At 40.9% G+C, this 72,089-nt stretch overlaps 1 protein-coding gene, 1 long non-coding RNA gene and 1 pseudogene across 3 annotated transcripts; all 3 read left to right on the forward strand.

Moving 5' to 3' along the window:
- The first annotated feature begins 8,268 nt into the window (after window positions 1–8,268).
- LOC144368473 (myosin regulatory light chain 12B-like) lies at window positions 8,269–16,814 on the forward strand (annotated as a pseudogene).
- Window positions 16,815–20,939: 4,125 nt separating this feature from the next.
- Ywhah (tyrosine 3-monooxygenase/tryptophan 5-monooxygenase activation protein eta) lies at window positions 20,940–32,412 on the forward strand. 2 transcript variants are annotated; one of them, XM_005339875.4, is made up of 2 exons: window positions 20,940–21,284; window positions 30,959–32,412. In XM_005339875.4, the coding sequence occupies exons 1-2, from the start codon at window positions 21,198–21,200 to the stop codon at window positions 31,610–31,612; spliced, it is 741 nt and encodes a 246-aa protein (XP_005339932.1). In that variant the 5' UTR covers window positions 20,940–21,197; the 3' UTR covers window positions 31,613–32,412. The 2 variants fall into 2 exon arrangements, with proteins under 2 accessions (XP_005339932.1, XP_040147994.1); XM_040292060.2 differs by lacking the exon at window positions 20,940–21,284 and adding an exon at window positions 30,645–30,767.
- A 12,376-nt stretch (window positions 32,413–44,788) lies between these two features.
- LOC120891685 (uncharacterized) lies at window positions 44,789–57,617 on the forward strand. The gene is made up of 4 exons (XR_005736191.2): window positions 44,789–44,826; window positions 52,162–52,319; window positions 54,223–54,304; window positions 57,286–57,617. It is a non-coding gene; the product is annotated as an uncharacterized LOC120891685 (long non-coding RNA).
- The last annotated feature ends 14,472 nt before the right edge of the window (window positions 57,618–72,089 follow it).

The following is a 72,089-nucleotide window of genomic DNA, read 5'->3' on the forward strand; positions in this document are numbered from 1 at the left end:
GGAGTATGCCACCACACCCAGCTCAGTCCTGTGATTCTACTTAACATCTAATGCCCCTGAGTTTCAACTTAAAATCTTTAACATTAACCTCACCTAGGAACTCCATCCACACTACCTTCTTGGCTTCTGATTAGACATCTAAAAGAAATAACAAACTTATATCTATAACACGACTCTTGATTTAACTCTGCACCCACTCTCAGCTCCCATTCAAACCTGTTCCTCCCACAATCTTTCCTAATTTAGTAACTGTACCATCATCTACCTAGTTATTCAGGTGTAAAACCTTGGAATTATCCTATATTTCCTTTTCTCTCAACCCCCACATCTGATCTATTAAAAAAAAAAAACATTGTAATCCAACCCTTCTCCCCATATCCTCCTTCATCAAATGCAGCACAACCAAACTGGTCCTCCTATATCCTTTTTTCTCTTCAAAATCTATTCTCCTCACAACAACCAGTGTGCCCTTTTTTAAACATATATCAGGACTAAGTGTATAGCTGAGAAATGGAGTATGTGCTTAGCATGTACAAGGCTCTGAGTTGGAACCCTGGTATCAAACCAACTAACCAACCCAAAAAACATATACTATGCTTTTGTTACTGCCCTGCTTGAAAACCCATCAGTGACTTTCATGATTCATGATAAAATCCCAATTCCTGGTCAGGGCTTGCCAGGACCCATGGGGCCGGGGTTTATAGAAATTTGCCTCTGTTATCATCTCCATTCTAGTTTCCTCTTACTCAGAATGATGCAGTGTCTCCTCTTTCTGTTCCCTGAATACAAGCTTGCCCCTGCCTTGGGACCTTTCCCAAGGACCTCCTCTCTTCTTGGAAGCCTCTTCCAAAGACTATGCCTGGGTTGGTTCCTCATTGTTGGCATCATTTGTTTCCATATCAGAAAGGCCTTCCCTGACATCTTTATTGAATGGTCACCACCTTCTGCCTGTCCCTGGCCACCATACAACCCTGTTGTCTCTTGCTCATAGATCTTACTGTTATTGAAATTATCTGCATTCTCTACCTGGGCATTATCTTTTCTCCTCACTAGAATATAAGTTCTGGGACTGTTTTGTTGTTGTTGTGTGTGTGTGTTTGGATTTTTTTTTTGTTGTTGTTGTTGTTTTTGTCCTGCCACATCCTCATTACTTACACAGTGTGCCTAGCATGTGATAGATGCTCAATAAGTGCTCATTCATAGAACAAACCTCAAGGATTAAAGGCCTAAATTATAGGACAATTTTATTCCAGACTCTTGTACCCATACTCTCTAATAGGGAAGCATTTTCCTGTCCTGTGAATTCTTTAAGGAAGTAATTTCTTGGGCTGGAGATGTAGCTCAGTGGTAGAGTAATTGCCTGTCGGAGGCCCTGGATTCAATCTCTAGCACTGCAAAAACAAGAAGAAGTAGAAGGAGAGTATTTTCTTTAAATACTAAGAGGTCACTCGCTTGTCTGGCAGCTCTACCACCTACTAGTTTAGCTGTGTGACTTTGGGCAAGTTTGTTAATCTCTCTGTGCCTCAGTTTTTTCAGCTATAAAGTAGGGATAATAACTGTCTACCTCATAGTGTTGACATGAGGATTAAATGAAGGAATGTGTAAAGAATACTTTAAAACAGTACATGATGTTCAGTAACATTGGCTCTATTTTTTAAATCACCATTATTATTGCCACTACCCTTGTTGTCATCAGTTTAACTCCTTGAAGAAGCAACTGGGTTTTCCTCTCTACCTTCAAATAATAATATGCTATACCAAACCATTTTTCATGCTCAGTACCCTTCAGTGGCTTCCTATTCCACCTAAAGAAAGGACAAAAACCCTTTAAATACTTTGTGAGCGAGCCCTCACTAACTTCCCCAGTCTTATCTTGCAGGCCCTTCCCTCTTGAAGTCATACTGAACTCATTGCAGTTCTTCGCATGATTTGTGCTCAGTCACACCAAGCACTCTGCCTGGAATATGCTTTCCCTCTCTTCATCTGCTTTATGTCTGCTCTTCCTTCCCATCTCAACTTTGTAATTAGTGTCTGAGCCTTCCAATGACCAGCACATTGGGGGATTGCCCATATTTCACACTCCAGGGTGTCCTGTGCCTCTGTAGTAGCCCTTAATCATAGAAGTGAGTTTATATATATTCCTTCCCTTTGGATTAAATCTGTTCTTCCTAATAGATTCTACGTTCCATAAGAACAGAGACCAAATCATCCTTTGCTCACCTTTGTACTCCCAATGCTAGTACATTATTTTGCATATCACAATTATTTAATAAATATCTAATGAATGAATGAGTAGTGAGAAAGCCCATGTTCAGAACCGCCCCAAAAGAAAAGTTCTGCCTCTGCATACCCACTAGTATACTGTCATGGATCCTGTAAAGCCCTCCTCTTTCCATAGGTTCTACATGCTAGAGAAGTGGCTTCTAGTGGTCACAGGGCACCCATTAAGTTATAAGAGTAAGGAATAACTTTGCTCCTCTATGCCGAGACAGAAACTGAACATGAAGCCACAACACAATGGAGAAGTCTGTCTTGCTTCCTGCACTCGGCAGTCTCACTGTCTCAGAGTGTTAGACACTTTCAGCTTTTCCTTCCCTCTTGAAACAGGGTAACCACCGTGTTCTGACACTGGAGTGTTCTGTTCTGTTTTTTCTGGATGACAGTGTTTTCTTTAATGGGTTAGAGCACAGGTCCTTGCAGGCCTGGGCCAGTCCCCCACAGAGTCAACATCAGGACATGGCGAAATGAGAACAACAGGAACAATATAAGGAGTTTTCATAAAGCTAAATTAATTCTGAGATTGTCTGCCCTACTTTTTTTCTGTGTCAGCCTGCCCTTTCTTTTATGAAACCAGGGTGAGAGGAGTTGGTGACTTTTATGTCCTTGCTTATCAAAATCACCTACTTAATTTTCTTTTGAAATTTACTGACTATAGACAGTGGCTGGGCCAGGATAAGAATCCAGGTTTGCTAGTTCCTAGTGAATGTTCTCTCCCGCCCCCCTGGAGAGGATAAGATGCAAGGGACACATGAGAACTGGCTGTGAATTATTGACAGGCTGCCATGTGGAAGAGGGAACACACTTGCTCTGGTTATAACCAGGGGCAGAATCAGGGTCACGGGGTAGCAATTTCAGATAGACACATTTCAACTGGTTTAGAATAAAGCCTTTGATAGGCAGGTAATCAGCAGGAGCATGGGCTGTCCTACTCCCGCCAGTGTTCAGGCACAGGTGAAGGAGACATAAGCAGGCTATTAGGATATCTGGGCCTGGGATACTAGTTAAGGATCTTGACTTTGGATTCAAACAGACCTACATTTCAGCACCAGTTTTACCATATATTGTTTCTGGGATCTGGGGCAAATCGATTGTCTGCTATTCAAAATGGGTGCAATCATGTCTCCTTCTGGGTCCTGTGAGGAATAAAAGAGGCAGTATGTGTGCAATACCCACCCTACTAACTGACATTCTGTGAGATGTGAATCCTCCTAACAGTCCCCAGGGAGCTTCCTGATAATCTGATGCAGAGCAAGAGAGAAAGGATAACATGAAGCAGTTTATAATAAATGGCCAGCAAGACTGCCCCAGACCTATGCACTGGGGAAGTTCTAAGAATGGGTGATCAGGCATGGACTCACTGATCAGGGACAAATTCCTGGGAGAGGCAAAACATCAACTGAACCTTGAAACACTGCTAGGCTTCTGGTCTCTGCTACTGAATAAGTAGAGAAAAGAGAGTAGGAGCTTCAAAGGAGGAGAGATCCAGTGGTCTCTGGCACACAAAATTAATTGGAACTACTGTTATTATTATCTAAGTTTCAAGGGCATAGAAATCTCTCTCTCCTTGGATTCGAACAGTATTTGGGCATATTCTTTGCACATCTGAGGTGTTTGGTGTACACTGAGTGAACATGAAAAGACTGGCTAGTCACAGACTAGAAGGAGATAGGATATCATTAGATGGGCTGGGGTATCAAAGTCAGCTGGGGTAGATAGGAGTATCCTGCAATCTATATACATATCCATCCATCCATCCATCTGCATGTTTTAGGCAGAGAATAAGACAAACTGCCTTCCTGAAGCTAACATCAAGCAGAGAAGAGATTAAATTTGTGAATCAAATAATTACACAAATAAGTACAAGACTGGCTGTGATAAGTGCTACAGATGAAAGATGTGCTAGGAGAGCCTGTCAAAAGGCAAATTGACCTGGTCATGGATGTCAGGAAAGGTTTTCCAAGGAAGTGACCATCAACCTGAGAGCTGAAGGATGAGCAGGACTAAATAGAATAAGAGGGAAGAACATTACAGGCAGAAAGGAAGTAACATGTGCAAGAACAAGATGAAGTTGGGGACAGAAGGTAGGCCTAGTGATGAAGTACCTCTTGGCTGGGCTAAAGATTTAATCTTTTATCCTTAGAAGTTCTAAGCTGGGCACAATGACACACACCTCTAATCCCAGCAATTGGGAGCCTAAGACAGGAGGATTGCAAGTTCCAGGCCAGCCTGGACAACTTAATGAGACTCTGTCTCAAAATTTTAAAAAAAATGAAAAGGGATGGGGATATAGCTTAGTGGTCAAACAACCCAGTATCAAAGAAAAAAGCATTAAGCAAACAGCAGTTAACATGATCACATTTGTATTTTTAAAAGATTGTTTTAGCTATGATTATGGAAGATAGAAACAGTAATGGGATGGGCCAGTGTGAAAGCCAAAAGCCTGTGGAAAGCCAAGGAAGCTGCCCAGGAAATTAATGACGGAACTTTGGACTGGGGAAGTGGTATAGAAAGGAGAGGAGTGGATGGACTCAAGAGCCATTTAGGAAATAAAGTGGACATGATCAAGTGATAGGTTTTTCAGGAAGGATGAGGTTGAGAAAGTTGTTTAGAATGACATCCAGTTTTCTGGAATAGAACTGTTGCCAGGCAACAGAATAAAAGCCAGAAGGGAATAGGAGAAGGATGAACCACATTTTCCCTTGCAGTTTTTATTATGCCCATGTTTTCAAAATAAACGGTGTTGGGAGTATGGGCATGCACAGCTCCTTGATTGCCTTCCCAATGGTGCTTTAAGAAGATTGCAAGAAAATGCAGAGGAAAAAGGAACATGCTTACATTGTTGGTGGGATTGTAAATTAGTACAACCACTATGAAAATCAGCATGAAGGTTCCTCAAAAGACTAGGCATGGAACCACCATATGATTGAGCTATACCACTCCTTGGTGTTTATCCAGACTAATTAAAGTCATAATACTATAGCAATACCTGCATACCCATGTTCATTGCAGCAGAATTCAAAATAACCTAACTATCTAAGTGTCTGTTAATAGATGAATGGAGAAAGAAAATGTGATACATAATGAAGTTTTATTCAGCTATAAAGAAAAATGAAACTGTCATTTACAGGAAAATGGATGGAACTTGAAAACATATTATGTTAAATTAAATATGCCATATTTGGAAAGTCCAAGGTCATATGTTTTCTCTTATATATAGAAGCTAGAGAGGAAAAAGAAAAAGGAAGATGGGGAGGGGGAAAATATCGTGAAAATAGAAGGGAGATAAGTAGAGTAAATGGATCAGGAGGAGGGAGGAGGGGAAGGAAAAAGTGTAATACTGGAGTATGATATTGGCCAAATTATACTGTCATATTGTGTTCATATACAAATACGAAACAATGAATCCCACCATTCTGTATAATTACAATGTACCAATAAAAGTATGAAAAAAGAAGAAGATTGCATGTTGAAGGTGAAAGGAAGTTAGGGCTTCCTGTCTTGAATCTGCATCCAAGTAGCTATATGACTTCAAGGGGCAACTTCACCCCTCTGCACCTGAGCTCTGGAATTGATGTCTCTCCTAGTCTGGCAAGTTAAGGCCACAAAAGTGGTCTGAGGCTTATTTGTGTCCACTGGCACTATTTACAGGGCTCCCCCTTGGGAAATTATTTCTTGTAGATGTACTTTATCCAGAGCCTGAAGGTAAAAAAGCATTAAGTCTAGGATGTGAAATCTGAAAGGAAATACAGTGCCCCATTTGCCCACCTTTCTAAATTTACAGAGTGGGGCAGCATATGAGTTTTGTCTCTATCTTCTGCACTACCCTTCCCCTAGAAGGAGAGGTTAAGCAGTTTGGCCAAAGCCACAAAGCTGTAGGATAGAAGTGTACCTTTTGGAGGTGAGTCTCATATTCCTTTTCCTAATTTAAAGATGATTTGGTTTGGTTTGGTTTTGCAGCATACTGCCATTTCCTAGGACAGAATGGGCTAGTTAGAGCGTGGGGATGGCCTAAGACCAGAGACACAGCTAGGTCTAAGACCTAGCTGCTAAGCTGAAGTCCTTTCTGATTCCTCAAAGATGCCTCTTGTCATGTACCCCTGCTGTGACTCTTGAATATCTTCCTGGGGCTGCAAGAAGCTCTTTGAAAAAAAGGGGGGAGGGGACAGAAAACCCAGCCTACTCCCTGCAAATGAGACAGAGACAAACCATAGTTTGAACCTCACTGCTGAGGTTTCCATGGTGGCTCCACTCTGCTGCTCTTCCTATTGGCTAAGATGTCCTGCTCCAGTTTTAGCAACAGAAGCTTGGATATGGGTCTCCTTCCTGATTGGTCAGCCTGTGCTGCAGTATCATGGCAACAGATGCAGAGGGACCAGTCTCTGCAGAATGATTTGAGTCATCATCTTCCTTGGGTGGGCTAAGATGCAGAGGGCTGCTCATAGGGAATGAAAAGGGAAACAAGCAGCCCCCCATCTAAGCTCACAGACAGATAGCAAGCCCTCCTCATTGGTTGCCCAGGAATTTGTTAAGCTGATGGGCTTCTTGTCACCTTGTCCATCCTGTATCTTGCAACACCTATTCAGTCTTTCTATTTCCCCAGGGTTAATGTCTCCTGTAATTTTTACAAAGTCATGCAAGCTGCAAATCAATAAGAACCCATATTGTATTTCAGGATTTAAAAACTTTCAGTAAAGGCTTAGATAATCCAGGGGTCCTTTCAGTTTCAGGAGCCATTCCTCTTTTACTCATCAAACAGTGAATGCTTTCCAAAATTCTTTTTCATCTGGATTACTGATCATCTCAACAACCCTAGGAGTTTAGTAAATTAGGAATAAATGACCCATTTTGTAGATGAGGACATCAGAGCTCAGAGAGCAGGTAATTTGTTCCATGACATATAGCATATTACTGCCAGATTTAGGTCTCCAACCCTTCTGAACCTTTCTTACCGTTCTACCTTCAAACTATTGACTTATCCATAGTATATGAGATAACTATTGACTTATCTGCTAGAAAAGCCAATTTGAAGTAGGCACTTTTGAACTGGGTATATAGCTCAGCAGTAGAGTACTTGCCTGACATAGGTGGGGCCCTGGTTTTGAATTCCAGCAACACAATAAAAACAAATAAACAAACAAAATAATTAGGCACTTGTATACCCCTAGTCCCTGATGGTCAAGTCCTAAATGTGGCCCTAATTCCCAGGAAAGATTTGTGATAACTGCACACCCTGCTCTCTTCCCATTCCCTATTCACCAACAAACAGAGAAAGAAATATTCATAAGCTTAACTACAATCAATTTAACTGTTTCTATGTGCTCAAAAATGTGCTGAGCATACCTGATCTCACTGAATTCTCTTAGATGTTAATATAGGCATTAGGTTTTCATTATCTATTATTTATAGATACAGAAACTGGTGTTCAGGAAGATTAAGCAGCATGCCCAAGGTCACCCAGTAGTGCAGCCAGAATTTCAATACAAGTCACCCAACTTCACTGTAGCCTGGCTTGAACCTCAGTCATGCTTTCTCTGCTCCCACAGAATGCAGAGAATGGGAAGTTCTAAGAGGCATCTCAGAGTGGATCTTTTCTGCTTGGATGTGCATTTTTCTTCAGTTGAGGCTGTGCCTGGATCAATTTCTTGGTGCTGGAAAAAGCAGACTGAGAACTAGCTTTGTCTTAGGGACTTGGAATAGTTGGTTCCCAGAGAGTGACTCAGCATGCCCAACAGTGTCTCCCATCTCCCAATTTCTCAGCTTTGTGATATTGCAAGAGGCTGTGACTGGTCACAGCTGAAGTGGGGGAAGAGAATCACCAGAAATTTCCTTGCTCTGAATTTGAGCCTCTCCTGAAAACATTTTAGCAGTTTCTTTTTCTTTTTCTTTTTTCCTGCTCAACTTGGGCTCCCTGAAGCTCTTTCCCTTGAAACAGACCCCAGCCACCTGGCCTGCCCTCATGTCCTCCTAAGGGCATTGGTTTTGGAGGACATGATCAGGTAAGAGCTCACACCCACCACTGTACTCCCTTAAGCACCACCAGCAAGGGACAGGAATACAACTTTTCAACCAAAAGCAATTCAAGCTGTCTTCCCTGCACCAGTCACCAAGACATTAAGGAGATGGAAGGGGACAAACCATATGGCCACTGCTCTCACGAAAACTGCATCCTAGTAGAGGAGCTGGCTAACAAGTCCCTAAGTGAATCAGTCACAATTTCAGATTGTTATAAAAGCCTTGAACGGGATGAAAGAGTTGGGGGAATGTAATCGGAATAGAAGGTACTAGATTAGCCAGGATGGTCAGGAGAGTCCTCTCTGAGGAGGTGATGTCAGAGCAGATTCCTGAGTGAGGAGGCAATTGCATGTAATAAGGAGGCTATGACCCTATAATAAAATTTTAAGAATGCCTATAATATAATAAAACAGAGCCTAAACTTACTGGCTTACAAGAACTGTTGCTCATGGCTCATACATCTGTGGTTGGCCTGGGTGGTTTCACTGTCCACTTCCTGGTCACACATGCAGCTGCATTCAGCTGGAGACATAGTAGAGCTGGAAGATGCAAGAAGGTCTCACTCATCTTATAGTTGGTGCTGACTGTTGTCTGTCACATGGCCCTTCATCCTTCAGTTGGCTAGACTTGCTGCCTTATGGGGGAATCTAAGAGCAGCATCTAAGAGGGTAAAGGCAGAAGCTCTCAAAACCTATTAAGGGTCAGGATCCCAGACTCAAAAAGGGTCATTTCTACCACATTCTATTGACTAATCAAGTCACAGGCCAGCCTGGTCTAAGGTATGGAGAAAGAAACATGTCCTCTTGATGGAGAGAGAGGTCACTAAGATATTTGTAGCCCTCTTTAATCTGTCATATCATCCACATGAAGATATTTAGGAAGTGTGTTCTAGGCAGAGGACTAGCAGGTAAAAAGGTCCTGAGACAAGCCTTGAACACTGAATTCCTCTAGTTTCTCAGTTTCCTACTCTGTAAAATTGGAACCAAGGATGCCTCCCTGTCTCCTCCAAAGGCAAAGAGGATACTTTCAGGATGGGTTTAGGATTTTTGTTATTGGCCACTGGGTGGGAAGAGAATCAAACATAAGAATTTGGTCTGGCATACTACAAGCTCACCAGCATTTTTTGAACATCATCTGGCAGGAACAAACAGTTCTCAGCACAGCAGGAGAGTCAGAGTTGCTGATCTTGCTGAGTATGGGATGAAAAGACTGCTCACTGCCCTGCATGGTAAATGAGACATGTCAGGTGCATCTCAGAAGAGAACTGGGACCCAGGTATGGTGGCACACACCTGTAATCCCAGTGACTCAGAAGGCTGAGGCAGGAGAATTGCAAGTTCAAGGCCAGCCTCAGCAAAGATGCTATCTCAAAATGAAAAATAAAAGGGTCTTGGAATATAGCTTACTGGTAGAGTGCCCTGGGTTTAATCCCCAATGTCACTGCAAAAAAAAAAAAAAAAAAATCCCACAGGGGAACATAACCTGGGAATCTCAAATAAAGGTAAAGACTTTTATCTGAAGCAGAGTCCATGTCGACAAGAAGGGAGAGATGAGCTTAGAGCTAAAATGGGCCTTATGGGCCAACTAGAAACTCCAACCTTTTCCCTGAGAACAATGTACACAAGATTGCTGGATTTACCAAATAAAAATACAGGTTATCCTGTTCAATTTGAATTTCAGATGCACAACAAATCTTTTTTTAGTATAAGTATGTGCATGCTATATCTGGGACATTCCTATACTAAAACATCATTCATTATCTATTGGAAATTGTTTTAACTGGGCCTCCTGTATTTTCTGTGGCAGTCCTTAATGTGCCATCATAGAAGGGTTTTTTTAATCGGGTTAAATGACATGATTAGGATTTTGAGAAGCTCCCAGGATTTGTGGAAAAATAGACTGGAAGGAGACCAGAAGTGGATGGGGGATAAACTACCTGCTATTGACCAGGCCAGAGGAGTTGCAAAGATCCCCATCAGAAAATGGGGTATTTTATCTCATCTGCCAATCCATCTGCCTTTCCCTTCAGGCAGATGGCCTTGGTAAACCCATCAGCTGCTGAAATCTGGGGGGACTGTTACCAGGTCAGGCCCCAGCTCTGCTGTGTGAGTCTTTGGCCTGTTCTGTTCTATCCAGGACCCTTAGAATCCTTATCATTTAAATGAAGGGATCAATCAGAGAGATGGTCTCTCTCAAGATTCTTCTGCTTCTGCCATCCTGGAGCTCTCTGCCCATCTTCACCCTGATATCTCTCCTGGTGCAGGCCTACTATGGTGAAAAGTTCAAATCTGGGACATCTGACTCCAAGTCCTTCTTAGCCATTTCCCTGGCCAATGAATGTGTAAAGAGTCCCACTCGGCTAGGCATGTAGCTCAGTGGTAGAGCACCTGGCATGTACCAGGCCCTGGGTTCCATCCCCAGTACTAAAAACAAACAAACAAACAAAACAAAAAAAAACACCCTACTACATCTTGCTCCAACCTCAGGTTCCAAGCCTTGTTTGGGAGAAAGGACTCAGTATTTGTGGAGGGCCTACTATGCGCTAAGCAAGTCCTCTACATTTTCTGTCTTAGTTAATCCTCACAGTAGCCCTGCAAGGAAGATATTAACTCGATTTCACAGATAAGAGGACTGAGGCTCAGTGACTGGGTTGTTCCCCCAGTCAAACAGCTGTGCAGGGCAAACCTGGAGTTGATTCCAGGTCAGGCTGGCTGGCGTCAGTACTCTGTCCTCCCACTGTCTCCAGGAAATATCCCCTGGAGCCCCTAATCCCTCATTTATTTAGGGCTTGGGCTCAGTCAGCAGCCTTCTTGTCCCACTGCAGGCACATGCTGCCCTGGTTCTTTCTGAGTTAAGCCAGCGGCTAAAATGGGCTGGCATAATGTTCATCCTGCTGTGGGCTTTATGGTTTATGAAGCCTTTTCCCATCTGTGTCCTCCCCACAACCTCATGTAGACTTGACATAGCCCCTTCCAATTCTTGCCTGCAGCTCTGCCGCAATGAAGACCACATTAAATATTAACAGGGCAGCTCCTTGGCACTGCTGTGATGTCAATTATTGCTTGGTGAGGGCTGTGGCTGCCTTCCCAAGGTGAAGCAGTGACCGGAATTCAGCTGGCTCCAGTGACGTCCCAGGAGGCTGGCTGTCGGCATTTGGAGAAGATGCTGTTAATGTAAGGTGTGGCAGGAATCCAAAAGCTTTTCTCTGATCTCCCTGGCTCTCCCCAGGCCTGGGGTGGCATCGTGATGCTGGCATGATGCATTCAGTTACTTGGCAAGAATTCACTGAGCACCTGCTGTATGCCAAGTACAGTGCTAGGCTCTGAGGATGCAGCTGTGAGGGTGACAAGGTCTTTGTGTCACAGAGCTGCCTTTCTGGTGAAGAAGAAAGAAACCCTGCACCTAACGTCAGCAGATGCCTACCCCAGCCTGAGACCAAGGAGACTTCTAGAGGAAGTCAGGAGAAGGAGCCTGAGTTAGGAAGGCAAAAAAGAAGGAATGTGTTTCAGGCAGAGGACATAGAATCAGAGCTCAGAGCCTGGTTCTATCACTTCTTAGGAATTTATCTGCAAATTGGGTTCTTACCTTATAGGGCTGCTGTGGGGAGTAAATGAAGCCATTACTAGGGTTAATGAATCTGCACACACAGTGGAGTGCACAGAGAGCGCTCAGGGGTAGCTTTATGAAAACAGCTTTATATGATTCCTTTGTCCTCCCAGGAAATCTTACCGCCATTTGGGGGGCAGAAAAACTGAGGCTCGCAGAGGTGAGCTGAGATGCTTAGGTCATATTGTGGATCAGATGGTAAACTGGATACCTGACTTCAGGCTCTGATTTGCACTTTTAGCCACACTCTAGCCACAGGAAACCCAAGCAGTGTTTCAGCTCGGTTAACAGTGAATCCCACCTATGATCCCAGTATGAGTTCAAAGGCAGCCTCAGCCTTTTTTGAGGGAAGATTATCTTTTTCCTGTATGAGAATAAGCCTATGTCTGGTCTTTGGGAGGTCTGGACACAGCCTTGGTTTTGCTGCTAACCTGTTCTGTGATCATGGGTGAATTACTTCCCCTTTCTGAGCCTCAGTACCCCACAGGGCCAGCTGAATGACAAGCTGTTATTGTCTGAGTTTCTGATTCTCCCAACAGTGCTATGGCAAGGGACCCACTTTTTATTCCATATTAAAGATAAGGAAACAGTCTGAGAGGAGCAAAAAGTGATATGAACATGGCTTCACAGTTGGCAAGTGGGGGGACAAGATATGGAGCCAGGCACAACTGCTGGCAGAAGTATCCATCAGTCAACCACACCATGCTGCCTCTTGGAGCAAGACATGCCGAATTGTCTTCAAGATCCTTTTGTGGCTCTCTTGATTCTGTTAGTTCCCTGTTGCCTCCAGGCCTTTGGGTTCACAGATCTTGTGGGAAGGACATTTCATTGAGCTGATCCTCCAACTGTCTCCATTTAAAGGAGTTACTAGCACTGTCACAGAGTCTTATAGGCAGCACTCCCTTTTTCCCTCAGTCACTGCCTCATTTCTTCTGGTTACAGCCCAGAGAGTATAGTAAGAAGAGAACTGCCACCATATCCCCATTTTATGCAAAAAGAAACTTAAGAGAGGCACGTGCTCAGGTTTCCCCAGCTACTGTGAAGAACTAGGCTTGGAGGCTGAGTCTGAGTGAGTAGTTGCAAACTGGCCAAATTCAATCTGGGAGCCCTTCCTACTTTCAGCTCCTTCCGAGTTTCTGCAGTCTTGCCTTCTTCTCTCTTTTCTCTCCCTTTTATCTTCCACCCAACTGTCAGTTAATCAGTTAGCTATCAGCAAAATTAAGGTGTTCCCTTTCCTTGGAAGAAGTATCTTGGCCGTTCATAAAGAGGGCTCTAGTGGGAGGTGGGGTTGTGTGTGGCTCAGCGGTAGAGCGCTTGCCTAGCACATGTGAGGCCCTAGGTTCAATCCTCAGCACCACACAAAAATAAATAAATAAAATAAAGATATTATAAAGAAAAACAAAAGAGGACTCTAGTGGTGGGACCTGTGTAATATGCAGAAGGTATAATTGGATTCAATGCTGCATTTAGGGAAAGGTGCCTGAGTTCAGGAATCTCAGCCAGTCATCCCAGGGTGAAAATATAGGTCCTGTCCTCAAGGTGCTTCCATTCTACTAGGGAATTGGTAACTTCCTAAGGAAGTGGAAAGCAGACAGTTTAAATGACAAAAAGCATGAACTGTATAGTCAGAAAGACCTGAATTCAAATCCCAGCTCTTCCTCTACTTCCTGAAGACCCTTGGGTAAGCAGATGCCCGCCTAAGCTTCAATTTCTCCATCTAATTAATGAGTTCAAGAGAAATAGTTGTCATAATGATTAAATTAGATCATATAGTACATAAAATGATATAGCATGTTGATTTTTGCCTACAAATTGGCCAGGAAATATCAATTCTACCGATGTCACACTATGCAGATGGCTGATGCCACAGTGGTGTAGGCAAGAATACTTCTTTTTGAAGAAATTGGGCAGGCTCTTGTGAAAAGATAAGATTTCAGCTGATATCAAAGGACACAAAAAAACAAAAAAGAGTTAGAGGGGATGGGAAAAGACACCTTAGTTGGTGGAAATTGGCAGGAAATCTGGGAACCTGGTGAGGCCAGGATGTCCAAGAAGTGAGTGATGAGTCTAAATGTCTGGGCTAGCGTCATGTTATAAAGGGCCAGGTGGAGGAGCTGATGTCTTTTACTGAGGAAGGATCCTACCCTCAACCACAGGGGCAGCTCAATGTTTTGTCTGCAGAGACCAACCCCTTGAAGTCAACCCTCTTATTGGCATTGCTCCTCCCACATCTCTGTTTCCTGAGTTGGGCCAGCCTTCTGCCGGTCTGGAAGAAGCCAGAAGGCTGCAACAATCTGTCTGCCTCCTACTAACATCCTGGGGAGGAAAAGATTTTTTTTTTTTAGCACAATTGCCTGGCAAAGAACTGGTAAAAACTCAGTGACCCTCTCCTTTACTTCTCAGGGTGTAGTTTAAGCAGCAGTTGGTGACAATTATGATCACAGCTCAACAATCAAAAGAATGTTCTGAGACTCTCAGCAGGCTGGGGCAACAGCAAAAGAATGGTAAAGACAAACAGGATGGGTCTAGAACCAGCTTTCTGTTCATTGTTCTCTGTGCTTCAGTTAAGCAAGACACTTAGCTTCCCTAGATCTCAGTTTCTTCACCTGTAAAATGGGAATAATACTACCTTGCCTTAAACACGTGGAAAAATACAGGCAAAATGCTTTCTGCTATAGATTAGGAGGAATTCATTTTCTTATTCACTTCATTGATATGGTCCCATAACTTGTCTGTATGTGTGTGTGTGTGTGAGTGTGTATATGTATGTTTACTTAAAACTGAACCCAAAGCCTTATACATGCAAGGCAAACACTCTATCATTGAACCACACATGTCTTTTGAAGCATCCCTGTTTTACCTCTTGAGTGGGCATGTTATTGTATGCTGATCTTCCAAAAATGAAACACAGTAGATCTTCAGAGTGGAAATAAGAAGGAACTTAGTGCACAGACCCATGCTTGTGCAGGGCAGCCCAAATCTGGTTCCAGAACTAAACAGCTCTCATATCAAGCAAAAAGTCAAAGACTAAGAACACCAAGAAGTGCCCACAGCATGCAACATCCAATGTGTTTGATATATTTGACAAGTCACAAATACAGGAGCTCAAAGAGGCCTTCAACTTGTTTGGCCAGAACAGAGATGGTTCATCAACAAGGAAGATTTGTATTATATACTTGCCACACTAGAGAAGAATGCTACTGATGTGTACATTGATGCCATGATGAATGGGGCTCCAGGACCCATAAGTTTTACCATGTTCCTTATCATGTTTGGTGAGAAGTTAGATGGCACAGATCCCAAAGATGTCATCAGTAATGATTTTGCGTGGTTTGATGAAGAATCCACAGGCACCATTCAGGAGAATTACCTGAGAGAGTTGCCGATCACCATGGGTGATCTTTTTTTTTTTTTTTTTTTTAAACAATGATCTCTGTGGGTTTTTTTCCATACAATATCTTTATTTTATTTATTTACATGTGGTACTGAGGATTGAACCCAGGGCCCCACACATTCAAGGCGAGCGCTCTACCACTGAGTCATAACCCCAACCCCATGGCAATATTTTTACTGATGAGAAAGTGAATGACCTGTTTAGAGAAGCCCTTATTAACAAAAAGGGAAATTTCAATTACATCAAGTTCACATGCATCCTTAAACATAGAGCAAAAGACAAAAATGACTGAAAGAACTATAGCTAAAATTTCCCAATTACATTATCTTTCTCTATTTTATTTCTCAGACACTTCCTCTACCCTCACAGAACCTGTTGCGGGCAACTTAGTTTCACAGCTTTGCTTTTTTTTAAAATAACTTTCTGCCACTTAGCAGTTGTACAATCAAGACTGGAAATGGGGATGAGGTTATAAATTGTATTGAAAAAGAAACTGCAAATAAAAGTCAACAAATGTGAAAGCCCAGGAAAATATGTTCGTATTTCTGAGTTTGCTGGATTTTTAATTTTTTATATAATAAAAATGCTATTTTGAAATTTAAAAACAACCTAGCCATTCACCAACACAGCCTCCCATCTCACAGTAAGAACCCCAAGGTTCAGAGGCAAAGTAGCAGCATTTTCAGGCCCTGTACTTTAGCTGTCCTAGACCAAGATTCCCCCTCCCACCATGCAGAAGCTGGAGGCAATTATCTAGGTAGATCTAAAAAATTCTTGCTAAGATACACAATTGCCTACCATTTGCAAAACTGAAGCAAAAGCCTTTTTTTCCTTCATTGTAGCGGCAATTTCATTGGTGACAGCTTTGCCTTCTCCCCAGAACTGAGTTCCTCTGAAGGAGGTGGAGGTTGTAATGGGGCTCTGAGCTCCACGGGCTCAAAGAACCAGCTCACAGATTGCAACTACCAGGACATTTTCTCACTTCTTAATGCCAAAAGCTGCCTTGGGTGGGGGTGGTCTTCCATGGCAGGCTTTGAAAGAGTGACAGGAGGACCTGGATGATCCTAAATTCCATGTGCTTAGGCCAATCTTAGACACAGGGAGAAGGATTTGGTATCTGCAAAAGAACACCAGGGTCAAAGCAAATGGCAGAAAATAGATGTGAGGGAGAGAGGTTCAATACCCTTCTTATAGCTCTCAATTTCTTCATCCATACACTGGAGGTAAGAACCTCCCTCCAAGTGGGGATTTGATGAGATAATTTCTGGGGATAAACTCAGGAAGAGAGTAAATGATTAATAAACAAGAGCTGCTCTTGATGCTATTGTTGATGGTGTTATCACTGGCTGGGGAATCAGTAAAGTCACCTTAGTAACAGGCAGCCCTACTTTGGGGAACAGAATTTAAAATCTTTTCTGGGTGACACTAATTTGTGTGCAGCAGCCCCTCCAGCTCAAGATGGTAACCATGCCAACAGTGCGAATGCCATCTCTCTGGAACAATACCAGGTCTTCTTTGTAACATGTCCCTTGGTGTCCAGATTTCTCAGGCAGCTCAGAGTATCTAAGAGGAAGGAAAAAAAAAAAAAACAGGACATACCTTTTCTAGGTCACCTCTTCATTGAACTCCAGTGGAGGATTTTGACAATGCTTTGGAAATTTAGTCCTACATGAGGAGCAGTCATTCCCACTGGGTGAGGGTGGAATGCAGCAAGGAATTATTATACAGGTGTGAGGGATGGTGCTTTTCCTATTCCAGCATTATGCAGATACTAATATACATGCATATGCTGATCCTTACAGCAACACTAAGAAACAGGTGTGGTTAGACCTGTTTTACAAGTGACTTGTCCAAAGGTACTTAGCTGGTAAACTGGCAGATCAGAATTCGAACCCAAGTCTAGAATCATGTTCTTTTCCCCCATCATAATACACACATCCTCATGAAGCCAGGTGGGTTTTTGCTTGGTTCCCTGAGACCCTATACCAGGTGAAGACACAGACCTGGTTCTTACATATTTTGATGTTAATCATCACCCCCCTCCCCCCCTTCATCTTACTCAGGGGCTCTCTTGGAGTTGTTCCAAGCTCATGTTGTGATGCATGCTTGTCATCCCAGTGACTCAGGAGGCTGAAGCAGGAGGATTGCAGTTTGATGTGACATCAAACTGAGGCTGAGCCTCAACAACTTAGTGAGGCCTTAAGCAACTTAGCAAGACCCTGTCTCAAAAAAATAAAAAGAGCTGAAGGGTGTAACTCAGTAGTAAAGATCCCCTGGGTTCAATCCTCAGTATGGGAGGGGGGAAAAGTTATATTTATTGATGGGACTACTTATAGCATCCTAGTCTGACTTCATAAGGCTTTGAAGAGTTGGCAGGTCTCTTCCTAGGGCAAGGAAGATGGGGGAATTTTACAATCAGAATGACTCTGAAAGGGGAACCATAACTTGAAACCTTCTCATATCATGGAGCAGCATGATGGTCATCAGGCTTGGAACTCTGAAGAACCAGAGTTTGAGTCCTGGCTCTGCCAATTCCCAGCTGTATGACTTTGTTGAAGCCATAGAACCAGTTTCCTCATCTAGAAAGTGGAAATGGAAATTGTAACTATCTTAACAGGGATGTCTTGAAAAGAAAAAAAAAATCTCCATCTCTGCAAAGTAACTCACGTGATCCTGGAAACATGGTAAAGGATCACTTCCCCTCAAGAGTAAGCAAGTATACCCAGGATGAAGCAAATAGGGCCTGGAACAGAACCCCGAGGAATATCATCACTTTGGGATAGGCTAGAAGATAAGTCTATACAGAAGACAAAAGAAGAGCAGCCAGAGCAGCAAAAAGGAGCCAAGAGGAGTTCAGGGTCATAAAGACTAACAGAAGGGCTAGACAAGGAGGGATAGACAGTTGCCTTATCACAGACAAGAGGGCAGAGAGATAAGCACTGTGAAGTATCTTTGGATTTGACAAAAAGGAGGCCTCTGGTGGCCATGGGGAGCTGTCTAAGTGGAAAAGTGGGGCAGAGCCTGATTATACCAGGCTGTTAGGAATGAATGGGAGATGAAGAAGTTTGATGAGAAGAAAAGCTCTGTGAGAGAATCAAAGTATCATTTATGCCATTTCTTAGCCATTTCATGCTGCTATATCAGAATGCCTTAGGAAATTTATATAGAAAAGAAACTTACTTGCCCCATAATTCTGAAAGCTAGGAAGCCCAAGGGCCCGGCATCAGCAGGCATCTACTTGACCTCTTGTCATTCCATAGCAGAAAATGAAAGAGAAAAAAAACCAAAACAACAACAACAAAAAACAGGCTCAAGACAGTGTCCTCCAGTCCTTTTATAACTGTCTTTAATCCCCTTAGGACCCACCTCACAATACTGTTGCACTGGGGATTAAGCTTCCAGCACATGCTTTTCAGAGGATATGTTCAAATTGCAGCACATGCCCAGCACGGTGGGGCATGCCTGTAGTCCAAGTTACTCAGGAGGATTGCAAGTTTGAGGTCAACCTGGGCAATTTAGGAAAACCTTATCTCAAAGTAAAAAATTTTAAGGGTTGGGGACATAGCCCAGTTATAGAACACTTGCCTAGCTGGCCTGAGGCCCATCATTCAATCTCCAGCATTGCTAACGAAAATACCAAATAATAAATCATATCATATGTCAAGATTAATTATTCAGAATGTTCCAGCTCTACCTTATTTTCACTATTTGGACATCAATTTCTGTCCAAAAATGGTCTGAAAAGCTTGAAGGGCTGTAAGCCTTCTAAGAGCTAAAAGAAACCCAGGAATTTTCCCCTTGCTGTGCTGGTCCTCTTCCCAGCTCTCACATGAACCCCATCTTTATGGAGGGGGTGGGTGATTAATTACTACCTTTCACATTTTCATAAGATATTCACTAGGGGGAAAATCAGCCTGGTTTGTTAACCTCGATTCCACCAGCAAAGGTGACTCTTCAAAGCATAGTGAAGGCTGGGGTGAGGGCCTCACTCAAATCCAGCTTCATAGGTAGAAAGTTCCCCATTTTAGCATCACAGAAGGGAGAAGAAAGACTGGGAAGCAAGAGACCTGGTATGGAGGTCCTAGCTCTGATCACCATCTGCACAAATAGGGTCAGCCATCCTTCTCTTCAGAGCTCAGTTCTCCCTTATGTAGGATAAGTAGTTTGACAAAAGTAAATCTAAGGGTCCTGCAGGCTCTGACATCCAGGATGTGGATTTCTAGACTATGATACTTTCAACAGTTCAAGTCCAGCTTCCCAGATGGCAAAACTGAGGTCTGGAAAAACACAGTCTTCAGTTTTTCCCTTCTCCTTTCTAATGCATCTTACTCTTCAGAGAAAAATTCCTGGCCTGAAATATGGTTTTAGTGGTTCCCAATTACCTAAGGATAAAGCTTTGACTCTTCAGCCGGCATTTTAAACATTCCATAATCTCATTTTATCCAACCTCCTTTCCCACAGTTAGGCCTGTGTTCTCATCTTCATCAACATTTTTTTTTCTATCCTAACTGTCCATGCTGAACCCACACCCTAGTATCATTTTCTGACTCATGTATCCTTCTCTTTTATATTTAGATCTCAGCTTCTCAGGAGCTGAAGCTGTTATCTTACTTAATCAGTGATGAGCATGCAGTAGTTGCTCAATAAAATTCCCAGCAAGCCCAAGGCCCTGTCTCTTGTGCTGTCTTTGGCATACTGTATTTCAGATGTGTTGTCTTTATCACTGGGATTTTCCTAGTTTGTCGGGAGGTTAGAGGGCTCCCCTAGCACGTGCTGGGTTCAATCCTCAGCATCATATAAACATAAACAAATAAAATAAAGGTATTATGTCCAACTACAACAAGACAGAGAGAGAGAGAGAGAGAGAGAGAGAGAGAGACTTTTCTTTGCCACAAGAGGAAGCCCAGAGTTTTAATTCAGCCTTATAACCTTGAGCATTTTCCTTTGCTTTGTATCATCGCTGTTGTGCTTACTCGGGGTGGGTTGTAAGGCTTAAACAGCTTTGGGCCTGCTCCTGGTAGGTGTGTTGTGAATGTTTTTCATCTCAACCAGGTCACCCAATCCCTCTTCCTCACAGAAGGAACAGTGGCCCAAGGGCACTTCTCACTTCGGCAACCAGGGGGGTGCGTGTGTGTGTGTGTGTGTGTGTGTGTGTGTGTGTGTGTGTGTGTGTTTACTCAAAGGTCCTGTCGGATGCTGTCACTGCCAGGGGAGACCCAATCACAGGGTGTGGCCCTGAGAACAGCCTCGCTGGGCTCTGGCGGGGAGGACTCAACCCGCCCTTTGGGGCAAGCTGCCTCTCAGCTTCTCCACGTCGTTTATTTGGTTTGGGGGCCCTTGTCAAGCCAGGTCTCCAATGTGGAGTGAAGGGCACTTCTCAGGGTGGGGCTGTGACAATGCACTGCCTGTGCCGCCGCCATCACCGCGGTCCCTCCTATTGCTCTGCAGTCTCCACCCGGGTTCGGCTCTCTCCCACCTCCACCTCTGCGGCGGTAAAATGCAGTATTCTCAGGGCGCGTGCGCAGGTCTGAAGCGGGGCGGTGGCGGCAGCTATTTATAGTAGGTGACGTCACCTTGAAATAGACCGTTAGGGCTGGCCCGCCCTTCCCCCCTCCCACTCCCGCCGCCCGGCCCGGCCTCTCCCACTGCGCAGGCGTCGATCCGTCCACCCATCCCCCCACCAGGCGGCCGCTTCTCCTCTCTTGCCCGCGTCCGGGCCGCCAGCCACTGCGCGCGGAGCGAGCCAGAGAGAGGGAGCGAGCGGCGGCGCTGCCTACAGCCTGCAGCCTCTGGCAAGCCGGGGAACCAGTGCGCGTGCGCGGCGGCGGCCTCCGCGGCGACCGGGGAGCGGACGGGCGGGCAATCGAGCGGTGCGGGGCGCGAGGCGAGGCCGGGCCTAGAGCGACATGGGGGACCGGGAGCAGCTGCTGCAGCGGGCGCGGCTGGCCGAACAGGCGGAGCGCTACGACGACATGGCCTCCGCCATGAAGGCGGTGAGCGCGCCGCGATCCCGGGCGGTTGGCCGGGGCATCCTAGCACGGGGAAGGGATGGGGCGGCGGGCAGCATCTCCCTTTTGGACTGGCCCGGGGAGACCCAGCTGGGCGCGGCCACCCACAGCTGGCGCTTCCCGCGCCCGCCTTGCTCCCCGCCATTTCCTGAGGCCTTGGCCGGGGTGGGGTCTCGGGGGGGCGGGGGCAGCCGTTCTGGGTCGCCCTTGCAGCCCCGCCAGAATGAGCGGCCTGGGGGGCGTTGCATCTAACAGTGCTCTGGGTTGCGGGGGAAGGGTTATCCGAGGAAACACGCGGGAGCCATATTCTGCTTCTAGACTGTTCTATAGGACTTGGGGGCTCACTAGCCTTCCACTCCATAGCCTTCCACCATTCACCAACTTGTAATAAAAGAATCACCTAGTGAGTGGCGCGCTGTCTCTCCTGATTTTCTCTGCCAGGACTTGAAACCTGTGTAATTCCGATCAGTTTGTTTAGATTGTTCGAATTGCTTTCCCCTACCTTTTCATGTTTGGGGTCTGGCTTTGTGTTTGAAGACCCCGCTCCTGCAGTCTAGGCGTGGGGGAGGGCTGTGGGACGGAGGGCTGTGTAGCCTCATTATAGCCCCAAGTTCACTGTTGCACCGTCTGCCTGGAGGTTAAACTGAAACGTGACTACTTCTGGGTGAAATGAAAGCTTATGTCTTTGCATTCCCAAGACCCTTGTAGATTCTGCAGCTTGATTTCCTGTGAAGGAGTCGTGACCAGCCACGCCCTAGCACATACAGTGGATTAGACACCACCTGCGTTTCTGAGACTTTGGGTTCTGGTTACCATCTCACTGGTCTTGTCTCTCTTCATATTATCTTAGAAGTGAACATTACTTCTGTGTCAAGGTCACTCAGTGGTAGAATTAAAACCGGTGGCCACCAACTTGCTATATGGTCCAATATTTAGCCTCCCAGGTCTCCACCTTAAACCGCAAAATTCAAAAATTCTGGGAGGCATCTGCATTTTGGCCAGCTTTTGGGCAATTTTTAGGTGGCTTTTAAGTTTGATAGTGACTGCACTGGATTATAGCTCATTGTCTTTTGGCTAGCTTTTTGAAGTGATTTCTAAAAGAAAAAACTACAACCCAGAGACATCCCCAAATGTTAGACTCATTTGAAAATCTCATTTTAAGGCTTTTGATAATAATATCAGATGAAATATAGTTGAGACCAATATTTAGGATTATCCAGGTAATAGTTGGGTTATCTTACCTAGGGTGTCCTTGTTATACATCTAACCAAGGTGTGTTTGGAAACCAGCAACACACCAAGGCCAATTTGTTAACAAATTGGGATCCTCATCTCAACACTGTGGTGTGCCTTTGTGGATAGATGGGAATTTTTTTCTCTGAAGTAGGGGTTAGTGTAAGTTAGGGGCTTGAACTTTAAATTCTTAAGGACCTCGTTGAAGAAAAAATCAAAATATGAATTTGTAAATCTTAAATGACTGAGTGTATGAATGCATTTCCTTGGAAGGGGTCCTAAAACAGTTCTCTTTAGGAAAAATCTACCTCTTTCCACGTCAGCAAGTCACACTGTGTGTGCCTCTTTTCCCCAATAACTGAGAACTTATAATTGGAATGTGTAAACTGAAGCTTCTCAACATATTGGTGAGGTCCATGCATAGCCTGGGAATGGGACTTGAAGGCTGCAGGGTTAGGAGGAGCCCTTTGGGGAATGATGTTTTAGAAAGAAGGATAGAATTTGAAGTTGAATTAAGGTTAAGAAAAAATGGCTAGAAAATACTTTGTGGAGCTATCAGAAACTTGAGGCAACTTGAGATGAGAAATAAGGAAAAAATGGAGGGATATTACCAGAACAAAATTTAATTTGAGGGGTGGGGGGGGCTGCCTTTCTGGTCTTCATCATCAGACTTGAAAAATACTTCTCCATAACTTGCTATTTTTGTCCACAAATGTTCTCTGAGGCATTAAGGTAGCATTTTGCAAACTAATGAACCCTTCAATGTATTGGGAATTAATAATTCATATCTGAAATGATTGATAAGTTAGAAAAGCCATGCAGTTTTTAAAACTCAGTCCAAGCTGTCATCAGATTTGTAATAAACCATTCCTTCAAGGTAACTCCTTTAAAATAAGATTTTTTTTTTGTCAATATGCCTGTTTCTTATGTTAAATATTGTTTTGCCATCTAAATTGATCAGGGAGAATGGTTTCTTACATTTTGCCTGTTAAATTGGCATTTGTAGATTAAATTCTTAATGTTATTAGAGCACTAAGTCCTTATGTTGTTAATACAAACCTTAACTAAAGCTTTTGGGAAGAGTGAATGCTAGATCCTTCTGGATTTGTGTGGGCTTTTTTTAGGGCAGTGGAAGAAGCAGGTAAGTAAACTAGGGAGGATGGATCTAGGCACTACTCTGACCTTGAAACTTCTATCTCTTGGTTTCAGGACATCTGAAGCATCAAACTAGGAATATTGGTGTTATTAACAAATTACTTTCTACCCTGAATCTTCTAACTTGTTCCTGCTGCCTTTGTAATTTAAATGGTCACTTAATATTGCCTACCTGTAATGATTGATGTTCTCTATTCTACCAGCATCACCTGGAGGACAGTGTTGGTAAGCTTTGAGAAAAATCATGCAGGGCTGGGGTTTTGTCTCAGTGGTAGAATGCTTGCCTAGCATGTGAAGCACTGGGTTTGATTCTCAGCACCACATAAAAAAATTATAATAAGTGCTGGGTTGTGGCTCAGCGGTAGAGCGCTTACCTAGCTCTTGCTAGGCCCTGGGTTTGATCCTCAGCACCACATAAAAATAAATAAAGGTATTGTGTCCAACTACAACTAAAATAAATAAATAAATATTTTTAAAAATAAGAAATAAAGTAAATTTACAAAAAAACTATGAAAATAATGCATTAAAAAAAAAGAAAACTCAGGGCTGGGAGTTGTGGCTCATTGGTAAGAGCACTTGCCTAGCATGTGCGACGCCCTGGGTTCGATTTTCAGCACCACATATAAATAAATGAATAAAATAAAGGTCCATCAACATCTAAAAAATATTTTTTTAAAAAAGAAAAATCACGCATATTGGAAGCTATGATGCTGCCTCAAATCATTGAGATCTAAAATTCCCTGCCTTACCCCATAATTTGAAGAGGCAAGAAAGGTTAAAGAGAAGTTAATAAAGGAGTATCTCCAAGCTTGCCTTATCTCATACCTAGTAACATATATGTAGTGTAATAGTGGGAAGAAACATTGTGAAAGATTTTAGAAACCAAATCCTTCCTAGATCAGGCATTGACTGATTTTACACAATTTATAACTTATGTAAAATATCTGAAATACTGTGTGTTATGAGAACTGAAATATAAATGGGATTAAAATGTTAACATTTAAGAATAAGTGATTTAAGAAAAGGGAAAGTAACCAGATAGATTTCCAGGGAATATGCATTGGTGGCCACAATCTAGTCATACCTCTTAATGCTCTAATTCATCTATTTTTCTTTTGAAATGTAATTAGTAAGCATGAAGTTATAAAAATGATGTGGCATGTTTTAATACTGACGTGATCATAGTGTTGATTGAGGACAGGAAGAAATGTGTTCAAAGGATTTGAAGAATATCTACAGAAATCTTTAGTGCAGGAAACATCCGCAGCTAGGGAAACAAGAGTCTGACAGGGAGAAGCACTTGGCCCAACCAGTGGCAAAAGGCTCTTATTCCAACAGCTGTGAGATTGTGGGAAGTAGGGAAATAAGCAGGTGGTATGTAAAAGGAGAGCACCACTGAGTGGCCCTGGGTAAGACATAATCCATGTTGCAGATATTAAGGGTAATTTTGAGGTGTACCAAAATTGTGGTATGAAAGCTTAAAGCCATTATTGTTAAAATATATAAAAACCAGGGGAGCTCTGTTTCCTATCATCTGGTCACTTGAAATGTAATTATCTCTTGTCATGTATAGAGCTGAAAAAGGAAGAAAGCCTTGGATGATTTTTGTAATAGTTAGAATTAAAAGGCACTTTAAGTGGCAAACACACTGGGCTTTGTTTTCCTGAAGTGGAAATGATGACCATCTGGGTTTGGGTTCCTGAATTATCCTCAGAAGAACTTCCAAATAGCCAAGACCTCCACTACTCATTTCCTTGAAGAAACAAAAAATGTGTTTTCCTTATCTTTGGGATTTTATATTAGTGATAGCCTCTGTAATGTTACATAGTTTTGGGTGGAAGTATCCCCAATGTTTTCTGTATTACATTTAGCAAGTTTATGGAATTTATCATTTTGTTTATTAGGTAGCTGTTATTTCATGTGCAAATTCTGATTTAATTTTTTGAACAATTATGGATAAATATTGACTCCATTGTGCAAATAACACTCGGTTTGATTTTCTCACAAACTTAAGTTGTCAAACCATGATTTGAACTTGGAATTCATAGCTCTGATGGTAACCACTGTATGATACTACCACAGGAGGCTAAGGGATAATGTTTCCTGTATATATTCAGGTATATTAAACATTTTTCATCATCCACAAACACATTCCAGTTACTTTATACAAGTGGGCTTTTGAAACAATTTTATTTATTCGATATAGGTAATTTTAACCCAGTTTAACTATAGACAATCTGTCATATAAGGGTCTTAGCTATACCAGAGAAGCATAAGAGGGAAAACTCAGATCTAGATTTGGCTTATTCTTCTGAAGGTCAGGAGTATTTTTTTAGTTTAATAAGTCAAATGTTAGTTGGATTTGAGTTCCTGCTATGAAATGAGTATAGGACTGTATTAGCTTGTACTTCAAGAAATTGTTTCATATACTTGGCACTAGTTGTTTCTCCATCTTTTTTTTTTTTTTTTTTTTTTTTTTAGTATTTTGTAAGCCTATAAGGTCCCTAAATAACATTTTCTTGATTGCAGGTAAAATTCTCCCTAGTGTCCAGGTAGAGGCAACTGGTCTTCCACTCCAGCATTTTGGTGCTTCTTCTACTCCTTGCTACAGTGGCATTTCCTTGGTGTTGACACTTCCTGCAGTCAGAACCTGGCACAACTTCTGAAGCTGCCTATGCTGGTGCCTCCAGGGATGGCAGCATTCAGTAATGCATTTCAAAAGGGGTTGCCTTTAACCTCTATAGATCCCTGTGAAAATGTTTGATAATGTCAAAAGCAAGGCAGAGACCATCTCATTGATAATGAGGGTAAATATTTTATAACATTAGCTTAGAGTGGAAGTTGATTATCTGAGCTTGAAATTTAGCCTATCTTGTAGCCTAGCAGAACTTGCAGCCTTACTCTAGTGAGAATACTGGGCTCAGCCTGGCCTTGGCTGATGATGTTTTTGTACAGTGGCCTGTAGGGAGTAGTCTGCTACTTTGGATCCAAGTGGGAGCCTTACTTCCTGGGAATTAACTTGGGAAAGGACCCCCCCCACCCCCCAAAAAAAGCCATCTTTCTGGCTTGCTTTTTTTTTTTTTTTTTTTAATAGTGTTCTGTCAAAGAAGCTTAAAGATTTCATTATATGATTTTGTTAACATAATTGCTCAGGAGAATTGTTTTCTTCTGTTATAAACTCAACATCAAAATGGAGCTGGTCAATAACGTGGGCAAGATAACTATAAATGATGGGACAATGTGTGTGTGTAGGCAGGTGTAGCTGTGAAGGATGGGAGAGGTGTTCAGAACAAGTAAAATTACCCCTAACTGGAAGTATGGCCTGGATGGCCTGGCAGTCTGGGTGGCATTTTTGTTTGGTAAGTATTACTTTTGATGTTGAATGTTTCCCAGATTAATAGCTTAAAATTTTCCTAAATAGTCACTGTTCTATTTTTGGCATGGATCTATTTTTACTCAAAAACACATAGTTTATTGCCTTATGAGTTGCTGGAGGAGGCCCCTGGGGATGTTTGAGTAAGCGAATGGTGTCATGGGAAGATAAATGAATTAGCAGCAGGCTGGGTTATTTGTGACTTTCAGTAATGCTGTGTAGTCGCAGCACAGAGAAGCTGGGTAAAAGTTCCCCAGGGTTGAGAGTTGGTATAGCCAAAGGCTGTGGTAAAGACATTAGAAAAATGGCTGGTAGTCCTTAAATAAAAAGGGGGATCTTTATAAAATGGGAAGGCTTAGTCAATTTAAAGTTTTCAGTAAGGATGTAAATAGGACAAAATAAATTGGGGAGTTGTACAAGAAAACAGAGATTCCGAGCAGAAGTGGGACAACCTCTTAGGTGTCTGGGAACCACATGAAGACTTAGTGGCCAAGGAGGCTGCTCTGAGGGCAGCTGATTAAGTGGTAGAAATGAGTATTACACTGGTATTGGAGGGGAAAGAAGATTGAAAGCCATGTTCTTAAATCTCTTCTACCTAAAATTCTTTGTTTTGTCTTTGCTTTGTATTCCTAATTAGAAAATATTTGGAAGCCTGTGATTGCAGAGATGCAAAATCTCATCTCCATAGGTTCTGCAGATGATCATTCAGCTGATTTAGTATGTAAAGTATCTGCTTCTCCTTGAGCTTTTTTTGGGGGGAGAAAGCAGGGATGATGCCAGGACCCTCAACATGCTAGGTAAATGCTCTACCACTGAACTATATCTCCAGCCCCTAGGACCAAACTTTTGTTCTGGCTGCTATATTTTGGTATTTGAAGTGTTGGCAACTAGTGCTAACTAACATCAGTGGAGGTTATTTGAAGTATGTATTGTCAGTCAAGCTTAGTTGCAAATCTGTTTTGGGTCTCATTTCCAATCTGGGGAAATTCAGGGTTTTTTTTAGTAACTGATCAAGTGATAAATTTTCTTTTTACTAGCTGAGTTTTGACCTAGCAGTATTAAAAAATAATATATTTAAACATACCCAGTTAATTCCTAGTTAAATCTGGCTGGGGTTCTAAGAACAGTGCTTACTTAGTTATGTTAGTCACACTCAGCTGATGCAGATAGTGATTCATTGAGACTGGCTGGCTACCAGATGATTGTTACATAAACACTGATGCTCCTAGTAAATTATTTTCTTGTGAAGGTATCATAAATATTACCCAATACTTATTTTTTTAGCAATTTATCCACAATGGAAAAGGGATGTTTTTTGCATGAATTCCTAAAACTTATAGATTATATCTAAACTTCACTTATATTAATATGGTCAACCTTTTGCCTTACCACACCTTTTATTGGTGCTTATTAGGAAAAATGGTGAAGCTGAAATGGACCTTGGAGATCATTTGTTCTAATCCTCCTTATTTTACTTTTGATGCCTAGAAAGATTGTGTTTGAGGTCACATGCAACTAGCTAGACTAGCCCAGATGTCTTAGGTTTCAGTAATTAATAATTACATTGTATAATATATGTATTTCAGATATGCACTCTATCTTGATATACTCTGGGAAGTTACCTTGGTGAATCTTTAGAGCAGTCTAGGAGAAACAACTTCATTAGTCACAGGATGAAATATATTACGACTCTTGGATATTATTTGCATTTTAATGTCTAGTGGCCTTACCTGGATTGTTACTACAGAATCTAAGGAGCTCTTCAAATTCTGTTCTTTATATTTTATTTTATTGACTCTTGCCTATAGGGCTCAAGCATTCTGTGTTTGTCAAAATGAGATGGAATTTTGATTTAGAAGGGTTGCTTCCTTAAAAGACTTAGAAATGTTTACAGAGTCTCTTTGTCTTTCTACTAACAAATGCAAAAGTGAATGTTTAAAGGCTTACTAGAGGAGAAAACTGGGGTGGGGAGTATCACTGGTCTTCAACTGAATTTGAAGGGAGCATGGATTTTGGATTAGTAAAAAGGAAAAGATTGTCCTGGACTATCGCAGGTTTCAGAGGTATGAAGGCTACTAATGAACTTGAGGGGAGGAATGAGGAACCCCACTTGACTGAAGTTGGGGCAGCCCCATGGGAAATGACTGAACTGAAGACACACTGAAGAATGAAGTGTGGATTTGGTTTGATTAGAGTAGGCAAAGGAGGGTGCACATATTCCTGGGTTGAGGATTTGTACTGAAATGTAGATGTCCTAGAGATAGGGAAATGGGGAAATTAGAATGGGGAGCTGGTGTGTTTTTATTTTGTCTGGGGTTTGGGGCAGAGAGACTCACCTGCTTGATTGAACTTGTAAGAACTAGGTACAACTTCTCTGATTTTTAAATGTAATAATTACATTTGTTGCTTATGTTCTTGGATCACTTTTTCCCCAAATAAACTATCATTATTTCTGATTCTCTGCTGCTCATTCTTGAATGTCCATTAGAATTTGCTTTGTATAACTCTTCATTCTCTCCTTCTTTGGTGGCGGTTCCCTCATTAAAGCTCAATTTAAGTAATACCTTTCTTTATTTTATGGTTTCCCAAGTGTTTTGCTTTCTTCCCTTTTTTCCTTTTAAAATAAAAGACATTGGGGTTGGGGTTATAGTTCAGTGGTAGAGCACTTGCCTGGCAAGTGTGAAGCACAGGGTCCGATTCTCAGCACCATGTATATATATAAATAAAGATCCATTGACAACTAAAAAAAAATTAAAAAATAAAAGACCTTTACCAATACGTCATGTTAAGGAGATATTTTGTGAAGGGGTTACAGGCTCTTTTGAGGGCCTAGATTACTTTAGCAAGTTAGCTACTTTGCTGGCCCCAGACCTGGGTTTTTTTTATTTTAAAGACCTGTGTTAGTTTCCTGGGGCTGCTGAACAAAGTACCACCAACTGAGTATCTTAAAACTATAATGTATTTTCTTATAGTTCTGGAGGCTAAAAGTCTGAAATTGGGGATTTGATGGGGCTGCCTTCCTTCTGAAGTTCCTAGGGAAGAACTCTTCCTTGCCTCTATAGAGGCAACATCATTCCAATCTCTGCCTCTGTTGTTACATTGTTCTCTGTGTATGTCTGTCTCTTTAAAATCTCACTCTCCTTGCGAGAACACCAGTTACTGGATCTTGGATATATCCTACTCCTATGTGACTTCATCTTAACTAATTATATTTGCATAGACCTTATTTTCAAATAAGGTCACATTTTCCATACCAGAAGGTAGGACCTTAACATCTTACTGGGGACACGATTCAACCCACAACAGTCTTACTAACTATATAGCTGATTCACCTGGAGTTGGCATCATAGAGAACTAAGGGAAATTAACAACTGGTGAACTTTAACTTTTCCATTTAAAATAATTAGTGCTTCTAGGGCCAGTTAGGCCTGGGCTCCTATCAGGTCAGAGTAAATAGGGCAGCTATGTAGCTTTGTTTCCTTTGAGCAGAGATGGGGACATTTACAAAATAAATGCATCATTTATTTTGGCTTGAGGGAGGGCTGGGAGAATCTGTAGGAAAATAATCAAACAGGATAAAGTCTCAGTGTTTTCTTCCTCATGATTATCCCTTTCCATAATCATCCTTGTCACCATTCCTTCCAAGATGAAAGCAACATCTTACATTCAAGACTTGATGACTTCTCTATTCCTATTTTGAGTTTCCAAGTATGTAACTTTTGTACTATAGTCTTCCATTGGATAGGATGTATATTGATTTTGCCCATGAATGTTTTTTCTCCAGAGTTGGCTTGTCCATAAGTCCTTTCTTGAGAAGGATTGTTAATTATGTTGGAGAAAGAATTTTCCAAGATTTTTGGGTTTAGCTCTCAAATGTTTGTCTCTTTGGGGTTTTACAGGTGACAGAGCTGAATGAACCTCTCTCCAACGAAGATCGAAATCTCCTCTCAGTGGCCTATAAGAATGTGGTTGGTGCCCGGCGATCTTCTTGGAGGGTCATTAGCAGCATTGAGCAGAAAACCATGTCTGATGGAAATGAAAAGAAATTGGAGAAAGTTAAAGCTTACCGGGAGAAGATTGAGAAGGAGCTGGAGACAGTGTGCAATGATGTCTTGGCTCTGCTTGACAAGTTCCTCATCAAGAACTGCAATGATTTCCAGTATGAGAGCAAGGTGTTTTACCTGAAAATGAAAGGTGATTACTACCGCTATTTGGCAGAAGTGGCTTCTGGGGAGAAGAAAAACAGTGTGGTAGAAGCTTCCGAGGCAGCCTACAAGGAGGCCTTTGAAATCAGCAAAGAGCACATGCAGCCAACACATCCCATTCGGCTGGGCCTGGCCCTCAACTTCTCTGTGTTCTACTACGAGATCCAGAATGCACCTGAGCAGGCCTGCCTCTTAGCTAAACAAGCCTTCGATGATGCCATAGCTGAGCTGGACACATTAAATGAGGATTCCTATAAGGACTCCACACTCATCATGCAGTTGCTTCGAGACAACCTCACCCTCTGGACAAGCGACCAGCAGGATGAAGAAGCAGGAGAAGGCAACTGAAGATCCTTCAGATCCCTGGCCCTTCCTTCACCCACCATTCCCATCATCACCAATTCTTCCTTGCCACAGTCACTAAATATCTAGTGCTAAACCTATCTGTATTGGCAGCACAGCTACTCAGATCTGCTCTCCTGTCTCTTGGGAAGCAGTTTCAGATAAATCATCATGGGCATTGCTGGACTGATGGTTGCTTTGAGCTTACAGGAGCTCCCTTTTTGAATTGTGCAAAGAAGTATGTTCTGAATGAGGCATTTAACTATGCCTATTAATCTATGGCAAATCTAGGCAAAAGTAATTGGGGAGTTTAGAGAGGAGAATTAGCCAACACAGGCTATGGTTGATATTTAAAACAAGCTGATAGTGTTTTGTTAAGCAGTACATCTTGTGCATGCAAAAATGAATTCAGCCCTTTCACCTCTTTCTTCAGCTAATGGAAAACTGTTAGGGAAAGCTGATACAGAGAGACAACTTGCTCCTTTCCATCAGCTTTATAATAAACTTTGATGTGAGGTTTCAGTAGCACCTTGTTTTGCCTCTTTAAATTATGATGTACACAAACCTTTTAAACGCAATGCATCTAAAGTTTTGATATGTGTAACTTTCCTTTTTTTTTTTTTTTTGGTTGCAATTGTTTAAGAATCATGGATTTATTTTTTGTAACTCTTTGGCAGTTGTCCTTGTGTATCTTGACAGCACCATGTGTGTCAGCCCATGTCAATCAAGACAGGTGATTATGAAATGCCAGACTTATAAATGTTTTGAAATTCAAAGGGTAAATAAATGCTGCTTTGGGGATATTATCTCTGTGTGTGGTCTTGATTTTTTTCCTTCTCCCAAGGAGCTCTTTAACCAGTCATCATTTTGGATTCATTTTGAGGCTCTCAGAGCATTGAAGTATCAGCAGTACAGTATCCAGGCTTTCCTGCCATCTAATTGATTCCATTACATATTTTGTAGCACACATTTAAGGGTTGTGAGTTTTTTAAATAGTCTTCTGTGAACCCAGCTATTAGCCTCTGTGATCTACTGTAACCAATAATTGATGTTTGTAAATGAACCTAAGAGTCCCTGTACAGCCATGACCTTGGCAAGCCATGCTACTTCTGAGTCAGGTTTGGATTATGTTTCAACTCCAACTACTCCGTAATGCAGACACTTTCTTTGGTCTGAAAATTGGGTATAGAGAAGTAGGAATATGCATAATTAAAGTGTAGCCCCATCAGTGACAAATGGAGTTCTTGAGAGAATTGCATGTGGCCTAAACCTGGAAGGCTTTTCTACTGCATGATAAAGAGGTCAGGGTAAACTAATGTCTAAAGAAATAAAATAGTTTTTCTAGGTCACAGCAAAATTAGGGACAACCTAGAATAGCATTCAGATACCCTAAATCCTTGCATGCTTTTTACTGTGCTATGCCCTTTGGGTTAAGACTAGGGAAAAAAAGGATGTGATGTTCATTCTGAGGATGATTTCAATGCTTTGTTTTTTTGTTTGTTTTTCTGGTGCTATATGGGGAACCCAGGCCTTGGGCATGTTAGACGGGCATTCATCACTTAAGCTATGTGGCAGCTTACTTATTAGCCTTTTAATATTTTCACTTAGAAACAAAGTTGTACTTTAAATTTTTAAATTGATGACTTCATGTTTCCAGTAGCTCTTCAAGCCTTGCTCAAATATCCATTTCCTAGAGTTTGGGGAATGAATAGCATTCTTAGTTATGGAAATTTTGTCAAATAAATCACTTAGTCACATTACTTGAGATGGGGAGGCCCAGGTCCTTTTTAAAAAAAAATTTAGTTGCAGATGGATACAATACCTTTATTTTATTTTATTTTTATATGGTGCTGAGGATCAAACCCAGTGCCTCACAATGTGAGACAAGTGCTCTACCATTGAGCTACAACCCTAGCCCCTCCCAAGTCCTTTTGGCTCTACCATAAAGTAGGTTCGACTTGTTAGGCCCTCCATGCATTACTTGCAATCCACCCTTAGAGTATTTATGTCCTATAGAGTTTGAACTGATTCCTCAGTTAGGAATCCCAACTATCAGGCAAGCTCCAACACTTAGGATTTCAAGCATCAGTACTATAGTGGGACTTAAATCATCTTCTGTAATATACCCCAATAGTGGGACTTAAATCATCTTCTGTTATATAGTCCAATAGTTAGGTTAGCTGATGAAAACCACCATTGCAAACTATGTTCTGAGTACTTATTTTTATGGTCTCTGAATCTGTACAATGACCCTGAGAGATAGGAATGTTAATATATTTTAGCAGGAAACCACATACCAGATGCAGCTTATGGTGCATGGCTATTAAAAGGTAAAGCTGAGCTCAAAATGGGCTGTTATGCTAGGTATGCTGATATATAACTGTAAAACAGGAGAATTACTTGAGCTTGGGAGTTCAAGGCCAGCCTGAGCAATTGAAAAAAAAAAAAAAGATGGGATGTCCTACTTCAAGACTATTTCAACTATGCCATGGTTATTTTGATCCCCATCTTGGAAAAAATTAGTCCTAGGAATTCTTCCTTCAAGACCTAATGAAATACTTTCATTTACAATCCTCTGATCTGACTGGAAGCTTCCTCTTTCCTTTGAACTGCTAGGTGACTTGGGGTCAGTCTTTGTTATTATTCTAAGTTTTTCAGCATGTTATCACCTCCACTGGAATATAAGCCTTATGGCACCTAGCAAGGTTGGATGAGCTAAAGGTTGAAGGAATCTATTGTTAAAGTCATTTCCCAAAGCACAACTCGTTGTCATTCTGGAGTACAGAAACTATATCAGAAAGGGAAGAGTAAATAACATTTTCTGTCCTCTGTGGGCTGATCACCTTGCTGAATGAGGCTTTAAATACATGTTTAAATTACAAACTAATACTCTTGTGATCTGGGTTGTAGCTCCAATTACAAGGCTCAGAAAAAAGTAACTTTCCTGAGGTCAAACAGGAAATGGAAGAATATATTTTTGTGCAGGACTTAAAAGTCCTTTATTATTATTATTTTATTAATGGAACTGAAGATTGAATCCAGGGGCTCTACCTCTGAACTACATCTCCAACATCCCCACTTTTTTGGTGGGGGTGGGGAGTGCCAGGGATTGAATTCAGGGGCACTCAACAACTGAGCCACATCCTCAGGCCTATTTTGTATTTTATTTAGAGATAGAGTCTCACTGAGTTGTTTAGTGTCACTATTGCCAAGGCTGGCTTTGAATTCATGAACTTCCTGTGTCAGCCTCCTGAGCTGCTGGGATTACAGGCGTGTGCCACCGTGCCTGGTGACCAACTTGCCCACCTTTAAAAAAAAAAAAATTGAGGCAGGGTCTCACTAAATTGCTGAGGTTTGTAATCCTGAGTCTCCTGAGTAGCTGGGATTATAGGAATGTACCACTACCATGCCTGGCTTAGGAATCTTGTTCTTTTTGATAACGTCGCTTGCAGATCTGGATAGCAGTTTAGAAGAATAATGCAAAGCCTGACCAAAGTCACATAGCAGTTCAAAGGGGAGAGATTACTTTCTCCTTTACATTTGCTCCAGCTGGATGGGTCTTTTTTATTGTACTACTCCTACTCCCAGGCATACCCTGGACCTTAATGGGGACCTTAATACCTTTCTTTCTCCTAAAACTTGGAGCTCCTTCACTTCAGAAAGTGCATTACTTGTAATAATATACTAACAGTTGTAGCTTGATATGGACTGAAGTACCACTAGTTGAAAACTATCTCCAGCTGCATCCAACTTATTCAAACTGCTCTTGTGTTTTGCTCAAGTTCTTACTCTCCTTCTGGAAGGGGTTTCTTCTCTTGCTCTATCCAAATTCAATCTATAAAATCCCACCTGTCAGTTTCTGTGTGACCCTGAACTGGTTCTATGTGTCTGAACCACACAATGGCATTTATCACTTCTTTGTTTATTCAATAATCTCATTGAGCTGCTACTACATGGTACATATTGGGTAGGGGGCTGGAGATACTTGGTGAATTGAGACAGACAGGAGTCTTGTTCTCCTAGGGCTAACACTCTAGTGGGGAATAAAAAAATAAGAAGCAAAGAGTAAAATTGTCACTTAAGTTCCTCTCCAGGCCTAACACACAATGCACAATAAGAATTTCTTATTCAGTCAATTATTCATAATTTGACTAATTTGAGGTCAGAATTTTTTTAAAAGAACAACAAGAATCCTTCATTTCTCCACCCCAATCTACTGATGAGCCCTACAAAACAACTGAAGTCTTTTCTCTTTACACTTGCAAATTAGTAGTGTGATCTAGAGCAAGTCCTCGCCTCTTGGATGTATCTGTAAAAAAATGAGATTGTTGCTTTTGGTGGTCTCTGGGAACTTTCATTTCTGAGATTCTGTATTATTTTCAACTGCTCTGGGGGTGGTCTGAATCCTGTTCTTGGTCTTTTCCCCTGTACTTTTCTCTTCCCCTTTTCCTTCCACTCTTCACATTTGTTCCTTCTGCATCTGCCCTCCATACTCTTCACTTTCCTAGCTACTCCACATTCTACCCAGATGGTTACCATGGGAATCATCTTCTAGAAGTGACATCAGTCATTTCCTAGGCAACCATTTCCAGGGCAGTGACATCATCCAATCACCATGGCAACACTCCAGGAGGACACTTCTGAAGTGAAATGGGCAAACAGAATTCTTATGTATTTCTGAGGGTTGGGAACAATACAGAAAGAATATTAAAAGAAGAAAATATCTCAGGAGCAAGAAGCTCTGGTCTTTTGGGGGAAAAGTTGAATCACTGTGGGGGCTCAAAAAAAAGTAGAACCCTTCCCTTTCTAATAACCGGGCTGATTCAGTAACTTGTCACCATATTGGAATACTTTAGAGTGAACAAGGGCACCATTATTATTTTTCATGGATAACAAAAGAACACTGGGTCTCCCCAAGCAAATCAGGATTTGTGGCCCCCTGCCCATAATCAGGCAGATGCCTAGCTTCTCTCCCTTATCCATGATTCATCCCACAAGTGGTGATTCAGTATTTCCTGTGTAGGGATATTGGGGATACCATAGTGAACAAAACCCGCCCAGCTTCTAGTGAAGCACACAATTGTGTATGTTGTATATGTTTCAGAGTGAGGGTAATCCCATAGTCACCCGAATGCATGCTATGGTGTAGACTGAGCATAATGTTCAAAAGGGAAAGTGTCAAACTCCAGGAACATCTAACAAGCTACTGGAAGCAGCTTGGGCAGGAGGGTCCAAAAGCTCTGCGGAAGGCAGTAGGATGGGGATGAGTTGGGGAGAAGACTGGCAGAAGAAACAGCATGTACAGAGAAAGCATGTAGAATATCCAGAATGGAAAGGTAGATGGGGAGGCCAAGCAAAAACCAGGAGAGAGCTGAAGGTTGAGAGGGCAGGGCAGCAGAAACCAAACCTCATAAGACCTTGGAGGTTAGAACTTTGGCCTTCATTTTCCTAGCACTGGAAAGCCCTGTGGGAGGATTTTGAGCAGCAGGTGACAGGATCTTGTTTGCATTGTGTTAAAAGAAATCTCACCCTGGTGGTCTGTTGTGTGGAGCAATTTGGGAGAGCAGTTTGTTTAGGAGGGATTTTGGGTAGTGATTTAACTGTGAGATGGAGTGACATAGGTATATTTGGGAGCTGACAGGATTTGCTGAAGGAATGAATAAGGGTGAGGGCAAGGATATTCAGGCTGATATTCAGGCTCCTGATATTGAGTGACTTGGGGTAGAGGAGAGATACTGATTCAGATAGATGAGGGTGGTGGGGCAGGCCTAGGACTAAGCCAAAGCAAGAGAGTTGCCTTAGGAATATTTACAGAGGCTTACATCTTCAGGGTCAGGCTTAGGAAGGAGGTACCCCCCCCCAACACCACCAAATGCTGTACTTTGGGAAGAGCAAGTTTTTTGTTTGTTTGGGGCAGGGTGGAGATGGTGAGGCATGATCATTCAGCAGTAACAATGGTAATCTCTTATATTTGTAGCTTAAGGTCTTCACTGTCATCAACCCCCTAATAAAGGTGAAGAGATGAATGAAAATACATGCTGTTTCACTGTGTCCATAGGCCCTAATTTGCCTATCTTGCAGGTGAGTAAACCAATGTCTAGATAAATTCTAGAATTTGCTGAAGGTTCCATACTTTCAGGCAGCAGCAGCAGATCTCAAACTCAGGCTGACTCGAGCCTACTGTTTTCTCACCAGATGACTTTTCATCAGCCTCCCCAGTTTTCTGGGAAAAGGAAGGAAGGGAAGCCAGGTACCTATAAAGCCCCAAGCACTCTTAGACTAGCCATCTTCTCATTCTTCACTGTCACTGTATGAGGTGAGGAGCAAACAGAGGGCTTGAGAAGTGATGAAACCCTTCAGCTTAACAGAGCTTCACACCAGAGCTGCTTTTTCTCTGCCACAGATGTTCTCAGACCACCTGGAAGGTTCTACCAGGGGCAGGTAAAAGAGGTGGAAGGCTAAAGGAATAGTTTGATGCTTCAGCTTCCTCATCTGTAAAATGGGATGATAACAGTAACAATTCCCATCCCACAGGTTGTAGTGAGACTAAATGAGATGAGTAAAGAGTGTGGCATTGTGCTCCAACATAAAATGTAATTGATGAATGTGAGTAACTATTAGAAGTAAGATGGGAGGGCAAGAGGTGTAGCTTTGTGCATGACACATGGACTTGTGGGATGGAGGTGGGGGAGGCATGGTACAGAGACATGCAGGCAAGCTGGTCGCTGTGGGAGAAGCCTCCTCCTCACCAGCTGGTTCTCAGGGATACAGCATGGTTCATAGCCCTCATTCCCAATCCTATATCTATTACTGGAGAAAGAGGATGAGCCTTGGTTCCCTTGGGATGAGCTGACTATAAAGAAAGCCCTGGAAACTAGCAGGTTACATTTGTGAGGCTGAGGCCTGGGGATAGGGTGGTAGAAGGGGCCCTGGGCCCCTATCTACCTCAAAGCCCTATGCCCAGCCCTGACAATAAACAATCATGGTTTTGTTATATCTTCCAACTATTGGACCCCCCCAAAGGCACAATTTTTCCTGGGGCTTAAAAAGGGACGAATAACATGAAGATTATGGGCCCAGTCCCTCCCTCCCCCAGCATACTCCCCCCACACACACACACACACACTATACCTCAATGTATTACTCAGGGTTCAACCAGAGAAACAGCACCAGTAGGATATACATAATAAGAGATTTGTTGCAAGAAGTTGATTTGAGTGATTTGGGGACTGGCTAGACAGGTCTGAAATTAGTAAGTGCAGTCTGGTACTCTTATTAAGAGTTGTGCACAGGCAGAAATTTACCTTCTACAGGGAAAGCTCACTGATTTTAAGGCTTTTCAACTGATTACATGAGGCCCACCCAGATTACTTAGGATACTTACTCCCCCTTACTTAAAGTCAGCTGATAATGGACATTATTTAAATCTATAAAAGAACTTCACTGGAGGTATTTTATGGAATAACTGGGGCTTGTACCTACTCAAGTTAACATTAATGTCAAGAGGTATCACACTCAGATACCAGCCAGGCATGGTCTTGGCTTATGGAATGTTGTTTTACATTTATTAATGTGACTACTGGGTCACAGCATGTCAGACATTGGGCTAAGCAGGTATCCTTCCTGTCCCTAATTTTATAGGAAAAGAAACTCAGCCTTACATACTAGGAGACTCCCACTATCTGGATGGCCCTATGAATATACCTGTGCTCTGGACTGTGGTGTCATATCCTCTTAGCCTCTTCCTTCTCTGGCTTGCCTCCTTTTCTCCAGGGACAGGAAGTCACTTCCTGTGAGGATCTCCCTGCCATTGTGGATCTAAGTTCTCTCCTTTGGGAAGGGGTTCTACATCCTTTTCGACCTTTCTGGGTTCACAGGGCAATGCACCAATCTGCCCCAACTTTTGCAGGCCTTTGATGCCACCTAGCGGGCTAAGTGTTGTCCGCCACGCTCCAGACTGGCTGTCAGGAAGGCCGGTGAGTTTGCAGGAGCGCTGCTGAGGAATAGCGGTACATCGGGAGGGAGCAAGTGAGGGTGAGGCATAATTTGAGACTCATTTATAGAAACAGTTAAAAAAAAATTCCTCTGGCTCCCGTCCCAACCTGCTCACCTAGGACCCCTGGCTTTTGTAGAGTCCTCAAGGACTTCTGAGGCGGTGAGGGGCTTTTCACCCCTGTAAGACTCTGCCACCCACCTGGCGCCCAAAGGGTCCCAGGGTCCCTTGACCTATCACGAGCGGTCCGGATACCCAGGCTGGGGTTACTGATAAAAGTCAGAAACTTCTTTCACCCTATCAAGTGACCGGACAGGTCTGCAGGGCAACTCATGCTCCCAAGAGGATAGGGGAGGATGAAGGAGGTGAAGGGTGAAAGCAAAAGGGGGAGGGAATAGAGGCAATGTCCAGCGGAAGAGTCGACTGGAGGGCTCCACCGTTCCTCTTTGCTCCTGCTAACTCCCCACCAGTATCCCCGCCCATACGCAACTATGCCCACACTTAGCGTCGCCTGTCGCCTATCGTCCAACCCCTATCTTCCCGGCTGGGCCACGGAGTGACACCTTGAAGCTGCGGAGGGGCTGAAACAGCTAGCCTCCGGAGCGAGTTATGGTTCCCTTCCCCAACTTTGCATCTGTTGGTTCTGGAACCTGTTGGCGGTGGGAGGGGCCTCATGATGACATGGCTTGAAGTGGGAGAAGGAGGGGACTGAGGTTGAGCGGCTGGCAGTCTCTGGAATGCCTGCAGCAACCAATCTGCTAACCAAGCCTGACCCTCATTCTGTAAGCTGATCTAGTCATATTGCCAGTTGGCCCTGTGAGAAAATCTAGCCAGCCTGTCAGTCAATCTTGTCAGCTATCCTGCCAGTAAGTACAACCATTCTGTCAGCCAGTCAGTAATCAACCCGTTGGTCACATACTTTCTCCATCAGTCCTTTAGTGGTTGATTTTCTTGCCAGGTGGTCAGCTGGTCATTCATGTCCTTGTCACCTGTGTTCTGATACGCTTGCCCTCCACACCCTCCCTGTGACATTCAGGCACAGTGGGGTCTGGATCTGAGCTGGAGACAAGATTCTCAGTTTCTGCTTCACTGTATAACTTTATGCAAGGTACAACTGATCTGGGTATTTCCATGTACCTTTTTCAAGTGGGGGAAACAGTGTCTGTAATCTGTTACCTTCTCCCCTATGTTGCCCTATACTATGGGTTGGAAATGAGATCAAGGAGTTGAAAGCCCAGGTGTAGAGTTTATAACTGGATGGTTTTTACTAAGGTGAGGGGAGGAGAATGGAAGAAAAAAAAGTAGGATTGACTTGAATCCCTGAGCTTCAGGGGAGACTGTGGCCTGTTCCCTTCACCCACAGGAGCCTGGGTTTCTGCATTTGACTGTGTGGCCTTGCACAAGTTTTTATTTCTCTCTGGCTTCTCCTCATTAGAAAATGAGGAGCTTGTATTTCATAATCTCTGAGGCCTTAGACTTGAGTGAAAGGAAAACTGGTCTAGAGATGAAAAGGTGGCACACCCTTTATCTGAAACCCCCCATAAAGATGCTGTGGAACTCTGTTCAGCCATAGAGTGGGGATGGGAAGACTCTTGCTTTTTGACATTGTATGCCCAAACTAGTGGAGGTTGAAGGGTGCTGAAGAAAGTGGGTGGTTGGACCTCACGGTTCAGAAACCCTCCCTTACTGCAACCTGGGTGGGTTCTTGAGACCCTTGTGAGGAGGAGGGCTCTGATGACCTTGGGTGCAAGAGGTAGGAGAATGGATAAGTATAGCCTGGGAGACAACAGTCCTCTCTCTTTCTACTTTAGTCTCTTTCCTTTCTTCAAAGCCAGATATACCTGTTCAGGAAACCTCAGTGGTCTGTGAGGTGACAGCTGAAGCTCCTGGAAGCCAGAGAAGACTAGGGCAAAGCCTCTTCTAGGGGACTGGTAGGATACCTGCCAGGTAATCATTTCCCTGGGCAGGGCTAGGAGATATTAGCAGGAGTTGGTTATTCATTCAACAAATATTTATTGGATATTTACTACATGCTATGTTTTGTGCTGCTCAGTCATTGCCCCTATTTATGGAGTGCAGAGTCTAGAAGTGGTAATAAAGGGCAGTGGGAGAAGCCAAAAAAGAAATGAATTGGCCAAAGTCAAGACTGTGGTATGTAACAAAGAGGAAGCTGTGCTAGAGAATAAAGCACGGCAGTCTGGAAAGGCCGAATGGGTGAACTTATCCTAAAACCTAAAGGAGAAGGAGCTGGGGATCAGAAGGAAGTAGCATTCACTCATTTACATGTTATTATGTGGCTGCAAGATATTGTTCTAGTTGCTAGAAAAACAGAAACAAATAAGAAAAATTCTTTTTTTTTTTCATGGAGTTCATGTTCCCGTGAAAAGAGACAGAAAATAACCAACGAACCAATTTCAGGGAGTAATGAATGCTATGAAGAAAATAAAACCAAGGTTCCCGGGTAGAAAATGACTAAGAAGGTGGTGAGGGAAGGTTATTCAGAGACCTGAATGATGAGAAGGAGTTAGCCATGCAAATGTCTGGAGGAAGAACGTTCTAGACAGAGGGAGAAGCGCAGGAAGAGAAAATGACTTTATTAGTTATGAGGCACATGGCTGGCAGGAGATGATGGGCAATGAAGTTCAGGAAGCAGGTAATAAAGGGTGTGGCAAAGCTAGGTGAGACGTTTGGGTCTTATTAGAAGGCATCAGGAAGCTGGTGAGGGATGTGGGAGAGTAGTGATCTGACCCTTCTCTGCATTCTGTGGAGATGTGGAGTTAAAGAGTGGAAAGGTAGGAATGGAAACAATTAGGAATCATTCAACAGTTGAGGCAAGATGATGTTGGCCTGGACTGGCACAATAGCAGTGTAGTTGGAGGCAAGTGAACAGATACAGGTTGTGCATTCCTAATCTGAAAATCTGAAACTTTTAGAATGCTGACATGATGCCAGAAGTGGAAAATTCTTTACATGACTTCATATAATGGGTCATGGTAAAAAATGTAGGTACACTAAAAATATTGTAAAACATTATCTTTAGACTTCTATGTATGAGAAATATACATTGAATTTCATTTTTAGATCGGGCTTCCATCCCCAAGATATATCATTATGAACATGCAAATATTCCAAAATTCCAAAAATCTGAAATATAAAACATTTCTTGTCTCAAGTATTTCAGATAAGGGGTGTTCTACCTATATGTCTAAATGCCAAGTTCATAGAATTGGATCATGGTGTGGATGTATGGCAGGAGTGTAGGAAAAGCATAACTCTGGATTTAGTTCCAGCAACTGGTGGCCACTCCTCCCCAACAAATCACATTGGTTGAGTTGGAGTGGGTTGTGGAAGATAGTTTTAGGGGAGGAAAATGAGAATACAGTTTTGGAGAGCTTGTAGAGATTCCTATTATACAGACAAGTGGAGATGACAATCAGGAAGCTTCCTCTGTAAGCATGTAGCCTAGGATAGAAAGCTGGTCTAGAGATGCTATTTGGCTCAGGGTGCATTGAAGCTCTGGTTAAGCTCTTTGAGCACAAAAGCTCACCTATCCAGTACAGTAGCTACTAGCCATGTGGGGCTATTGGGCACTTGACACATAGCTTGTTTAAATTGAGGTGCTTGAGGTATAGTATATGTAGCATATTTTGAAGATTTAGCAAGGAGAAAAGAAAAATGTAGAATATCTGAATAATTTTATATATTGATTACATATTAAAATGCTAATAGTTTGGGTATGTTGGTTTAAATAAAAATATTATTAAAATTAACTTCATCTGCTTAATTGTACCATTTTTTGGGTGCCATAGATAGAACCTGGGGCCTTCTGTATCCTTTTAAATATGGTTAGTATAAAATTAAAAATTACATTTGTGAAGGGCTGGAGGTGTAATAGGTAAAGTGTATGTGTGAGGGTCTGAGTTCCATCCTCAGCACCCCTCTCCAATAAATCACATTTGTGGAGCCTGGTGTGGTGGTGCACAATTTGTAATTCCAGCTCCTTGTGAAGCTGAGTCAGGAGTCATTTCGAGTTTGATACCAGGTTTAGCAACTTAGTAAGATCCTGTCTCCAAATAAAAATTTGAAAGACTGCTGGGGGCATAGGTCAGTGGTATAGTGTTTGCCTGTCATACACGAGGCTCTAAATTCAATCCCCTGGTTGTGTGTTGGGGGTGGATATTACATTTGTATTTTTATTTTTAGAGCTGTCATTGTAGGGCATAGTTAGGACACCAGGGGGCAATAGCAGTTAGGAAATCTAAGGACACTTCCCCTAAATCCCAGAGGGGGGATCGTTGGCTCTCCTCCTTCCTGGGAACTTATCAGAGCACAGCTATGGCACATCCCCTGGATTTCCCAATTCTTTGGCTGACACAGTTGGAGTTGAGGAAGACACAGGAGGAGTCCCTGTGAGGTGACAGTGTTAGCAACACAGGAAGTTGTTAGTAACTCAGTTGCTACGTTTTCTTATCCTCTTCATATCACCTCTGGCTGACATCATCTTGCCACCAGAACATTTCCACCCCTTGGGACCCAGAAGTGTAGTCAACAACCAACAGCTGTGTAGTCAAGGTAAACAAGGCAATAAAGCTCACAGAGGTTAATTTCTTTGAAATAAATGTGGCTATAGCCCATTTTCATCCATTAGCATTCTAAGTGCTTTGTTCAAACTGCTTGTAGTGTTGCTAGTTGGCAGGAAAACTGCCATTAGGGAAAAAAAGAGCAGTGAGATTGAATTTACTTCAGTTGGTATGGTGTGACTTTCCTGAGCCCCGTCGTGTGCCAGACTCTGTGCTTCCTGCTTTGGGCTGTTTATTGTACTGTCTGTCCTTAAGGATTATACACCCAAATACTTTGATACAGGGAGAGGTGTACAGAGACCCATGAGAGCTCAGAGGAAGTATGTATAACTTTAATGCCTGTGTGTATAACTTTTAACTTGGAGAAGGTGTCAGGTAGCATCAGAGCAGAGAGACAGGATTTGGCTATGCAGTGGGGAGTGGTATTCCAGGCACATGAAACAGGAGGAAAGGACATGATTCAGAGAAGGGCAGGGAGGGGTTTGGCTACAATGTTGGCCATGAGGAGCAGAGTCCTGGAAAACAAAGTTGGTGCCAGATCTTAAGAGGCTTAGATTTCTGGGTTAAAGAGATTGGATTTTATTTGTTAATTTTTATTTCTTAATTTGTAGGGCTGGGAATGGAATCCAGGGACTCATGCATGCTAGGTAAGAGATCTACCACTAAGTTATATGCCCTGTCCCTGAGAGAGTGGATTTTAGATTGTAGGCACTTGAGAGTTTTTGAGGAGACACTGATCTGGACAACACCATGCATAGAAAGAAGGTACCATTTGTCTAGAAATTTTGGTGATCAGTCAGCCAGGCAGGAGAGGAAAAGGAACTTGTATGAAGAAAGGAGAGAGGTAAAGAGCCCTTATTGGATTAGTCAACCTGCAAACAACAGAGTGGTATGAAGTTTAAATGTATTCATTTTGGAAGTGGAAAGACCCAGACTTGAACATTAGTCCTACAGTTTTATGGCGGGCAGGGAGAAGAGGGTAATAGTTTTATTGGTATATAACTCATGTACCATACAATTCATCCATTAGAAGTGTGAAATTTCATGGTATTTGGTATGTTCACAAATATTTGACCATTGCTGTGATCAATTTTGCATTTAAAAAATTGAGATACAGCCCACATATCATAAAACTCGTGATTTAGAAACGTACAGTCCAGTGGGTTTTAGTATATTCACAACATTATTCTGCAACCATTGCCACTATCCAATTCCAGACCAATTTTTTTTTTTATCAGACCCAGAAGAAGCCTATATCCATTACCACTCCCCATTTCCCTACTCCTGGACAACCACTAATTTATTTTCTGTCTCTATGAATTATTCTATTCTGGAAATTTTCTGTAAATGGACTATTATAATATGTAGACTTTTGTGTCTGGCACCTTTCACTATGCATAATGTTTCCAAGATGCATCTGTTGTACAAAGTATCATACATCATTATTTCTTCTCCTTATCCTCCTTTTCCTTCTGCTTTTTGTGGTACTGGGGACTGAATCCAGGGCCTCACACAGGCTAGGCAAGCACTGTACCTCTGGAAATTTTATTTTGAGACAAGGTCTTGCTAAATTGCCCAGGTTGGGCTTGAACTTGCAATCCTTCTACCTCAGCCTCCTGAGTACCTTGGATTACAGATGTGTGCCATGGTACCATCATTTCTTTTTATGTCTGAATAATATTACATTGTATGGATATACCACATTTGTTTATCCATTCATCAGTTGATGGGCATATGGATGCTTTTTATTTTTTGGCTTTTATGAATAATGCTACTATGAACATTCAGGTTTTTTTGTGTGTTCACATGCTCTTTCTTCTTTGGGCATATACTTGAGAGTAGAATTGTTTGTTCATACCCTGTGTTTAACTTTTTGAGAAACTGCCAAATTGTTTCCCAAAGAGTCTGCATTCTTTTACATTCTCACCAACAATGTGTTAAGGATTCTGATTTCTCCACTTCATTAACACTTATTATTTCCATTAAAAAACATAATCCATCCTAGTGTATATGCAATTGTATCTTATTGTGGCTTTGGTTTACATTTTTCAAATAACATTGAACATCATTTCATGTGTTTGTGAGCCACTTGTGAATATCTCTATTTTGTAGAAATGTTTATTCAAGTACTTCACCCAACTTGTTTTGTTCTCAGAGCTGGGGATTGAACCCAGGGCCTTGCATATGCTAGGCAAGCACTCTGCCAATGAGCTACACTCCCAACCCCCTTTGGCCATTTTTACAGTAGGTTACTTGTGGTCTTTTTAGTTGCAAGAGTTCTTAATATATTCTGTTTACAAGACTCTTATCAGATATAAGATTTGAAAATATTTTCTGTTATTCTGAGGATTATCTCCCCCTACTTTTTTCTTCTCTTCCCCCTACCACCTCCTTGGAACGTGAACTCAGAGTGTTGTGCATGCAAAGCACATGATCCACCACTAATTTATACTCCCAGTCCTTCTATTCACTTTCTAGTGTTCTTTTAAGCACAAGTTAAACACTTTTTTTATGAAGTCCAATTAGCCAATTTTTTTTCCTATGGTTGCTTTCACTTTTGATGTCATATAAGACACTGGATGATCATGAAGATTTATATCTATGTTTTATTCTAAAGGCTTATAGTTGAGCTTTTACATTTAAATCTTTGATACCATTCTAATTTTTGTATATGGTGTGAGGTAGGTGTTCAACTTTATTCTTTTGTATGTAGATATTTAGCTATCCTGGTACCATTTGTTAAAGATACTATTCTTTTTCTATTGAATTGTCTTGGCATTCTTGTCTAAAAACAATTGATCATAAGTACATTTCTACCATTCTTAGCTCTGTATTTTAATCTTTGTTTTTTTTTATCTGTAAAATGATGGGCATAGGAGGCCCTTCTAGGTCATGTGATATTTTTAGGAGCTTGTGCAAGGTATCAATTTCAAAGAAGAATAAAAAGTGAACTTTTACATCAAAGAAAATGTCTTCATATACAATATTAGGACAATCTTAGTATTTTTATGCCAGTGAAATTATGAAATAGAATTTTTAGTATTTTTAATGGAGGAAGGGGCCTTTGAAGTAACAGTGCCTAGGGTCCACCAAATTCCTATTATGGCCCTGATAATATCTATCTCATAGGGAATTATTATCTTGAGAATTCAGTGTGATAATCTTATCAGATACCATGTGCTGTGCTGGTCCATAGTAGGTCAACAGCAAATGATTGGAAAAGTAATAAAAGAAAGTTTTTCTACTCCATTAGTATCTTTTACAGGCTGGTGAATTATTGACTGTTTAAACCCATGATGGAAGCACTTATGAGATCATGGGAAGGTCAGCCCTAAGGAGTTGCCCCTCGGCCCTGATTTCCTGCTCTGACACCTCAGAGGGTGCTAGGGGTGCCTCTGGGTTCACTAGGCAGAGTGAGAGAGTTGTTGAGGTGGAGAAGAGGGATGTGATGAAGGAATCCTCTACCTTAGTGGCTGCTGGATTGGTGAAAGTACCTGGCAGATGATTCATGATTCAGTTTTTACTAGGAATTGTGAGGAGGTCTCTGGAGGACTCTGGCAAAAAGAGAGAATTGCCATGCCAACTGTTGTGGCAGGAGCACAATGGTGATAACAACCTGTATATCATTTGTAAGATACTAACAAACTGTGGTATGGTTTGGGTTCAGGGGTTTCTCCTTTTTGCAAGATGACTCTCACTTTCTCTAGTCTCTCTCTCTCACTCACTCCCTGACTCACTCATAGCATACATTTGCTGAATGCTGACTCTGCAAGGCACTGTGCTAGGCTCAAAGACTAAATAGCCCAGCATTTGAGGATCTCATAGCCTAGGAGCTAGATAGTTAAACACATAAATGCAGTATGAAGTGTGGTGTGTTGTGCTCAAGGTATTTATGAAAGGCAACAGGAACACAAATGAAGGAGAAATAATTCTGCCTTGAGGGAATGAATGGGAGCATAAGCTGTAGGGACAAGGTGACATTTGAGCAGATATTGATGGAAGAGAGAACATGGAAGATAAAAGATTTCTAGGTTAAAGACTCAGATTCTTCTATGGACTCAGAGCAATAGTGATTTGGGGGAGAAGCTCAGAAGCCTACTGCATTTATTTTCATTCATCTCCTGACACAACTACTCTGAGAATGCCTTGAAGTTGAAAGACCTTGACTTCCGGGAAGTGGACCAGGCCCCAGACTGTTTCTTTTCTTCACATGAAAATTCACCTTTCACTCCAGATAAAGCTGACTGATGTGATAAACTCACTCATGCTGTGTGTTATTGGGAATGGATAAGTTAGTACATTAATTTATTAAATAACTTGTTAAGCATTTTTTAGACTTACTATATTCAAGGCATAGGAAAGAATGTAGAGCAGCACTTAAGAAGACAGGCCTAAAATCAGAATGACGTTGGTTTGGTTTGAATTTTATTCATTAACTGGGAGGTCTCACTCAAAGTACTTAATCCCTTACTTTTTTCCTCTATAAAATAGAGATACTAATGCTCTGTGGTATAGGGGAGATTAAGAAAGAGTGTATGTAGAAATATTGTAAATAATAACTGGTGGCATATACAATTTATATAGTACATATATATTATATATAAATATACATGTAAAATATATATTTTATGATATTGATACATAAATATGTATAAAGTACATTTATGTATGTATATAATATACACATAGCATAATATTTTTATATTTACCTATATTTCATTTATTCCTGTTCCTAGAGATTTAAAAGCCTTAAAATGGGAAGAAGGAGCACTCAAATTATCAAGTAATAATGTTTTCCCAGGACATTTATTTATATTTAAAAGAGGAATCTTCTAGACACATTAATTTAAGGACAGTTATTCCTAGGGATATTTAATTTCTTTGAGAGGGAAAGCAGAATCAATGAATGGAAGTACTCAGTATAAAGGAAAACTTTTAAGAGAGCATCTTGGGAGTAGTAAGCTACTCATCCTGGGAGACCAAGCACAGGCTGGCTGGCTATTAGTAGAGGGTATTCCTAGGCTCTTTAGGAAGTGGCAGAGGGGATGCTGGGCTCCTGGATCAATTTGCAAATGATTGTCTTTTCCACTCCTGTTCCCAGAAGCCCTTGTTCTCTCCCTGTTTGGGCGGCTCCCTCCTTTGGTATACCTGGAACCCTTCAAGTATTGTGGTGCCAGAGGTGACTGCTAAGGCAAGTGCCTCCTGCAGGTGACCTGGCACCTTATCTCCCCTGCCCCCATCTCTTTCCTGCCTTTTCTGGCTGAACTCTTAAAGCAGAAATAACCTAAGGCAAAACATTAACTGTGAAACCATAAAACCACGTGAAGCTCAGGTGGTGGCTCCCAGTGGCCTGGACTCTGGGTCCCCTCTTATCGGGAAATGCTTCACCACCCTATGGGTGGGGAGGGCAGAGTGGCTGGGACCCAGCATTCTAGGCTTCCAACATAAGAGAGCAGTGGACAGAGGATGCTTCAATTGCCTCAGGCTTCCAGGAAGGCTGCTTGAATCTGATCCGTAGAGTTGGGGGAAAGAACCCACAGCAGGATCTTTTAGTGTGACAGAAGATATATCTTTACTTATGTAGTCAGGAACTCTCCAAGCTTGATGTGGGCACTGATGCATACATACATATGTGCAGAGATTTCAGAGACACCTACACAGTATTGAAAAACAAGTCTAACCTTCATGTATTCTGGTGTGCACCATCCACACACTTTGTTTTATTTATTCCTAGAATCTTCTACAGTGACTATAGCATGAACACATCTTTGTTGAACTGATGAGTGAATGGTGAATGAGAAAATATTTATGCCCACCCATGTAGTCATCCACACACATGTACACATTTGCAGAAAGGTACCTGAAAATACACATGCATGTTCACATCATATCCACACAACACACACACACTCAAAACACACTAGGATAAATTCATTTGTTCATACACACCTGCACCTAATAGTTATGTGCATATGAATAAGCATGTAAATGTATTGATTCCTGCATGATCCTATTAAGTGGCATAGGTGGTGACTATGATGAGATAATATGGTTTCTTGAATACCTGACAGGGGAAAAAGCAATATTTCTACTGGGAAGTCCACTTCTCACCGTGTGATGGAATGTTTGCTTAAATTCATATGTTGAAATCCTAACATTCACTATCTTAGAACATAACTGTACTTGAAATTAGGGCCTTCAAAGGAATCATTAAGGTTAAATGAAATATGTGGATTGGACCAAATCCAATCTGACTGACATCTTTAGAAGATTAGAAGATTACAGATTTGGACACACATAATAATATCAAGGATACAAGAACGAAGAAGAGAGATCACATGAGGACAAGTGAGGAAGTGGCCAAGGAGAGAGAATGAAGGAAACTTCAAACCTGCCAATGCCTTGATTTTGGACTTCTAGCGTCCAGAACTGACTGAAGATAAATCTGTTGTTTAAAGTACCTAGCCTGTGGTATTTTGTTAAGGTCATACTAGCAAACTAATACACACTCCAGAGTTTCATCCTTCTTTTCTCCCTGATAGGCAAGTCATTGCAAAGGGAGAAGAGGGAAGGGCTGAGGGGAGTTCACCAGAGCACAGAGGGCCAAGTGTAGCATTTCCTGGCTCCTTGCAAAATCTTTGAGAAAATGCATTGTGAGCTCACTGGGAACTGCCCTGGGTTATTCTTCCCAAGAAGGGAGATCAGTGGAGTGGAGGAAGGGAATCGAGGAGGAGGGTGGAGGGATGGGAACAGAGAGGAACTGTGGAATGAAACTGACCAAATTATGCTATATGCATATATAAATATACCACAGTGAATTCTACATTTATGTATATCTAAAGAACACCAATTAAAAATAGCAATAAAAAAACAGAAGGAAGACCAGGAGAGGAAGAGAAATAGAAGGCGGGAAAGAGAAAGTACTGGGGACTAAAATGGGACAAATTATATTCTACACATGTATGATTATGCCAAAACAAATCCCACTATTATGTATAACCATAATGCACCAATAAAATATTTTTTAAAAGAATGATACTAATAGAGGGAGAAAAACAGTCTTAGATTCTAAAAGGATGAAGCCTCAATCAGGCTGGAGCCAGTGTAAGATTTTTATGACTTGTGTGTATGCATGCATATGTGCAGGTGTGTATGTGTTTTTATATGTTCATAGGGAGGCAGACCCAAGCTGCAGTTTCTTAAAAGGAGGGTAAAGTTATGATTTCACCACATGGTGTACACTCTAATGCCCTGGATGGGGAGGGAAGAACTCTGGAATGTGTTTCAGGCTCTACTGTCAATTTGCCAATCCAGCCTTAAGCAAATTGCTTCACCTCCATGAGCTCTGGATTCTCATTTGTTAAACTTTCAGCCTGTTTCAAGTGATTCCAGGAGGATCCAAGGAGCTACAAGAGAAGTATTGCTTTGAATACTTAAGAACGTTTCCTAGTAGCCAGGGCTTATTATTGTTAGTTTTCAGTTCAGTGAAAAGCATTTCAAATGTTCAGATATCCTCCTCAATGAACCTGTGTCTGGCCCAACCAGGCTCACAGGACAAGGATCGAACACAGAATGGTTTTAAATCCCAAGGGGAGTAGCCAAGCAGAAGATGCTAATAGGAGATGGTCCCTAGGACCCTAAGAGGTCAGCTATATAATGGGTATAGGACCATATACCAAGGTGATCTGAGGAAGCTGTGATTACAGGGCCTTGGGGAATCAGGGAGGGTTTCACAGCAGGAGTGAGGATTGGCAGAATATGATAGGGGGAAGGGAAAGTTCTAGGGGTGGGGAATGCAGCACTCTTTGTGGGAGGGTAGGGGGATGGCACCTCGACAGTGGAGATAGGAGAGAAATGATGCCTCACCAGAGTTATACGTGGTAAAGATTAATAAAAAGGAGAAAACAAGAGTAACCAGGTTAATTTTTTAGTCCTTCCTGGAACTGACCCAGCCCAATGGTTAATCTTTTTGACCCCTTTAGGAATTCTTGGACCCCATCCCAGGTGTATGCAACACAACCTGAGAATCCAGAGCAGTCCAGAGCAGAGCGAGGGAGGACCTTGGAGGTCACCCTGACCAAGACTGATCCTGTTTCAGAGGCAAAATGGAGACCAGGAAAGAACAAACAGAGTGACTGAGGTATCAAAGAGAGTTAATTGGCAAAGCAGGAACTTGAACTCAGATATCTGGGGACCAGAGTCTTGGACATTTTCTGGAACCTTATCTGGGTCTGGAAAGTGGATTGGTTTTGGGGGGCTTTTATATAGTGTTGGCTAATGTTAAAATTTGAATCCTGCCTTATTAGTGTAGTTATGTAAACTTGTTGATTGTTTGGGGGTACAAAGCTGAGGTTTGCAAACATGCTAGGTTTCTGCAAGAAATCAAGGTAGGTAGTCCCTGGGCCTAGGCATTTCAGGGGTCATAAGAAAGCCCTTTGTATTCCTACCTGGGTAATGGATAGCCACTGGAAGACTTTTGTACTTATAGCTATAGGCCTTGTCTTTATCCTAAAGCTGTTCTGACTTAGAAGGAGGAGCATTCATAGAAAACTGTAATCAACTGATGAAAATTCATTATAAACAGGGTGAGCAGATCTTCTTCTGAGAGCCAGTTTTGAAAGGGAAAGAAAGCATGAAGTTATTTAATGCTACAAAACGATAAGAGTGCACAGGGAGACACAACCGTTACAATCTCATGTGTAGGTTTGGAGTTTAGTTTTAAAACCAGGCAGATTTGTTTCTTTTTATTTTTTTCTGGAAAGTGCTGGGGATTGAGTTCAGGGTCTTGCACTTGCTAGGCAAGTGTTCTACCACTGAGCATACACCCCCCCCACCTTTCCTTATTAAAAAGCAGTATGAAGCAGGGGATCTAACTCAGTGATTGAGCGCTTGCCTACATGTGTGAGGTCTTGTTTTTCTAACAAATCCCAGGTGATGCTAATGCTGCTGGTCCAAGGACCACACATTAAAAACAACTACTATAGAGAGCTTGCATTAGTTTTCTAGAGTTATCATAACAAAGTACCACAAACTGAGTGTTTCAAACAATAGAAAATGACTGTCTCCCAGTTCTGGAAGCTGCAAGTCTGCAATCAAAGTCTTGTCAGGATTGGTTCCTTCTAAGGGCTGTGATGGAAGGCTCTGTTCTCTAGGCTTGTTATTCTTCATATATGTGTATCTCCATATCCAAATTTCTTCTTTTTATAAAGATACCATCCACATTGAGTTAGATACTACCCTAATGACCTATTTTAACTTGGTCACTCCTGTAATAACTCTATGTCCAATTGTCACATTCTGAGCAACTGAGGGTTAGGATTTTGATATTTTAATTTGTTATGGGATGGGCAATGGGAGGCACAATCCAAAGTATAACAGAGACTGCTATGCATTTGGAAATTTGAGATAAGGAGTACCTTCTTTTTGAGCCCCTGTGTACAAGATGATCTTGATTCTCTTGCTTTTGAACTTTGGATGAATGTTGGCCTATATGAAAGTTTCTGGGACCTGTAGGCAGGAGTCTTAACTTCCATTCCTGCTCTGTTGACACCTGTTAGGGGACCTTGGACAAATCATTTGTCTCAAGGCCTTAGTATCACCCTGGGTTTTAGTTAGCTCTGACAATCTGGGATTCCCATGTGGCAAGGCAAGGTTAACTTTTTATTAGTTCTTGGCATCCAAGCTGCCTTGCAGACCCTAAATTTGTGTTAATGAGACTAAGGATGGTCCTTTGCTGGATCAGTCTTTGGTCCTTGCTAGACTCATTGATTTTTTTTCTGTGCTCTCTTTATCAATTTTCATTCATGCATGCATCCATTCAACAAATAATTACTGAGCACCTGTGGTGTAGCAGGCATCGTGCTCAACAGAACAGAATCTTAAATCCTCTGAGTAGTCTCTTGGGGAGAGAGACATATAACCAAACAAGCACTTGAAACACATTTGATGAGAAGTTTAGCTGCTGTTAATTTTTTTGAGAGGTCATTAGGTTCATAGAACTCTAGTACTTTATGTTCATTTTTAATTTTTTTATTTGTTTGCAGTCCTGGGGATTGAACCAAGGTGTGCTCTACCACTGAGCCACAAATGAATTTCAAGTAGAAGAAATAGCTTGCCCTGTTCTTGGTGAGTAGGAAGGAATAATCAGGTATGGCTGGTACTCTGAGGCATGTGAATGACTAGAGTTTAGGTGTCATTCTGAGACTAAATGAATCATAAGGATTTTCACACCAGGGAATTATATGTTCATGTGTTAATTTTGAGAGTATCTGGCAGCAGGGGAAGTGATTGGAAGCAGGGAGGCAGTTAGAGGGTCAGTCAGATGTGCACATTTGCAACCCATCAGCTCATGTGACTGATGATATGGTTTGAACCAAGGTAAAGGTCAAGGCCAGTAGAAAGTAGAGGATAAATTCAAGAAGATGTTTAGCAGGTCTTTAGCTTGGGCAAGTATTTGTGCAGCAGCTGATCAGGGAAGAGGAAGAAATTTAGTTTGAAAAAATAATGTGTCTTAATTTGAACATATTATATTTAAGGGGCTCAGATTGTGTGTGAATTATAAGTCTGAGTTCCAGCAAGGGAAGGGGTCATCTCATGCCATCCTTCTTCCTTCTCTTTTTTCATCTGCTCTGCCTTTCTGTTTCCTCTAATTTATGCCCCCTTAGGTCCCCAGATGTCACTCTTCCTCTGGCTTCTCGAATGACTGGTTCTTTTCATTCTTCAATTCTCAGCAATGTGAAGGGAAGGACCTTGATTAATCTAGGCCAACCACAGAGCCTTACACAAAGTAGCTGCTCAATGCTTGTCTGTCGGATGAATAAATGAATAGTGGCTAAAATTCAGGAGTGAAACTAGGGGAAATGAGGTACATTAACATTAGAGGGATCTGAAGAGAATCAGAGGACAGAGCAGTTCATTCCACAGTTGGAGGGAGGCACTCATGATTTTTCTTGCTTATAGTGATATCAATAATGACAGTGTAAGAGTCAGAGTACCTGAGCTCAAATTGTCCCCTTGTTAGTTGTGTGACCATGGGTAAATATCTCAGGTTCCTTATCTATAAAGGGGCTAATAATAGTGTCTACCATTCTGTGTTGTTGTGAGAATTCAATGATATGATTGATGCCTGTATAGGCTGGCAGAATAAGTGTTTAATAAATATTAGCTATTATTAATAATTAAATATTACTTTATGTCAGGCATCATGCAAAGGGCTTTCAAATGCCAAGTTCTTGAGTAATGTTCACAATAAATAATCTGGTGAAAAAGGAATTTTATTTCCCCAAAATTCATGTTTCATGGCTGAGGAAACAGGCTCAGAATGAAATCATAGAATCATACATTGACCCAGTGGGAGGTGGAAACACTAGATATTAAGCACAAATTTGCCAGATTTTAATGCCTGTGCTCTTAACAATTGCACCAGACTGAACCCTATTCCATGTCTTGGAGTCCTAGCAAGATAAAGAAAACTGGTAGCAGAGGCTGGTCAGAACCCAGGGGTCCTGCCCAAAGTCTTTTTAGCTCCCATGAGTCTGCAGAGGGCCTTTCTGAAAGGGCAGCAGAAATGGTATCTCAAGGTGAAGGGCACCTAAGATTAGTCTCTGTACCTCTGACTGTGAAGATGGAGCAGGAGACCAGGGAGACCTTGTGACACAAGAGCCTGGTGATCCACACCAACCTATAGACCAGAATTTTTATAACCAGTCATCACATTTTCTTCTGATATCTACAACCTTTGAGTGGGATAAGAGACTTCAATTAGAACACAAATTATCCCTTTGGACAATTAATCTTTAATTATCTTCCCACTCAGCAAACTTGGTTGATACTACGATAAGTAAGAGGAAATAACTCTTGACTTAATTGGTTGACAATGAAGTCTCCTAAGGAAACAGTATTTTGTATATACATAGATAAACTTGCACACTCCCTCTCAATTGCAAACACGTGCCTCCCATGGCACCTGGCTATATACTCTTGGGGAACATAATGACCTTGCAAGGAAGTGGCCCCATGTGCAAGGACTCTTGTCTACTCAACTATGCTCACACAGAAAAACAAACAACAAAAAAATCACACACAGAGAAAAACAACCAAAAATTGAAAAAGAAAACCTGCCAGACCTTCACGTGACTCTTAAATTTGGAAAGACAGAGACTAAGCAAAAAGCAAGAATAGTAGTTTCCATTCATGGAATGCTTACCAAATGCTCAGAATTGTGTTAAACACTTTACATATACTGTCTCACTTAATCTTCATGACAACCCTATGAAACAAATAGTAGCACCCCAATTATTTCCCACAGCAAGCATGGCAAAACCCTGGTGGCCCAATAATGTGTATAAACAACAGAGTTTGCTCAAGGTCACACAACTGGTAAATCACCAAAGCAGACATTGAATGCAGAGTGTTCCCATCTTAAACACTAAGATCTTTTCCATTTGCATTTTGTTAAAGAAAAACATTCTTCAATGACACTTTTTAAAGCAAGGTAAGGAAGACCTTTTTTCCAGCTCATGGTGGTAGATACAGGGAACACTGCAAAGAGGTTTTCAGAAGAAGATTGGACTAAACTCTGAATGCAGCATGGGCAAGTGAGAATTTATAGCCAAGGAACAGGATAGGGCTCAATAGAAGGAATATTACTAAGAAACATCAGCTGTAAGGTGGATACTGGCTAACCTAATCTAATGGATTTGTGTTGAAGATAGGCCTGAGGATCAGACATTACCTAGGAAATGATGAGGATGAGGAACCTGATCACAGCAGAAAATGATCAGATAGAGAAAGGGTGAGGAATTCTTGCTAAACTGACTTAGCAGAATTCTTTGCTAAGACTGGATTTTATAAGGAAGTACACAGGTGGACTTAGAAAAAGTTTCAGGAACCTGAATAAAGTTTACACATGTGAAGAATCTTTATCAATTTCCATGGCAGAGACAGAGGGATGAAACATGAATTTATTTTTTGCCGAACATTATCGTTCTCAGCTTAGAAGATGCAGCTATTTTTAAAACATTGTGGTAAAATAAATACAAAATAAAATTTATTTAAGCTATTTTTTATATTAACTACTTTTTAATTTTTCTTTTTTTTTTTAACAGGACTCAAATGTTATTTGAGTTGGGAGTTTGGGACTGAATCTTCCTGAGACAGCAGATATTTTCCTTTGCAAAATTCCAGCTCAGTGACTCGATGGAGAAAAGACAATCTATACTTTAAAATGTAAATGTTGTACCATTTACAGCATTCCACAACATCTAAAAATCTTCTGGCCCATTGGGAGACAAGTGATGTTCTTCTCTCAGTTCCAGACAGCTGGGAGGCCCAGATTTGACCAACTGCTGATTCCACCCCTTTATACAGAGAATTGTTGATTGAGTCATCTACATTCAGGATGAAATATTGTTTCTAATAAATATGAGGTTAATTTACATTATAACAGTAAATTTCTTCCAATTCTACCAATATACAAATTAATGAATGATATATACTATTATCATGTTTTTTTAATAATTATTTTTTAGTTGTAGTTGGACATAATACCTTTATTTTATTTATTTTTATGTGGTGCTGAGAATTGAACCCAGGGCCTCATATATGCTAGGTGAGTGCTCTTCCGCTTAGCCACAACCCCAGCCCTGGTTTTTGTTTTTTTTATACTTTTTCTCCTTTATCTTTTTTTTCTTTTTAGTTATACATGACAGTAGAATGTATTTTGACATATTATACATATGTGGAGTATAACTTATTCTAATTAGGATCCTATTCTTGCAGTTGTACATGATGTGGAGTTACCCTGGTCATGTATTCAAATACAAGTCTAAAAAAGTTATGTCTGATTAATTCTCCTGTCCTTCCTAATCCCCTCCCCCTCCTTTCCCTTTGTTTCCCTTATGTCTAATCTAATGGACTTCTACTCTTCCCCTCCCCATCCTTCTTTGTTGTGGGTTAGCATCCACATATTAGAGAAAACATTCGGCCTTTGATTTTTTGGGATTGGTTTATTTCACTTAGCATGATTGTCTCCAGTTCCATCCATTTGCTGGAAAATGCCATAATTTCATTCTTCTTTATGGCTGAGTTGAGTAATAGTCCACTGTGTATATATACCACATTTTCTTTATCCATTCATCCATTGAAGGACACCTAGGTTGATTCCATAGCTTGGCTATTGTGAATTGAGCTGTTTAAACATTGATGTATCTGCATAACTGTATGCTCATTTTAAGTCCTTTGGGTATAAACCTAGGAGTGGGATAACTGAGACAAATGGTGATTCCATTAAGGAATATCCATACTGCTTTCCAGAGTGGTTGCACCAATTTGCAGTTAGTTATTTATTCTGTTTTCATTTATTATTAGTGCAATATATCAATATATATCAATATCTATCTATCTATCTATCTATCTATCTCTCTCTCTCTCTCTCTATATATATATATATATATATATATATATATATAGAGAGAGAGAGAGAGAGAGAGAGGAGAGGTTTATTTGACATAATCATACAAAAATGGAATACAGTTTGCTATGCTTCAGTCCCCAGTTCTTCCTCTTTCCATTTCCTCCTCACTACCCCTGTTTCTCTTAGTCTACTCTATTGGTCTTTCTTACATTTGTTTAGTTTTTGTTTGTTTGTTGTTACTGAGGATTCAACCCAGAGGTGCTTCACCACTGAGCCACATCCCCAGCCCATTTTATTTTTTAATTTTAAATCAGGGTCTCACTAAGTTGCTTAGGGCATCACTAAATTGCCTAGGCTGGCCTCAAACTCACAATCTGCTGCCTTAGCCTCCTGATTCGCCAGGATTACAAAAATGTGCTGCTTTGCATGGCTATTTTTAGTTTTTTTAAAAATTAGTGCCTTAACCCAAACCATTTTTAATTTACAAATAGACCTGATTAGATCTTTGTTATTGTGTTTTGTGGTGCTGGGGATTGAACCCATGCATACTAAGCAAGAGATCTATCACTGAGCTATATCCTCAGCTGAGCCCAAATCATTTTTAAGTGTATTGACCAGTAGATTAAAGTACACTCACAATGTTGTGCAACTATCATTCCTATTTCCAGAATTTTTTCATTCCAAACAGAAACTCGGTATCCATGAAACAATTCAACTCCACATTACTTGCCCTTTTTCTAGCACCTAGCAACTATGACTCTACTTCCTATCTCTATGAATTTTACTGTCTTAAGTAACTCATATAATGTTGAATGTTTTCAAGATTCAACTACATTGTAGCATGTATCAGAATTACCAGCTTTAAAATAAAAAGCTGGAAAGCCATGTCTTTTTTCCAAGCAAAGAGTTCACATGGAAAATATCCCAAAGTGGCTCTGTAATCATAAAATCAAACAGGTTCAGTGCAGGTTTTGACATAGTCTAGATGAGAATTTTTGAACAAGTTAGAAATAAAAAATTCAGGAGATGTTCACAAATAAGGATAGCCGGGATTTTCCCTGGTCCTTGACTCAGAATCTTTACCTGAGAGAACCTTAATTGGATGCTGTTCCTTGCTCTAATCCTGACAGGCTCCTTTTAGGAGTTAGGAGGCTCTAGTCAAGAATTCATCTTCTCAGGTTGCCCTGAGGCTCCAAAGATGTCAGTATGATGTAATGGAAACAGCCTTAGAAAGGAAGAGCTTCAGTCTGGCTCTCTTGTTCATCACAGAGATTTTTACAAGACACTTTCTGTTTCTTGTTTGTAGACTGGACGAGGAGAGGTTCAAGAGATGAGGTTGTGAGATCCTTTCTCAAACTACCCAAGAGTCTGAGAAGAAGGTGGTTCAAGTGAGAGAGAAACAAGGATGCTTGAACTAAGGAAGCTCTAATGTCCTCATTTGTAAAATGGGTGATGATGCCTTCATCATTTTTAAATTTGTGTGTATGAGAGAATTAATGAGATAAGGGAACAGTGTTCCCATAGTAGAAAAAGGCATCGAGTTAAGGATTTTGAGCTTGTTGATTGACTTAGCAAAGGAAATTTGAGGTAGGGGGAGAAATTATTCATCATGTCAGCTGGAGGTACTACCCTGGAAGTTTTCTTGGGAAAGGGAATACAACTGTTTTACCCTCACCATGCCCCACAGTATCTGAAACATAGAAGATTCTCAATAAATACATGTTGAATCAAAGAATTAACTAACCAGACTTGAAAAATTATAGTAAAGCCAAGTTATTGTTTTTTTTTCCTTGATGTTTTTCCCTGTATCTGTGAGGTCCCCTTTTCTTTCCCACCTCTGCTCTTCCCAGAAAACATTAGGAGGACACTACTTAATGAGAAACAGTAGAGAGTGATAGAAAGAGTCCTTGATCAGAAATCAGGAGACCAGGTGTTGTGGTTTAGCTTCTCAATGTCCCCCATGTACCCACAGGCAAAAGGCCTAGTGGCCAGCCTGTGGTGCTGTTGGGAGACAGTAGAACCTTGAAGAGGTGGGATCTAGTGGAAGGAAGTTAGATCACTGGGGACATATTGAAGGAGATATTGGGGCTCTAGCCCCTTCCCCTCTCTCTTTTTGCTTCTTCCCTGCTATGAGATGAATGGGTTTCTTCTACCATGTGCTTCTACCATTAGGTACTGCCTCTCCGCAGGTCCAAAAGCAACAGGGCAAGTGACCCTGGACTGAAACCTCTGAAACCATAATCCAAAATAAATTTTTCCTCTTTGTAAGTTGTTCATCTTTTGGTGTTTTGTCACAGCAATAGAAAACTCACTAACACAACAGGTTTGGTTTTACCCTAGCTTTGACATTAGATAATCATGGCCCTGTCCCTTCTCTCTAGACTCATGCTTCTCATTATTAATGTAGCGAAACGGCATTCAGTTTTGTTTTGATTCTGATTTCCCAGATTTTAGGCAACACAAGGACTAAGGTAATGATGTTACCTTAATAACAAAGATATTTGCATTTAAACACAGTCCAGAGGAAAGAAGAGCTAGTGGTGAAATTCTGGGCATCCTGAGTGGCTGGGTAAGGTATTTATCTGTCACACCCTCCAGGAAAGTACAGACAGATGAGTTCTGAACTCAGCCCTCGAAACTTGCCAGCTATTAAATTCAGCCCTGACTCATGTTCAGGGAAGTCACAGAGTATGCTGTGGAGCAATCCCCGGGAGCAGAGCCTCTTGCCTGATTTTTCTGAATCCCTGGAGTAGGGGTATGAATAGGCCTAGATTCCTGGACATTCCCTGGGACTTCACTTAGGATGAGTAGGACTTTTGGATAAAAGGAAAGGGCTTCACAGAAGAGTTGGCCATTGGAGAGGGAAGAAGATTGGGTTTGGTCCTCAGACTACCATTTATTAATTGTGTGACTTGAGGAAGTCTCTTCTCTCTGGGGACAAGTTCCCCATCTGTTATATAAGGGAGTTGAATCTTATGGTCTCCCTGCACACTTTGGCCACTTGAATCTTCTTATTGCTCCAAAATATCATGATTTCTCTCTGCACTGGACATTTGTTTAGCTGGGACACTCTGTCACCCTGCTTACCAGGCTCACTCCTTCATGGCATATCCTTAAGGGTCCAGGCTACCTACTTGGAAGAGAATACTGAGTAGAATACAATATGGTGGGGATTATGGAAAATTGGAGAGGGCATGTTTTACTGATACTATTCAAATACTTTTAAAAGTTTTTTTTAAAATTGTGGCAAATATGTACAACAAAAATTACTATCTGGACTCTTTTTACAGCTTAGTCATCATGTTAAACACATTCAAAATTCTGTGCAACTATCACCATCATCTGTTTCCATAACAGTAAAGCTGAAACTCTGTACCCATTAAGCACTAACTCCCTCTTCTCTGTGTCCCCAGCCTATGGCAACACCATTCCACTTTTTCTATGATTTTGACCACTCTCACTAGTTCATCTAAGTGGAATCAAACATTATTTGTCTTATTGTGATTGGCTTGTTTCTTGAGGACTTAGCATAATGTCCTCAAGGTGTTATGAAGTATGTTAGAAATTCTTTTCTTTTTAAGGTCAAATAGTATTCCATTATATGCATATACCACATCTGTTGATGAACACTTGGATTACTTCCATATTTTAGCTATTGTGAATAATGTTGTTATGAACACAAGCTACAGTACCTCTTTGAGATCTTGCTTTCAATTCTTTCAAGTATATAGCCATGTATTAGACTATTTTCTGTTGCTATAATTAAGTATCACAGTAACTGGCTCACAGTTCTGAAGATTGAGAAGTTCATGACTGGGCAGTTGTGTCTAGTGAGATCTCTCTATAGTGTTTAGGCAGTGCAAGATATTGCATGGAAAGACAGTCCAAGCTCAGGTTTCTCCTCCTCTTACAAATCCACAGCCCATTGAATTAGGTTCTCACACTTGCATTGTTATTATATCCATTTTCCTATATTCCCTCATTTAACTTAACTTTCATGCTTTTTGATCTTGGCTGTCCCAACCTTGCCTTAGGAATGTTAGGAAAAAGAGAGGCTTCTAGTACTTCAAGGGAGCTCCCAGAACAATTGCTTGTTGTTTAGCTTTTAGCTTAGTTTCTGCTGACCCCTTCTCATCCAACGACTTTAGACCCGGATAAGGCAGACCATGACTGAAGGACTTCTTAGTGTTGTGCTGGGTCTCACCACAAGGTGGAGCTGTAGCTTCCTTTGCTTTTAGTTTTTATCTTGAAAATTAGGAAGGCGAGACTTGGTGTTTTCTCTAGAGGAGCCTGGGAAGAAAAGGAAGCTCTAGGGATCCATCTATCATCTCCACATGTGGGAATGTAACTCCCTTGGCTATGACTCTTAATGTTGAATGCTAAAACCACCTGGGGAGTTTCTCTTTTAATAAGCTATAAGGAAATGGAATTTTCTTAATTCATACTTATATAAATCACAGATCCTTCACTACAGTTTAAAAAGTTATTTTAATTTACATACAATAAAATGCACCCATTTTTAGTGTTCCATGAGTTTTATTTTTAAATATTTATTTTTTAGTTGTAGGTGTACATAATACCTTTATTTCATTTTTATGTGGTGCTGAGGTTTGAACCCAGTGCCTCACATGTGCTAGGCAAGCACTCTACCACTGAGCCACAACCCCAGCTTCTAGTTCTATGACTTTTGACAAATGCAGAGCCATGAAACCACCACCACAATCAAAATACAGAAAGTCTCCCTCATTTCCAAAATCCCTTTATGCTGCGGTTTATAGTATCCCCCAGCCCAGCCTCTGGCAACTTCTGATCTGTTCTCCAAAGCTATAGTTTTATGTTTTCTTGAATGTCATAAAAATGAATTAGTACAATAGTTACCCTTTTGACTCTTTTTTCACTTATTATAGTGCATGAGATTCATCTGTGTTATTGCATGTGCCTGTAATTTGTTATATTTATTGATAAATAATGATCCATTTTATGAATATACTGCTCTTTTAAAAAATCTATTCTCCAGTTGAGCAACATTGCTTCCCAGTTTTGGTATATATAGGTTTTCGTGAGAATATAGGTTTTCATTTCATTTGGGTAAATATCCATGAATGTTATTGCTGGGTCACATGCTAATTATAAGAAACTGCCAAATTGTTCTTCAGTGTGGCTATATCATTTTATATTTTCACCAGCATTGTATGAGAGTTCCTTTTGTTTCACATCCTCTCCAACACTTGGTTCTGTCAGTATTTTTTTTATCATTCTAAAGTTTTGTAGCTGTATCTCATTGTGGTTTGGTTTTGCATCTTCCCAATGACTAATGATGTTGAGCATATTTTCATGTGCATAATTATTATCCACATATCTTCTTTGGTGAAATATCTATTGAAATCCTTCACCTTTTTGTTTTTTAAATTGAGTTGTTTGTTCTGTTCTTCTTGGATTTAGACAGTTATATATTCTGTAAATAACTGAGTCCTTTGTCAGATAATGTGATTTTCTTTCATATTCTCTAATCTTCTCATGCTCATAACAGTGTCTTTAGAGAGCAAAAAAAAACAGATTTTAATAAATTCCTTCATTTTTTATTTTGTGGATCACACTTTTGTTGTTATATATATGAAGTCTTTGCCTAGCATAAGATCACAAAGATATTCTCTTATATTTTCTTTTAAAGGTTGTGTAGTTTTTAATTTTTTTGTTGTTGTGTATGTGTGTGCATGTGGTTCTGGGGATTGAACCCAGGGCTTTGTGCATGCAAGGCAAACACTCTACCAACTGGGCTATATTCCCAGCACTAATTTTTTTTATTTAGTTCTATGATCCATTTAGAATTTTTTTGTGTGTGTCAGATGTGTGTTATCAGTAGAAATCCATTCTTTTGTAGCACCATTTATTGAAAATACTATCTTTTTCCCCTAAAGAATTGTCTTCTCATATTTGTGTTGTATACATACAATGGAATATTATTCAACCACAAAAGCATGAAATCCTGTAATTTATGACAATTTGGATAGACTTGAGAGCACTATGTTAAGTGAAGTAAATCAGGTACAGAAAGACAAACACTACATGTATGATTTTACACTAAGTAGAATTTTTAAAAGTTGATTTCACAGAATAGAATACTGGTTTCCAAAGACTGGGGAGAATACAAGGTGGGGTTGAGAGAGGTCAGTCTGCAGGTATAATAGTATTGTTTGATAGAAGTATTAAGTTCTGGTGTTCTATGGCATAGGAAGGTGAATATATGGAATAATAATACAACATATATCTTGAAATAGCTACAAAAGAGAAATTTGATGCACTCATCATAGAGAAGTGATAGAAGTTTAAGATAATATATAACACTAATTTTCCTGAGTTGATCACTACCCAATGTATACACAAATCAAAACATCGTATGGAACATCATAAATATGTACAAATGTATCAATCAAAAAATTTTAAAAATGCAAAAAAAATTTAAAACTTAAAAAAATTAATTGGATACTGATACTAGTGAGGAGGTGGAGCAACAAGGAACTCTCGCATTGCTGGGAATGCAAAATGGAATAGCCACTTTGGGATGACAGTTTAACAATTTCTTATAAAACTAAACATATTTCTACTATAATATCCAGCAATTATGTTCCTAAATATTTACCTAAACAAGTTGAAAAACCTGATGTGAATATCTATAGCAGCTTGATTCATAATTGCAAAATTATAAGCTACTAAGATACATCCTTTAACCGGTAAATGGTTAAATACACTGTAGTGTATCCATACAATAGAATATTATCCAGTAATAAGAAGAAACTAGCTATCAAATTAAGAAAAGACATGGAGGAAACTTAAATGCATATTGCTAAGTGAAAGAAAGTGAATCTGGGCTGGGATTGTGGCTCAGCGGTAGAGTGCTCGCCTAGCACGGGCAAGACCTGGGTTTGATTCCCAGCACCACATTAAAAAAATAAATAAAGGCATTGTGTTGTGTCCATCTACAAAAAAGATTCTCTCTCTCTCTCTCTCAAAAAAAAAAAAAAAAAAGAAAGTGAGTCTGAAAAATCTACATAGTCTATGATTTCAACTGCACAGTATTCTGGAAAAAGCACAACTTTCACTGTCCCTATTGACAATAAAAAGGTGAGTGATTACCAAGGTTGGAGGGTGACGAGATAAATAGGTGAAACACAGGTTATTTCTAAGGTAGTGAAACTATTCTGTAAATACTGTTGTGTTTGATGTATAACATTATAATTTGGCAAAACCCATAAAAACGTATAACACAAAAAGTGCTCTAGTGTAGTGTGCTTCAGCAGTAATGTATGAATGCTAGTTCATCAATTGTAACAAACATCACACTAATGCAAGATGCTAATAATAAGGGAAAGTACAAGGAGTGTATGGGAACTCTTTGTAGTTTGTTCAATTTCTTTGTAAACCTAAAACTGTTCTGAGAAATATTCATTAAAAATAAGTTGGTCATATTTTTGTGTATATATCCTTTCACCAATATCCTATTGTCTTGATTACTTTAGCTTAATGATGTCTCAAAATCAGATGGTGCAAGTTTTCAAACTTTGGTATTCCATTTTATAATTGTTTTAGCTATTCTACTATGCTGTTTTTCTTACTATGTCTCTGTAATATAATTTGAGATGAGATGTTGTGATGCCTCCAGCATCACTTTTATTGTTTGGCATTACTTTGGCTATTCTGGGTTTTTTATTCTTCTATATGATTTTAGAATTTTTTATTCTAGTTCTATGAAGAATGGCATTGGCATTTTGATGGCATTACATTGAATCTGTATATTGATTTTGGCAGTATGATCATTTTAACAATATTAATTCTGCCTATTCAAGAACACAGGATGTCTTCCCATCTTCTAAGGTGTTCTTCAATTTTTTTCTTCAGTGCTCTGTAATTGTTTTTATTTTTTTTATTTTTTTTTAAAGAGAGAGTGAGAGAGGAGAGAGAGAGAGAGAGAGAATTTTTAATATTTATTTTTTAGTTCTCGGCGGACACAACATCTCTGTTGGTATGTGGTGCTGAGGATCGAACCCGGGTCGCACGCATGCCAGGTGAGCACGCTACCGCTTGAGCCACATCCCCAGCCCCAGTAATTGTTTTTAATAGAGAGCTTTAACCTCCTTTGTTTAAGTTTATTCCAAAAGATATTTTTTGATGTTGAGATGAAAACGCTTTTCTGATTTCTTTCTCAGCATATTTATTATTAAAATATAGAAATATTATTGATATTTGTATGTTGATCTTGTATCCTGCTACTTTGTCAAATTTTCTTATCAGTGCTAGAAGTCTTCAGGTAGAGTTTTTGGGTCTTCTAAGTATAGAAGCAAACAGAGCTAGTTTGACTTCTTTCATTCCAATTTGTATCCCTTTAATTTTCTTCTCTTGCCTGATTGTTCTGGCTACAGTTTCAAGAACCATATTGTATAGAAGTGGTAAGAATGGGCATCTTTGTCTTGTTTCTGATTATAGAGGAAATGCTTTCAGTTTTTCCCCCATTTATCATGATATTGGCTTTGGGTTTGTCATATATAGCCTTTATGATGTTGAGGTAAGGGCTTTCTATTCCTATTTTCTCCAGCATTTTTGACATGAATGGGTGCTGGATTTTGTTGAAGGTTTTTTATTTTTATTTTTATTACTGCATTATAATTACACAGATCATTGCCATTCATTTTGACATAATTATACAATACAGACCCTAGTAGTTCCATTTCCCTCTCCTCTTCCTTCCTTCTGTTCCCTTTCTAGTACTCTATTGGTCTTCTTTCTATTTATCTATAGTTTCTTATTTTTAATTGGTGACTTATAGGATATACATAAAGATGAAATTCATTGTGACATGTACATAGCATAGTTTGGTCAATTTCATTCCACTGTTCCTTCCTTTTCCCTTCCCCTCTCTCTCTTCCCATCCCCTTCTTCTGCTCCACTAATCTTTTTTTTTTTATTTTCATGGGATTCCCACCCATGCTTTCTTCTTTCCTTATTTTGGTCTAGCTTCCACATATGAGAGAAAACTTTCAACCCTCGGCTTTCTGGGTCTGGCTTACTATAGGAGGCCTTTTTTGTATCTGTTGAAATGATCACTTGATTTTTGTCCTTAATTCTAATTATATGGTGAATTACATTTATTGATTTACATATGTCGAGCCCATCTTGCATCCTTGGGATGAATCCAATTTGATCATTGTGCACAATTTTCTTAATGTGTTTTTGAATGTGGATTGCTAATATTAAAGATTTTTGCTTCTATGTTCATCAGGAGTGTTGGTCTATAGTTTTCTTTATAAGCTGAGTTTCTATCACATGAATCAATTGTGTGGTTTTTTAAAATTTTATTTTATTTATTTTAATTTGTTATATATGACAACAGAATACAATTCAATTCATATTACACAAATAGAGCACAAATTCTCATGTCTCTGGATGAACATGAAGTAGAGTCACCCCATTCGTGTTTTCATACTTAGGGTAATTTTGTCCATCTAATTGTGTGTTATTTTAAGCCATAGAATTTGTGGTAATTTGCTACAGTAGCATAGGAAACTAATACACATCCCTCCCCCCATCTTGACTTCACTTCCTTCTTGGAGCACTGAATGTTTGAGATGCTGCCCCCACCTCTGTGGATCACTGCAGTTGAGACCTGGCATATTTCTGCCTCTCTAATACTATACACAACACTAGAATAACAAAAAAAAATGTAAACGATGAACTAGATTTTTCATTATAAGATTTCAGTTTAAATGATAAATATAATTCAAGTGGATTTTTCCCCATCAAATATAGAATAATTTTTTTTCTTAAAACTAAGTAGCTAACTTAAGACTGAATTGACAAAGTTGATTAGTTTATATAATGTAGCATTTTTACCTTCAAAATGATTATTTCTAAATCTAATTTATCTATTTCTTATCAGATGAATCAAATGTATAGTCACTGAAAAAAAATTTATATTCACTGTAATTCTTACTTTTTCTCTGAATTCAGGCATTACCCATGTTATATCCCAGGGGTCCTGTGGAAGACCACGTAGCTCCCTGGAGTCTCTGAGCTGCCCCCAACCCCCAAGCTATGAAAAGGGGACAAGTCTCTACATTTCCCAGGAAGAGGGTGTGACAGTTCTCACAAGGCAATTAGTGTTTCTTGTTTCAGAGATAGGTGTGATTCAAAGAGGGTGGTGCCAGCTTCTGCAGGCCAAACTCCTCCCAAATAGAGCAGGTAAAAACATGCCCACCCATGACTGAGCTGGAGGAATGAAGGAGGAAAACCCAAAGACTCGGTGTTATTTTCTGTATCTCAGAATCCTAGGGTCCAATCTCATGGATCATCTGATGACACTGAGCCCAGTGCTGGGGTAACACTCCAAGTCATACAGCATGACTGTGGCAAAGAATGCCAGGGCTTTCCTCTCTATTCTCAGCTTTCGCCCCTTTGGCAAACCCTCATTGAGCCCCAGCTGTTTGCAGATGCAGACATGCTCCAACTTGACTCTGCTGTTTGTCCTATGCAATTCCTTCTGTCCTGATGTCCTAGTTTACCTCTTTCCCCTAGATCTTTATCACTGGTCTTTTCAAATGGTGCTCACATTGCTATTCTGGGGAGCTCTATCTCTCTGACCTTCTTTCCAAGGCACAGTTCCCATTTAATGCCATTTCTAGACACTCCAGAGGAACATGTGCATCTCTTTGTCATAGTACTTATCACTCTGTGTGAATATGGGGTGAGCTGTTTCCTTGTTGTTTGTCTCTCTGCTAGTCTCTGAGGCTTCAAAGGTATGCCTAGTTTTATTTATTTCTGTATGCCCAGCATTCTTCACAATTCCAGGCGTGTAACATGAGCTGTTTGTCATCATGAACAGTATTGAATTAATGAACACTCAGGCTTTGTGCTAAACATATACTGCATATTACTAATCAGGAATTATAAATAGGTGTTGTTATCTCTATTTTACAAAGAAGAAAAACTAAGTCTCAGAATTATTAAGTCATTTGCTCAAGATCATAATACAGGCCTGTGATAGGGTACAGATACACACTAAAATCTGTTGGACTCCCAAGCTCTCTTCAATAAATTATTAATGTATGAATGAACAAATGAATCAATGCAAAAAGCACTATACTGGTTGTGTAGGACACAAACAGACCAATATATTATGCATTGTATTTTTGACAAGGTGTATATCTTGCTAGGATAGAAAGCAGGTGCATAAGTACTTTGACCTAAGGTAGATCCACCCATCATAGGATCACAGAAAAATGGGAGGTGGGGTCCAGAGGGGAGCAATTACTTACACTCGGAGTGGAGTATAAGGATGTTCCTCAAGGTCAGAGGGCATAGCAAGATAGTAGAATTCAGATAGGTGGAGGTGGCAGATGGGGCAATAAATAGGGAGGTCCTGAAGACGTGGTGGAAGAAACAATACTGTTCAGTTGTAGAAATAGAAAGGCGATACTAGGAGCAGAAAACAAACCAGTTGAGCTAGACTTAAGATATGTCAGGAAAAGAGGCAGAGTGAGAAGGGAGACTGGAAAACAGGTTAGTACCAGATGGTGGAGGACCTTTGGGTTTTCTTTGGTAATATTTGGGGAGTGCCTGTCAGCTCTCTGGATCAAAGAGTGGCATGGCACATTCAGTAGGATGGATTGGAGGAGTGGGAGACTTAAAGGAGAAAGACCACAGAGTCCGTTATAATAAGCCAGGGAGAAATGAGGTGGCCTGATCTGGGGGCAGCTGCTGTGGATAGTGATTAGGAAAATGCTAGGACAGATATTTTAAAGTAAAATTCCACAAGGTTCAGAAACTGAAGGGATAAAATGGGGGCAAGTGTCAAAGAAGCAACTTTAGGTCAGAGGCCTAGAGTTCTGGTTTTAGCTAAGTAATGAGACTTTACTTAACATCAGTGTCTGATTTGTGAAAGGCAGGGGGTGAGTTATTTAATATATAGTGGAGTTTCCAGGGTTCATGTTCAAGCTACTTTTTAATTCAGATCTTCAAAAAAGCTGAAAATGTTGCAATTGAAGTGAGCAGATTTGCTATTGCAGACCAATTGACTTCCTCAGAGGTTCTACTGTGAAGCTATGATTATAGTTTTAATGTGTACACTTAGATAGTTTGTTCCCTTTAACATTTTTTTTAACAGGAGGAATGTCTTGGCATGATTTAGGCTATCACCTAAATTATGTACCTTCTGAGAGGCAAGTATATGTTTTCTTGACTTCCGAAAGTACCAAGCTCATTGTGCAATATGGTCCTTGCTAAAGATCACATATAAAGAGCCAAGGAGCTTGAGCTGAGCAGAGCTTCCTGGAATCTCCTCTCAGTCCTTCCACCCACAGGGACTTTGGGTTCCAGTCAAAACTTGAATCTGGCACAGCTGGAAATGTAAGAAAAGGGGCCAGTTGCATGATGCTGGAATCACACAAAGGATGACGGAAGCCAATAGACCAAGGAATCAGGAAGATGCAAGTAGAGGTGGGTTGCTGGGAAGCACAAGGTTCCACAAACGAGCAGTAGATAGAGGGGAAAGGGGACTTGTCAGTGTGGTACAGTGAGTTGGGGTGAAGCAGGGGTTAGAAGCCAGGGTCTCAAGCTTCTTTCTAGAGGTTCTTCACTCTTTTATTTTCCCCTTTGGGACATGCTCCCCATTTGGCACATATTTTTAATGTGTGGTTAAGAGCAATGGGTTCAAATTCTAGTTCTGCTTTCATTAGCTGGGTGTAACCTGGGGATTTCTTAATATCTCTGTTTCCTTATCTATGAACTGGAAATAATAACACCTATGTCATAGGAGTGTTATGAGGATTAAGGGAGATATTTGTCAAGCACTTACTGCTGTGTTCATTAAATCACAGCAATGGATAGATAAATGGAAGTTTCTCTCACTGTTCCTCTAATGGAGGCCTCAGAGAACCATTGCCTTGGTCTTTGGCACCTTGAGGGAGGGCAGGTATGTACAAGTCCCTGAACTTCACCCTCTTCCTTGGACCCTCTCCATTTCTCTGTATACTTTCTCTCCTGGCCCCAGAAGTTTGGACTTGCCTGGCTGAGTCCATCCCTTAAAGTGCAGGTGTACACACACACATACACACACACACACACACACACACACACACACACACACACACCAGTCAGAAATATAAATGGGAAGTTGGAGTTGTGGCTCAGTGGTAGAGCACTTGCCTGGCATGTGTGAGGCCCTGGCTTTGATCCTCAGCATCACATATAAATAAATAAATTAAAAGATCCATTTACAACTAAAAAATAAAATAATAATTAAAAAATGAAATATAAAGCCACCTCCAGGTCATATGGACATTTTATAGGGGTTTCTACAGACAATTCTTGTACATCATGTTTTCTGCAATTGGGCTTTCAGAGGGAGCTCCAAAGTGACTTTAAGGGTACACAAGCCACCCCATGTATTACCTACTTTGGGGACAACAAAATTCCTTGTTTAATACTTTCTTTTGAGTGCTTCTTTCC

Source organism: Ictidomys tridecemlineatus, chromosome 2, assembly GCF_052094955.1.
Source record: "Ictidomys tridecemlineatus isolate mIctTri1 chromosome 2, mIctTri1.hap1, whole genome shotgun sequence".
Classification (NCBI taxonomy): Eukaryota; Metazoa; Chordata; class Mammalia; order Rodentia; family Sciuridae; genus Ictidomys; species Ictidomys tridecemlineatus.

What these genes read in the sequence shown, in the direction of transcription:
- Ywhah (XM_040292060.2), top strand. Translation starts at nt 30,660, where the DNA reads ATGATTATCCCTTTCCATAATCATCCTTGTCACCATTCCTTCCAAGAT. An exon ending in TTCCTATTTTGAGTTTCCAA is followed by an intron (nt 30,768 to 30,958) that starts GTATGTAACTTT and finishes GGGGTTTTACAG; the next exon opens with GTGACAGAGCTGAATGAACC.